We start from the raw sequence: 72089 nt of genomic DNA, 5'->3' as shown, positions 1-72089 counted from the left end.
TTTAAATCTCACTGATGAGTTAGAGTTAATGAGATGAAGAAGGAAAGAACAGTTTACTTTTCATAGAGGAAGAGATGATCATTTGGGACTAGAAAGGAGAAAGAGTGATAAAAATCTGAGGCATAGCTAGGAACCACATGAAAAAAAAAAAAACAGAAAACGGAGATGAGGAAAATTAGGATTGTTTCTTCTCCTATGTAACTTTTCTTTATGACCTCTTTCCACAGAATTTGCTTTCTCTAGTGTACATTCAGTTCTTTAAACCACCCTCCATTATCTAGAATATCCGGAAAGGGTAGAGAAAGGAGGAGGGGGAAATCAAACTCTTTTTAAGCCCAAAATCTGTTCTATTAAATTTTCTAAAGCAAGGTCTCTCCTGAGAAGCATGATGAAGTATTTGCCAGCAACACTTTGGGGGCCTCTTCAGGACAGCCAAGATGTCAACATTCTAAAGATATCACATCATTCTTAGACCGTGACCTTCAAGGAAATTAATTGTCACTCCCATTCATCCCTCCTTGAAGACATCGCAAGCCTTCAGGTTTGGTGGTGTTTCTGGCAGCCTCTATCTGAATTTTTAAGTTGTTAAATCTTAGCTGAAGAGTGTCAGTGTGAGATGAGATTTATGCCAGCTTCTCTAGTGGGCCTCACAAAGCAATTCAAATATTAGCCCAACCTGGATACTCTCACATCCACCGAGATCAAAATTAAGTACCACATGGGCTCAAGATGAGTATTTCCAAGGCGAAGTCTACCCCAACTCCCATTCTCCCTTTCTGTGTTTTCCATGATGAGATAATAAGCATCCTGCTGAGAGAGAACATTTAAAATTCTACATAATGGGGTGCATAATACAAAAATAAAGGGAGGATCATCAAATGTGTCCTATCAGTCATTGTAATATGATTACAACGCTCTATTTCTGCACTGTGTTTCCCTTCAAGGCTGCAGGGACAACCCCTTAAAAAGTAAATTTATGAAGCACCTTGTATGTCCCAGGTACTTCGTTCATTATTCATGAGAACACAGGATAAAAACAGGGTGTCTACCGTCGAGATGGTGTAAAGGCCAGTCTCCGATAATGATGAAAGACCCTCATTGGGGAGACGTGGGAGTTATTACCAGATGTGAGCCCCAAAAGTCTGTGCTGCGAGGAATTTAGGAACCGAGGGGCCCCAGCATTCCTAGTTGTTTCGGGGGGGGGGGCCTTTGAAAAGAAGGTAAACTTTTTCTTAGGAAGCAAACGACAACACTCTACTTTTTTCTGTATGACTGTTCTGCTTTTTATTTAATAGGTTTAAGGTATGAGTTATTGAGAGTTTTGCCTTAAAAAAATTTTGCCCGTTGTTAAACTAGTTGTACAACTCTGAACACATCACTGAACTTCATGATTTATGATTTCTTGATTTATAAAATGGCAACAATGATACCCACTTTGAAGGTTCTTATAAAACTCCTTTTTAAAAAATAATGTCAGAAAAGCTTTTTCACTGTGATTGGCTCAGCTGCTTCTGGATTGACCCCATAGCCTTGATTTTGCATTTATGGTCTTCATCACCAGGTTTTTCTTAGGAAGGCCAAAAAAAATGTGAATAACCTTAATTAATTACTTCTTTTAAAAGGTCTAACTGAACTAAACAAGCCTAACTGTCATAGCTGTAACTATTGCTCCCCTCAGCTTTGGGGTGTGGCTGTGGGAACGGATGAGATGTGGGGCGCTTCCACGCGGCACTGCCCACCCCTCTCGGCTGCGGTGACGGTGGAGGCCAGGCTTGCCTGGGAGACTCTGTGCTGAGCGGTAACAGGAAACACGGCTGCCCCAGAGAGAGGCCCAAATCCGTAGCAGACTTTTTTGCACGCGTAAGAAATAAACCTTTGTTGTTTTCATTAAAATGTGGAGATTACCATAATAAACCTCAAAAAATATTGCTGGTAGCTTCACATTAGCAATCAGTTTTCAGATGAGATTAAGAAGATTAATGAGTTGTTATTATGAATAAGGGACTTCATGCTGAAGCTAAGAAAGAAAAAATATCTGTGCGCTACCTGGAGACTCCAATACGTTCCTCTCCCAAGCGTGACAATACCTGACTAAACTCTCAAATAATAAGCATCGATCATCAGAATTCTCTAATGAAATGTAAGCTCCTTCTCAGATGGTGCTCATTATGTATCAATAGATCAGGAGGCAAAGTCTAAAAAAGAATAAAAAGTTGGACTGTGGCACCCCATTCTTGCCAACAATGCCATCTGGTTTGGTAAAATTAATTCTTGAATGAGAAACGCATGGAATTTTCAAGATAGACTTCTTGGAGACTTTTGGCAAACAGGAAGCATCCTCGGCCAGAACTCTGTGAGCTGGGAAACTGCTCCAACAAACAGCGCAGCTTTCAATGTCAATGCTACACATTAACTTCCTGGCTTGGTCCCTTCACCTTCACGTCTCCGGACTCGAGTTTCCCAGCCCCAGGCAGGAAGTGTTGAATGACTGATATCCAAGGTCTCTTTTAACACCTTATGATTCTATGACATGTACGTTCAAATGAGAAAATAAAATATAAACCTCTCTCTCCATAAGCTAGAATTTGTTACTCTGGAAAAGTTAAAGCCCGGGATGAAATCTGAATATTTTTCTCAACTTAGCCACTAACCAATCAGAGAGGTCCTGTGAATTACCATTATTGCCTATTGAGTAAAAGTGTGAAAATACCCCTGAGATAAAGCCATCTTGAGGGTATGTCATCCTCTTCCTCATCTTTTTATATCCCTGTAACATGGTGTTGTATGTACAGAGTCGACTGTGTTCAAAAACTGTTTACTGAATTGGTAGATGGAGTGATAATTCTGTGGCTGGTTACATGGAAGGATGAACACTGAGAATATTCCCTTGGTGGTTTTTGTCCTGTGTATGTAAAATGTACCATATAACATGCTCTTTGTGATAAAAAACATGGCGATCATACATTTTAAAGTGCTTGAATGAGTCGAATGCAAATAGAAAGAAGTAGGATTCAAGAGACTTCAGTTGCATTCATTCGTGATGTGATTTTGCATCTTCACCTGCTCATGCAACTGCACCTGTTGAAGCCCAGTAAGAGTTCTGTGAAGGTAAGAGAGGAAACATGAAGAATCTTTGGAAAGTGACATAGGTATTGCAATGATCAATAACCAGAGAAGAACATCTTACAGTTATGAGAGTAAAGGTTCTTTCTCAAAAGCAGTGACCCCAAACATCCTTTGTGGAAGCAGGGAATCATCTAGCAGTACCTTGAAACTTGTGTTTTTATTAGGATTTCTGTTCTTCCCTTAGAAAAGTTGCCTTCCGGAATTTCCCTGTCCTCAAAGTAGACATCAGTGTTACTTTTTCTGCCAATAACCCTTTTCCCCTCTCTTTGAAATTCTTTGGTCAGATTTCACTTCCCTTGCCAAACTCTAGATGTCAGTGTGTCCCCAGCTCCAGTCCGTGGGCTGTTTCTCTGCACACTCACTCTCTTGTTACGTCGTCCAGACCTATGATTTCAGTAATGACCACTGCCAAGTTTAGGTCCATCTCTGACCGTGACCTGGAATCTAGACTCTCATTCCATTCTGCTTGCTCAGCATATCCAGTTGTATATGTAACAGGCATCTCAATCTCAACCAACTCAAGCCTTTGGCACCCCCAGGTCTTCACTCATCTCTGCAAAAAGCACCACGCACCCCATATCTAAGGCCCTGGACTTTGGAACTCTCTTTGACGTTTGCTTTTCTCCCACATTCCACATCCAGTCTAGCCATGAAATCGTGTCTAATTGCTCAGCTCCCCTGTTTTCTCATCTCTCCTTGATGACTGCATGAGCCATCCACCTGGTCTCTCAGCTTGCATTCTTTTTTTTTTTAAAGTCATATATTTTTTAAAGATTTTGTTTATTTATTTATTTTAGAGAGGGAAGGGAAGGAGAGAGAGAGAGAGAGACATCAATGTGCGGTTGGTTGCTGGGGGCCATGGTCTGCAACCCAGGCATGTGCCCTGACTGGGAATCCAATCTGCAATGCCTGGTTCTCAGCCCGCGCTCCATCCACTGAGCTACGCCAGCCAGGGCTCAGCTTGCATTCTTACTCCATTGCCAGAATATTTTTCAACATGGACATACCCATCTTTTAAATGTTAGCCAGATCAAAGCATGGACCTTGCCTCAGGTTACTCCTTTGCTTGGCTTCCCCCCTTTCCTGTTTTCTGCGCTCTTCACTGTCTTTCTCCGGCAATACATCTTTAAACTCCTGCCCGAGAATCCTTACTTTGGGGTCAACTTCTAAGGAACTCACTGAAGAACTTGCTGAATTGCGTGGCTGTAAAGTCTGCTTTCTAGTCTCTCGAGCAGGAATAATGCCCCATATTCCGAGTTCCTGCTATTGACTTAGATGCCAGAGAAGCAGGGGTGTGCAAGTTCCCAGGCAGCTCTGTCTGCAGTTTCAGACCTCTTTCTCTCTATCATCCTGGCCCTCGGGGATTTCCCATACTTTGTTGTGCACTCAGAAATGCATCTAAGATAAATTTGTTGTAAATTATCCAGTATGTGTGCATTTTAAGGCAGTTGAGCTCTTTTTAGGATACCTAGAGTGCCGTGCTGCTGGAAGTATAAGACGTTTTGCTCATTATTCTTAGATTTTAGGTTAGCTCATGTATTTTTGGTCTTTCTGTCTTATCAATGGATTTAAAAATACATTGGTCTATTAACATCCCCCATATTTTGTTATATGTTCTTTCATTGCCATCTAGCTCTAAGTATTTTGTCATTTACTACGTATCTTCTTTAGTACAGCTTTTCTATAAGCACATTATTGATTTAAAGATATAAATAACTTAAAATTCTACCCTTTTGGACATTCAGTTCTAACTTTACATATTTTGTGTATGGGAGATACTGTATGGCAAAATGTTAATTTTTAAGAACTGTTTGAAGATAGACTTGTGGTCTAGTACATGATAGATTCCTGTGACCATTCCAGTAATGACAGAAGTTTCTCTACATATTTTTGTATTATCCTCATTAATCAACTCATGCAATCTATGGTATGATCTTCTTATTTTGTCTGTTTATCAGTTTCTGAGAGGGATGTGTTAAAACCTCCAATCACACAGTTAATCGCTACATTAATCTGTGCCTTGTTTCTTCGACATATTTTGGACTTACATATAGTTATTTACATGCATGTCTTTGCTGATTGTTTTATCTTCTGGATCTATTACTGTTTTTCATAGTAAAAAGCATCCCTCTTCCTTACTGATTATGCTTTTGCCGTAGACTCTACCTTGTGCTGTATTGAAATTGCTACTCTTTTTTCTCTGGTTTACATTTGCCTCATGTTTTCACATTAACTTTGCTTTTCACTCCTGCCTGTACACTAAGTATGTCTCTTAATGAAAAGTGTCTTGCACAAATCAGCAATGAAATAGGAGTTTATTATATATTTGTTGTTGCTGTTTTTGCTCTTGTTACCTAATACAGTCTGAGTATTGCTTTCTTTAACTGAAGAGTTTAACCAGTTTTTATTTATTAAACTTTACTCTACATTTAGTATATAGTATATAATACAGGGTGGGGCAAAAGTAGGTTCACATTGTGAGTATGTGAAACATGAAGTTTATTCTTATGTTATTATTTATTATTATATTACTTTCCATACAAACAACTGTAAACCTACTCTTGCCCTACCTGTATATATATTAGGTGTGTATCATGATTTAGTTTTGTCCCTTAATCTTATGTTTTCTAGTTACCAAGCTCTTTCTGCTTTTAGTTTAACTTCCTTCTACCTTCTACTACAGATTGAATCCCAATTTAGTAACATTCACACTTGAATTATTTTTCTTTTCAATGTTCAAAGTGTAGCAATATGTTTATTTCTCTCAAACCAGCTCTCCCACCATCACTTTTAAATTTCCAGGTTATTGAAAATATTTGTACAATTAATTCCTTATTCAAGACATAATATACCTTATAAAAATGTTTGATTACTTATATTTCATATACTTTGTTATTCATTCCAAGGTTTATGCTTTATCTTATTAGAGTATGTCCCTCAAGAGCTCTTTCAAAGAAGTTTGACGTGGTCAAATTCCAAAAAAAATGCTGTGTGCATTGAAATATTTTATTACATCCTGGTTTTTAGATAGGGGCTTAGTGAAATGTAAATCCTCAGTCCCAAGATCTTTTCTTCCAACACTTTAAAGATGCTATACCACTGGCTACTGCTAAAGCATTGGTGTTGAAAAGTCGGGCATCATTTAGGAAATTAATTTCTCTTGGCTTTCAAATGCTGCATTTGTAAAAAGACAAGGCTGTTGTGGAGATCGTGTGTAAGGGGGGTTGCATTAGTTAGAAATATTCCTGGTGGCAAGGGACCTATGTTTTACTAAGAACAGATTAGTAGGCACATAGGAATTTATGTGTCTCATGTGAAAAGAAGTCACGGGGCCAGAAATTCTAAGTTAGCGCAGAGCCCCACAAACCCACCGAGAGCCCGAAGTCCTTGAGTCCCTGGTAGAGAAATCTCTCGTTTCCCCATCCTCAAAATGAAGGGACTGCACAAGACAGCTACTAAGGTTTCTTCTATACCCAACAATCTATTGTTCGTAGAACAACATCCCACAGTACCATCCGAGAGCCTTGTGATAACCCAGAGTTTTCAAGAAAGGAATACACCATGCAGTTTGATAGAAGCATTTCATGAAACTAGGCTTTTTGTTTTGTTCATTTGTTTTGGTTTTGTGGTATTGTTTTATGTGTGTGCGTGGCTGTTTGTTTTTGTTTTGTTTTGTTTTTTGCCTCACAGAGGCTGACAGATTACCCAAAGAGGCATACACAGGGAAGAATATTTTACAAAGGTCCCTGTAGTTCAAGGTCTAATTTTCATCTTTCTTTATTTAAAATAAAATTACTAATACACCCAGTGATAGTACAGCTCTTAAATATTGGATTCCATTACTAAATTTCTGTGAGACTGACCTATAAATACCAGAATGACTATGTATTCAATTATAATAAAAACAAAATAAGCAAGTGGACTCCTTGCCTGTGCCCTCTGCTCATTGCATTCTCTCTCTATGGCTAATTTAATGATATAGGCATGTTTATTTTCAGAATGTGGCTTGATGAGCATGGAAACAGAGCCAAGATATCAAGATATGGATTCACTTGTTCGTTCATTCATTCAAATCTACTGGTTTAGAGCATACCATGTGGTAGGAACTTCTGAAAAATTAAAATACAAGGCTGAGCACATTTTTATTTGAAGAAAAATGTACATATACTAAAATGCATAAATATTAATTTTTGGCTCAATGAGTTGTTCAAGTCTGTATCTGATGACTACTTTCCATGTCTAGAAATAGTATTTCCAAAAACTAGTAAAGTTCTCTGCTGCCAATATCTGGCCCCAGTTATTTGACTGTTATCCTGATACCTATAATATTAGGGACATTTTGGCAGTTCTTGTACTTCATATTCAGTGAATGTATAGTCTTTATTCTTTTGTGTCTGTCTTCTTTTTATGACATCTTATTTTAAAGACTCATTCAGTACTTTTATGTGCGTAAGTTTATTTCTTTTAATTTCTGAGTAATGTTCCATTGTGGGAACATAGCACAATTTATTTATTTTCCTGTAGATATTTAGTATGTCTCCATTTTTTAAAAGATTTTATTTATTTATTTTTAGAGAGGGAAGGAAGGGAGAAAGAGAAAGAGAGAGAAACATCAATGTGCAGTTGCTGGGAGCCATGGCCTGCAACCCAGGCATGTGCCCTGACTGGAAATTGAACCTGCGACACTTTGGTTTGCAGCCCGCGCTCAATCCACTGAGCTACACCAGCCAGGGCGTATGTCTCCATTTTTAATGCAATGCTATGAATCTTCTTGTAGAAAATTTTATGGACATATGCACTTTTTTATCCTTGGTATATAACTATGAGTCAAATTTCTTGGTCACAGGATAGATATGTCTTTAAGTCTTTTAGAAACTTCCAAAAGTTTTCCAAAGCGATGTTGATATTTTAAATTCCCAAGAGCAGTGTATAAGGCTTCTAGTTTTTCTCAATTATTTATTCATTTCTGCAGTAAAGGTTTAAGTCAGCAGGTTTAGGGTGCTCGAACCCTGCCCCTTCCAAAGAATCAACTGATCCTTGACCAACCCCTAGGAGCTAACCTCTGAGTCCTCAGAATGTGCTGCCTGATCAAAGTGACTTTATATACCTGCGGCCTTGGTCCATGCCAGGTGGTCTGTGCTAAGAGTCTGGTTTATGACGGGGCGCTGGGCCTGGGCTGTATCACTGTGACCTCTCAGGGGGTCAGCCACGTGAGCATAATGTGCCTATGAGACCAAATCCCAGGAAAATCTCTGGACACCAAGGCTGGCCTGAGCTTCCCTGGTTGACAATATTCCATATGTTTTGTCACTCGTCATTTCTGGGAGAGTTATTCACTCTTCATACAACTCACCTGGGAGAGGACAAGTGGAAGCTCGTGCCTGTCCCCTGCTGGAGAGACCTGGGTGCTGTTCACCTGGGCTGACTTGAATCTGCCTCTTTTCACGGTAACAAATTGTGACCGTGAGTCTAGCAGCTTCTCTGCGTTCTGCAAGTCCTTCCAGCCAAGCGGTGAATCTGACGGTGCTCTGGGAAGCCGGGACGCAATATTTTATAACTGAGCTATTTCAGTAGTTTTGGTAGTTTAGGGAAGTGCCTCATCATGGTTTTAATTTGCTTTTCTCTGAAGACTAATGATGTTCTATACCTTTCCATATAATTATAGGTCATTCTGATATTTTCTTTTGCGGGATACCTGCTTAAATGATTTGTTATTTTTAATTGGATATTCCTCTTTTTTCTTTTTGGTTTATGGGAGTTCATACACACACACACACACACAATCTTCTTTCATATTCTCGACATCCCTCTTCCTTTTCAAGGGTTTTAGCCAAGACTGTAAACACAAAAAAATAAGATATATAAAAGCAGCAACACTGTCCTTTTTTTTCCACTAACGTATACTAAGGATCTGGAATGGTATCTAAAAATTAACAAGTAATTTATGAATTAATAAAATGCTTTGTAAAGAATTTGTCCGGCCCTGGCTGGCATAGCTCAGTGGATTGAGCGAGGGCCGTGAACAAAGTGTCACAGGTTCAATTCCCAGCCAGGGCACATGCCTGGGTTGCAGGCCATGACCTCCAGCAACCGCACATTGATGTTTCTCTCTCTCTCTCTCTCTCTCTCTCTAAAAATAAATAAATAAAATCTTTTTTTAAAAAAGAATTTGTCCTATAACTTATTACTTAGTAATCACTTCCCTATATTCTCTGTGAGTATATTTAGTAAATAAAAGGGAGTATAATTGAATGTATATGTTTATTTAAATAGTAACTTAAGTCACTTTACTACTAGATGAATAATTTGAGCATCTGGGCTCTATTTTTTATTCTTTATTTTACAGGTGAACAGACTAGGCATAGAATAGTTCAGTAACTTGCCAGAGTTATAAACTGGTAAATATCAGAGCTGAGATTTAAAGTAGACCAGCTCTGGAGTTTATGATCTTGACCGCTATGTTTTACTATCTGTCAACATGTCATTCTGATTAGTTATTTTTCCACTACTTTCTATTTAACATATTTCATGGCATGATGCTAAATTACTCTTTTAAGAGAATTAGTACAGATTCAAAGTTCTATTCTGTTGTCATAAATGTTGATAGAAACCGCATTTATGTTCTTTCATTACTAAAACTGTGGTTTCTTCCTTCCTTTTTTTTTTTTTTTTGCCTATATTCAGATCAACCCAAAAGCAAAGTAATAAAAAATACTTAACACATTTTTCAACTGACTGGCAAAATATATTTAGGTAAAATACAAGTTCTTCTAAATACATATTCTTCTAAAATTTGCTTTTCTTTTTAAATCCCGAATTTATGCAATGTCATATGAACTAAGACATATAAAAATATTCTGTGGTTATGATTTCTAAACCTCAGAAATGAAGTCTTAATCAAAACAGGCCAAGTACAGGCTATTTCAGTTAAATAATTGTCTATTCCCCTGTCGGGGTTGATATTTGTTCTATTATTCTCTTTCGTGCTTTCCGGAGTTTCTGCTTCCTTGTTCTTTTATGTTATTTTCTATCAGAACAATGTTTCACTTGCTTTTATCTTTTCAGTGGTTTAAAGAGTTCGTATGTCTTGTCACTGTAATTCTGCACAAGGAAATCACGAAGTTTTCAAAAAACACCCCTTTAGCTCTATTTCTCTAATTAACAGTGGCAAAAAAAATGTGCTGCAATTCATTTCTAAATTATAAGAGATAGAAGTCAGTACATTCTTTTCACTTTCACTATCATCTCATCCCCTACAATACGTATTTTCTGATGTTCATAAAAGTAATCTGGAATTGTAAATTGTTACTATTGTTATAGTCTTTCGTATTATCATGTCAAACACACTGGGCTTGCAAATGGTACAAAAATCTTATAAAAGCACCAGTGTGCCCATACCCCAGCCTGGGAAATTAAGCTTTGTGAAGGAAAGTGAAGGTTTCTGTATGACCATCAAAGTTAACTGTTATCCCGAATTTGTTTTTTCCCCTACATTTAAAAATGGTTACTACATATACACTTCACTATAAATGTGTACCTAGATAAACACATGTCTGTATGTATACACATATGTATCCATATTGTATATTGTAGTGTTTTGCATCTTTTTAAGCCCCATGAAATGATATATTCCACAGACTACTCTGCCATGTACTTCTCTCAAAATTGAGTTTTTTGAGAGAGTCTATGCTGGTATATGATTCTTCATTTGGATCATTTAAAAGTAGCATTGAGTAGGCTGACCCTAACAGGATTGTCCTCCTGTAAATGGACACTTAGGCTCTTTCCAGTCCCTTGCCGTTGCAGACAACGGGCTGTAAATATTCTTGTGTGTGTCCTCCTGTGAAAGGGTCTCCAGGGTCAAAGCCACCAAGTAGATGACTGGGCCACGGCTTTGACTGGACACAGATTTTGCCTTTACTGGGTAGTGCCAGATTTTTTTTTATTCCTGCCATTCTGCTACATATAAAACAGTTCTATTATGGGTTTTATTTCTACTTCCCTGGTTATTGGTGAGGTTGGACATCCTCTCATTTTTTTATTGGCTATTAAGATTCTGTCTTTCTTGTACATTAGGAGTTCATATATAGTTTTTTTTCTTTTTCATTGCCTTTTTCTTACAAATTAATAGGAGTTAATCTACTATTTACTCTAGATTCAAAATCTTTGTCAGGTACACGCATTACTATCATCTTCCCCAAATCTACTGCTTGCTGTTTTTACAGTACCTTTCTCTGAAAGAAGTATAAAATTGGAAAATAAGCAATGTATCCTTTTTCCTTGAACGATTTGGGTTTCACAGTGTCTTCACATACTCCTTCCTTCCCAAGGTCGTAATATTTTCTTCAAAAGTTTTACTTTACACATTAAGGTATTAATTCACCTAGAATGTGCTTTTGTGTATCAAGTGAGGTAGAACTATGTCGTCTTTCTATGCTCACAATGAAGTATTGAAGCGACATGATAGAATAATGTATTCTCTCTCCATTGGGTTTAGTGTCTCATTGGTTATATGTCACATTCCTGTATTTGTGGGTCTTTTTCTGGGTTCTTTATTATATTCTCTTACTTGAGGTCTATGTGCCAATTTCTGGCACAATATTATATTTGCTTTATTATTATATGTCAAAATACATCTTCACATCTGATAATGAGGCTCATATTATGGCACTTTGTAATTTGAAAAATTGGAAATATTCATCGCCTCAATGTTGATCAGACCCTTTTCATTCTGAATATGAGGGCTTGGGGAGAATTCAACTCAGGAAGATTTTCTTAAACTACGTTGTTGATTATTACTATTTCCAAACATCTATCAAGCTGGATTTCTAATCTTAGTCCTCTCTGTCCAGTGCCTTTTGTTCTCATCCATTTATCTTTTTCTTTACCATTTCAAGAAAGTTTATCAATTGTGTTCTCCACAGATCTGATCTGACATTTTATATCTTAAATTTGGCTTTTACCTTCTCTTTCTCTTCTGTCTCTTTCTTCTCCTTACAAGAACTCCTACGATTCCATTGGGTGTGACTGGGTAACCCATGGTCCTCTCCCCATCATTTCAAGGTCAGTTGAACCTTATTTTATCTGCAACCTTAATCCTGTTTTCCGTGTAACCCAGCATATTCACAGAGTCCGGGGATTCGGACGGAGACGTCTTTGGAGGACCGACCCCTGTTGTGTCTGCTGCAGGCTCATAGATGACCGAGCCCCGATTTTACAAATCAGGAATCTGAGATCAATACAGTTCCAGTGACCTGCCTCTAATCATAGAGCAGACTCTAATCTTACCAGAATGTAGATTGGAACGAAATATTCCCGACCTCAGACCAGAGTAATCTTCACACAGCAGACCCAACACACACCATATACCTCAGCCCTCCTCCCACTTACAGTATGTAGGCCATTGTGAAATTTGAATACACAATATAGAAACTCGGCATGCATTTTTCCTTTTAAACTCAAAATACAATGCCTAATAACACTTTTAGCATACTAGGTGGCATGAGGATGACAGCAAAAACAAATTATGAGACTGAAATTTTAATGAATATCCCTGCCAGTAGAACTTGACAATCCAAACACCGATACAAGAAGGAAATTGTTCTTTTTATTAAACACACATTGAATTTGCACGCGTCTAAAGGGACTTCCTGTCACAGGACTGAAATGCAGCGTTTGATCTTCAGGTTCAAATTTAAACTGACACACTGCAGATACTTCTCTTTTTTAAATTAATTGGTGTCTTAGCTTCTTTTTCCTGGAAAGGTCAGCCTTCGGTCATATCACTGAAACACCTGTGTTTTCCGGTGAGGGGAGGGGAGGCGATGCCAGGTCCTGGAGCCGTGGGAACCACGGGAGCTGAAGAGGTGGGCACACTGGTCAACACGATGCCCAGGCACCGCCTCGCACAGAGTCACTCCCCTTCAGTGATTTTGTTTCCTTCTATTTTGACTCCAGGAAAAAGGAGTCAAAATAGACAAATAGACAAATAGACAAATAGAGGGGGGACAAAATGCTGTCCCCCCTCATTTAGAGGGTTGTCTCACATTTCTACTTCGTAGCTACAGTTTTCACTCAATTTCTTTTCTTTTTATTAGACTCATAGATAGAAAGCAGGATGACAGCTATTGGAGGGGGTTAAAGGGTGGGGGGATCGAGCCAAATTTTCTTTTTCTATTAGAACCCAATGATCTTGGTTATTATCATTCACTTCCAGGCATATATTTTCTCATGAACTTGTCTGGATAACTTTGATCTATGGAAAGAACCAGTTAGCTCCTGTGTACTCTGAAAAGGCCTTCAGCCTCTTTGGAGAATGATGAGGCAGGCAGAGGAGAGAGAATTAAAAGACCGACTCCACAGCCGAGTTTGAGGCCTGAGGTCAAGAAGGACCAGGACTGCTCTCACTGGAAACCTCAGGATCCCTCAGTTCAGGGCACATCCAGGGGAGAAGTCTCGGGCAGGGGAGGTTCGACAGGGATGCTGTTGGGCTACCGGGGAAAGTCAGTGCAACCTGATCCTACTGCAGACCGTGAGGAGCCTTTCTAGGCACTGGGGACCGAGCCAATACTGTGTGGCCCTGTGCACCAAAATCTAAGAATTAGATCATTATTTTTTAAAACTATATTTGTAATATCCGGAGGAACAAACAGACAAGCAAAAATAAGATGAAGAAGAAGACATCTTCTTCATGAGCAGGGAGACGGGAAGGGACAGTTTTTCAAAAAGACAAGTTTTTTGAGGGTGGTGATTGATTCTTCAATGTAATTCAAGTACCACGCAGTGTGGGGAGCCTTCGGTATGACACTCAGAAGCTTGTTTGGGGGGACTTTCCCCCCCAAACTGGAGAAGAAATGTGTGAAAGAAGAATAAGAAAGACTTCGTAGTCATACAAACCTTGGTCTGAAAATTACTCCAATAGTCACTACTGGGAGGTTTTGAAATGTATTGAACTATCCTCAGTCTCAGTTTCCTCATTAGAGAGGGTGGTGGGCAAGGGTGCCGAGCTTATGGACTTGTTCTGTCGATGAGGTGAGCAATGACCCAGACGTCTGGAATTGCCCAGCGTGAGAGCATAAAAATCATAGGATTCTGATAAGTGATAATGATTGCATTCTTTGGCCTCATTTTGCTTCTCTTGCTTTCTCCTTTTTTCCTTCACAATGGGCCACCAGGAAAGGTAATAAAGAGAAATATAGCTGAGAAGAAAATATTTCCACTGGACTGTTACGGAACCCATCGTCCTCACTTCATCACCTTTGTTTACTAAATTGCCATCAAGTTGTCCCACCACTATTTCCAGTGCTCGGTCCCATGCTCCATGTTAGCATGTCACATTGCATAAAAATATTTCTCAGCTCAAAATAAAGCTCTTCAGCACAGAAATCAAATCCACCCACAACCTAGTCCCTGTCTACTTCTCCCACTCAGAGATGTAAGTCTATTCATTTATTCATTCGCTCAACAAATATTTATAGAATGCCTACTATGAGCAAGGTACTGCCTTAAGTGTTAGGTGATAAAACTTGAAAATTTTGTCAAGACAAGATGGTGTAAATGTAGTTTTATAGATTTACACTTTCACCCTTCCTAGCTTATTTACTCATATAACTAATTTTTAAGCGTATCAAGCCCATGTGATCCCTGTTTTATTGATGAAGACATAAAGGCTCATGAGAAGAAATAAATTTCTCACAATAAAACAGATAATGAAGAAGGCAGCAGGATTTGAATGATATATTTAAAAATCTGCACCCTGACCAGTGTGGCTCAATAGATTGGGCATCGTCCTGCAAACCAAAAGGTCACCAGTTCTATTCTCAGTCAGGGCACATGTCCGGGTTGCAGGCCAGGTCCCTGGTTGGGGGCGCATGAGAGGCAACCACACATTGATGTTTCTCTCCCTCTCTTTCTCCCTTCCTTCTCCTCTCTAAAAATAAATATAATCTTTAAAATTCTGCAAATTTTGTTTCTCTTTGGCTTTTACATTAAAGAATATTTTTTGTCTCTCTCCTCCCTAATACATCTTGTAAAGATATCTATGTTATCAAAGATATTTTCATTTGAGTGGCATTTAACTAAACACTTAAGAATTCGTTTCTCCCCTCCATCAGCAAAAGGTGAATTTCCTACGTTATCCAGAAAACAGTAAATGACAGCGTTGAGCAATGCAGTTCCTGAATTTTTATAATTATTTCTGGCCTAGAATTTTTCTCCTTGGGAGGTTCAGAAGCATTATTTATACATGACATTTTGAGGTTGGTAGCCCTCTTCAGAAATTTTCTTTCCTTCTAATGTCAAGGAAAAGAAAATCTCTTTGCATACATTTTTTTTTAATCTCAAGAACCCTCAGACATGTAATCAATTTTGACCCATTTAGAAAACATGGTCTCTGCGACCTTGGTAACAATTGTCCCAATTTTCCCATCACAGCCAAAGAAGGTCTTTAATGACAAAACTCTTGTCAAAATATTCTCACTTGTTATGCTGGACTGGCTGGACCGTGGCCTAATTACAAAGGAGTTTTTTTGGTCTCGTGTTTTGTCTCCTTGGGTTCCAGTGTCAAGTGAGGATGCGGTGCTTCTGCCAACCAAGGACAGGATGATAAATCAAAGGACAGGAGTGTGCCCTAAGTTATCTTAAAAAGACTGTCCCTTTCTCCTCTGGATTCTCTCCTCATTTGAGGTCTTTTCTCAGAATTCTAGCTCTGAGGAACCACATCTCACAAGTCTGTCTTTCCTCAGATGTTAGGTGACGCTGGGACAAGTGTTAATTTCTGTATGTGCGACTTCCTGTTAGACTCTCCACCGCATCTTTCTGCATGCTCGGCTTGGAGGTAACCTAGAACATGCTGCTGAGGCTGTCCTCACAGCGGATGCTTGTGAGAGTGACCACCCAGCACCCTTCCCTGGAGGGACCAGCCATCCAGGACACTATCTTATATATGTAACCCAGGTTCCCGCACCCTCTACTTTTAGCGGGAATTGGTCACCCAGATAAGGATATTTGGCTATATGATCGAGTGCAACCTGTTCTGTGGGCAAAACCAGCGAGTCCGTGTGTGGGTTGCCAATGAATTGCTTCTTACTCTGGGTATGTAGGTGCCAGGTGTGCAGGCTTTTGCTGCCAAACTCAGTTTTGCCATCAGGTCTCCTATGGTGACTTTAGCTGAGATTTCTCTCTCCAATGCTATGTTGCCTATTTTAAGCCTTTCTGGGGTTTTTAAGAGTTCCTGGTATTGCAAAGAGTCTTGTGTCCATCACATTAATGGTTTTATTCATTTACATGCCTTTTTGTCATTTTGCTTTTGGAACAAGAGTGGGAAGCTGTGGCCAGTTTCAGAGTGCCATCTTAAACACGTACATTGAATCTGTGCTCTCTGAGAGGCTCGAGAAACCATGAACACCAACAACAGACCTGGGCAGTTACCCCACTATTTGTTTTTGCCCTCAACAAATTGGGCAGTTGAAATAATGTCTGTTGTTACATTCACTCCAGGCTGATTCTTGGTCTCTGACCAGGAGAAGAGAAACAAAAATGGAGCCGTGGTCTCATCCCCGCAAGAATTCTCCCCTTGGTGGAGACGCTCAGTCAAAGTGAAAGGAGAATATGTCCTCTCCATGAGAATGGGCTGAAGGGGCCCCAGAGATCAGACTGTCTCACGAGACAGCGAGACTCACAGGAATCAGAGATTTTGTCCATTGCTGGGATTCACTAATATATTTAAGGATGCAAATGACTGTGGACACAGGCAAAACAGAGAGAGCCCCAAGACCCGGTGCTGATCCCCAGGCGCTTTCTTCCCACATCACATGAGCTCTGGTCCTGGTTACGAGATACAATTTCTAAGATGTGTGATCACCTCACTAACTCCCGAAACTTCTCTGTTTTTTTACCTAGCTTATCCAACCCCTTCCAGGGAAGCATGCCTCACGAATCCATACATTCCACACGTGTTGGCTCTAAGCATCCGCACAACCAGGCACAATCTGCTAAAAGCATTCTTTAGATAAGGATTCTTCTGCCAGCAGACACCGTTGAGTTTGCGTGACAGGAGGTCTAGCCTTAGTGTGTCAAAAGGAGATTCGACTGGGTCACAGGCTTCTTTCTTTCTCAGGAGTGTCTCCCTCTCATCACTCCACCATCACCTCATAAAAGGAGTAAATGGATTGGAAACTTGCTGTTTAACTCTTTTCTTCCCAGCAAACCATCAACATGAAATCAATTTTATGTTCTAAGGGCCACCATTGCATTCAATTCTAATTCAGTACACTAGTAAGAAACTGAGTGGTTGCTGTTTTTAATTCTTTCCTCCAATTCTCTGAGAACTGAATTGAAAATCTGAATTAAAAGCAAAGAAATAAAGCAAGTATGAGGGTCATTCTTTATTGTTTTGCTATATATACATTCAAAGCTTCTAGTTGGCTGCCCCCCATGCTATACCATTAAATGTATGAAATTCTAATTGTTAAAATTTCACTCTTACAAATTAAGGTTTCTCATCTATCTGGAAAAAAATCTGGTAATTTTCTAAGTCAGAGGCAAAAAAGATGTTCCAGTGTGCTTGTCGACTCCTGCTGTTTGAGAGTGGCTATCTGGAACACTGTGTTGATTAGACCACCCTCCACTTCCCCCATTAACATCCTTTTGCAGAAAAATAAGCCAGGGTGTGCATTTATCAGCCCCCAACAAGGTCCTGCTGCCTGTTGTTTAGCCTAATCTTTAACCACCATGGGGAGGGAAGGGGAAGAAAAATAGAACCATAGTACAAAAGCTATTACGGAGTTTTAGTAAATAAACTCTAGGGTGGACCCTTTTTAAAAAATGATCTAATTTGTGTTTCTAAAATAGAAATGATGCCTAGCATTCATAATGGCCCGAGCCTTCCTCAAGCACTTTTCTCATACATTTTAACATTAGCATCCTTGATGCCACGTAACTGCAGGTAACACGTTTTTTTTTAAACCACATTCTTTTCCTAGAGCTCATTAAAAGCTCTCATTCCTGTAATGATATTTGGACCTCACGTTAGACTTATTAGTGCATAAGGAGCCATAGATGCTTAACTGTCAGGTCTATTTACCGGCTGGAGGGATTGCCGCTGGAGAGGCATTCATCTTCTGCAGGACATACCGACTGGGGCTCACTTTATTGTTCCTGACGGGACAGAGTTCTCCCGAGTCCAAAGCTGTTTAATCCAACCAAGCTTCAGCGTGGAGCATTGCACTCTGGGTCCTGCAACTTCCCAGTGGGTTTTTAACTGGAGTGGTTACTGGTGTTGCCCCACCGTCTCCCCCACTGGCCAGAGGCTACTGCCACCCCCGGGTGGGCACTACACCTGTGTTTTCCAGGTCCTTGTGTTTCTGGTGCTTGTTACACAGGCTGGAAGACAGGGAGCTGTCCAATAAATGTTTGTCTGCTTTAGTCTCACCTCTCTTTGTTACTTTCTGTATCATCTGTTTCTTTTAAATCAATGTTTGAAATTTTTAGATTCAGCCTCCTTAATAATTCTCAAATCCAGTCCCTCTTAGCTCCACTCTCTCGTCACCTGGTCCAGGCCACCATCATCCCTCACCTGGATTCCTGGGCAGCCTTCTAATGTGTATCATCCTCCTCCATCCATTTCCCACATGGGTGCCAGATGGAAGCAAGCTTTGCTGCATTCACGCTGAAAACACTACGACACTCCCCTCTGCCCGGCTCTTATGATAAGAAGAAATAAATCTAAACTCCTCGGCAGGCACACAAGGCCCTGTGAATCTGGTCCCTCAGTATTTTCTAGGCTTACTTCTTACTTAACATCTCTAGGCAAGCTGTGGTTCAATCAATCCAGACTCCTCAATCCAAGAATACTACGTGTGCTCTCCTTCACTGTGTCTTATTGCATGATTTTTTTTTCCTGAGCCTGGAATATTTCTTCCTGTCATCTTGGCTGATCAAAATTTTACTCTTCCTTTCTGATCCCGTGAAAATGCTTCCAGCATCCCCCAATTCTTTTCTACATCTTTCCTGTTTAAAATGGTTGCTCCTTCCTGTGTTCACACATTGCACCGGGTGTATTCTGTTGCGGTCTGGCAGGAAGGCTGCAGAGCAAAGGGGTGAAAAGCCCAAACCTGGAAACTGCCTGCTGGGCTCAAACCCAAGCCCTGCCACTCACTGGCCTGGTGACCTTACGCCATTTACTTTATCTCTCGTTCTCAGTTTCCTCATCTGTTAAATGGGAAGAAGAACAGTGTCCCATCATAGCAGTGATAATGAAATGACTTCATTGTCCGATACAGTGTACTGATGCGTGTGCCCTGTAAGTAGTTCTTCAACTAGAGAAGCATAGCAGCGGAGGCATGGAAGAGCACTGATCGCTTAACTCACTGATTAGTGGTTCTCACAGTGTGACCCAGCAGCACCGGTCTTGCCTGGCACATTGTTGGAAATTCAGATGGTCAGATCACACCACGGACCTACCGACTCAGAAACTGAGGGTGGGCCCAGCGATGTCTATTGTAACAAACTCTCTGGGTGATGCTGACGCCAGATTGAGTTTGTGAATCATTCTAAAGAGTATCTTTAATTTAAAATGCCTTTCAGTCCTCACCACCTATATAGGCTGATTACAATTCTTCTGTTCATAGCCATTGAAAAGTAGGCAATGCCATTGAAGATAATTCTAAAAGTTTGGAGAGGGCAGTAAGGAATTGGACCAGAAAGCTGGAAATGAAATAGAAGCAAAGTATCCATTTGCATGAGGGAGAAAGGATTCAAGAAGGAAAAACATTACAGAAAAAAAAGCCAAAATATCTCATTCTATTTCTTCTCTCATAAAATCAGGGAGCTTCACATGGGTTAATTGTTCTAAAGATTAATTCTGGGGTTTTAAAAAAATATTTCTATATTCTATTTCTATATTTTATATACTCTATATTTCTATATATAAAATATTTTTATATTTCTTATAATATGTTTGTAAGAAATTTTAAGTTATCAGAAAAAAAGTTTTAGTAAAACCTTCTTCTCTTTGAACAATTGGGGAATTTTTTTAAAGAATAATGGGAAGTTTTACTGAAAAATACAACCAATTTCATATTTATCTCCCAACATATATACAAGTGGAAAACTAAAATAAGGTAGAAGGGCAGCTGAATGTAGCCCCAAGCATACAACAGGGTTCTTTGTAAGACTGAATTCATACAGCAGACACCATTGGCAAAACAAAAGGGATTATGAAATATTATAGACATAGGAGAAGTATGGATTAACAAAATAAGCATCTGTACATGCACCCACCACCCAGCTTAAGAAGTAATTTGTAAAGGAGTTGAAAGAGTCTGTGCGTTTGAATGCTGACTGCTTGTTAAAATTTTAGCAGAGAAAGCACAGCACAGGACTTACCACAAAAAAATGTTCATTCTTCTGTTCGCTTCTTTGCAAAACGTGTAAACAAGCTCTCTGGCAGCGGGGGTTTTTTCAGACCTTTCTGGGTAAGTCTGGGGATGGTGAAATTGTTACCAGTGAGCAAAACAATTGCTACTGTTGTCCTTGCCAAATGACGTCGAGTGGTCTTACGGGAGACTTATTTTCCCCTTTTATAAATAAAGATTTTGTCCTGAAAATGCTTTGAAAAGCACCCAGGGATAATTCCATTATTCAAGTACAGTACTCGAGATTCTGAGGGCGGAGGATGAATGATAATTAGTTCTGGTGATCGTGAAGGTTTTGTAATCTCCTCTTTTCATTCAAGCATGGGGGGAAACAGGGCCATGAGAACCTATAGAAAAGTTAGCCAAATGTGTACAATCGACAAAGTCTATTTTCTACGTGCTCTTCTCTTGATTTTCCTGGAACTCTGGGTTAACGAGTTAAATAAAAAGAACATTAAGGGACATAATAATCATAGTTGTTTTTATTGACCAGCTTTCAGGTGAGAGTCATCATGCTGAGTACTATAGAGATATTAATTTGTTTAAACTTTATAATGACTCACGATAGGTATATTATTTCATCTACTTTTTCCAGCAAAGGAAGTCAATCATAAGAGAAGTTGGGTAACTTCTCCAGGGTCACAAAGTTGGGGAATGGCAGTACTGGGGCCCCCATCCGTGTACCATCCAGAGTATACAGTCAAAGACGGGGGTCCCTGGTGGCGGAGGGAGCAGTTGATGGTGGGGTGGCTCATCCAGTCCAACCTCTTCCTTTTATAGGTGAAGAAACTCAGGCTGAAACAGGAAGGCGCTTCTGCAAGGTTGCAGAGCTGAGGCTGGGACTCAGGACTCCTGAATCTCCCTTCAAGCCAGCGCCAGTCCTCCTTTGCACGCGTCTAAAATGCAGAGGCTCTTCTTTGCCTCTGAAACCTGTCTGTCCACCTGTTGGTGCACGCAGTCAGCGCCACCAGCTTTCTCGATGCTGGCTACACTGGAGGGTCATCTGGGGAAGGGTAAAAAAAAAATACCCAGAGTGTCACTCGAGAGATGTTTGTAGATTTTGTTCTGGAAGGGGACCAGGCGTCCACACCACCTCCACATTTGAAGGTACTATAGGGTTTTCAAACTGTACGTGTGCACGGCTGGCCCTCTTCCTTTCTGTGTCCTCGACCTCAGAGCGGAACCTTTCTCATCTCAGTAAACGGCACCACCTACCGGGGGTGGCTCCAGCCCGAAGCCTAGCGTCCTTCCCTTATTCCTCTCTTTTCCTTCTGTTTACTCTCAATCCATCAGCTTGTGTCAGGTGTTGGGTACATATGTGATACATGAGGAGATGCAGACATTTATTGTGGGCCTCCTTCGGAAGGGTGAAAGTTTTTAAATTGCATACGTGGTGGGCAGGCGTCCTCTTAGGACTGCTGCTTCTGTCATTCCTCCTTGTCTGGGAGGCGCGGGGGTCCCCTTGGGAAGGGCTGAACTGAGGGCTCCCTAAAGAGAGCCCCCTCACTGCTCTAAGTGATGCCCTGACACCATGAAAAGGTGCGGGCCCCTTTGGAGCACTCACGCCTTTCAGCTTTCTGCTTCCCACCCGTCTCTCCGGCCTGTTGCATCCCTGGCATGTGTACGCAGGGAATTTGCATGGCCCTGGGGAGAATTCTCAGCTCTGGCGGAGCTGATGCAGAAAGGTTCTCTCGAGCAATGATCTCCACCGCTTCTTAGTCAAGCAAGGAATACACGGCTGCCAGGCTTGACTGCACAGACACGTCAGGCAGAGGCTTCCAATCGGTGATGAATGCTCTCTGTCCAGGTGGTACTGCCACCAAGGGGCAGCGCCTCTCTGCTGCCCGCGCCCCCAGCCTCCCTCATTCTCAGCGGTGGGGACAGACCCCATGGATGCTCTGCTGTGACCAGCCACAGCAAGGAGGGGCAACGGCAGCTAGCGGTTTGAAAGTCAGAAAACCACAGAAGGAGGCTTCTGTTTGAAGCTTGATGATCATGAGGTCACAGGGCAGGCACAGTGTTTCAAAGTTCGGGCTTCGGACTTTTATCTGAGAAATAAAAAGATTCTAGAGCAGTCCTGTCAAGTAAAAGTAAAGATGAGCAACATGTGGAATTTTAAGTTTTCTAGGAGCCACATTTGAAGTGGTGAGAACATGGGGGGTTAATTTTAATAGTATTTTTGTCCTAATACAGGGTGGGGCAAAAGTAGGTTTATTTGCTGTTTGTGTGGAAAATAACACAAAAATTAATAATACAAGAATAAACTGTTTGCATACTCATGACTGTAAACTTACTTTTGTCCCACCCTGTATATCAAGAATTATCATTTTTACATGTAATCAACATAAAAGATTATTGACAAAATATTTTACATGTTTTTCTTCACACTAGCCTTCAAAACCGAGTGTGTGTCTTCTGCTTACAGCACACCTCAGTTTGTGCGCTCAGTTTTGAGCAGTTTCTGTGAAATGTAGTCCTATCAAAGCAAGAGTTCTATTTAATGGAAAATATTTTAAATGTTAACTGAAATTGATAGAAATGAAATAAAATTAGAAACTGAGTTCCTTGGCTACACTGTCCACATTTCAAGTGCTTAAGGCTACCGTGGCTCATACCGACTATAATAGATAGCACACCTCTTCAGGCTAGAATATGGACTTTATTCATTTTGCAGCATTCACAGAAGCTTGTAAAATATCCAGTTCTCATTAAATGTTATTGACTGGTTATTAGCTAGTAAAATTATAGCAAATGACTAAGAAGCAAGAGAAAGCTATCACATTCATAATAAGCAAGAAGAGCAAATTTGTTTTCCGTTTCATAAACTCAATTTTCTCACATGTGAACAGAAACGATAAGTACCTTGGTACCTCCCACCGTGAGTCTGTGGGTAAATTACTCCTGCAGGCACATCTGTGAAAAGCTACAGACTCATTCATCTTATTGAAGATTCACAAAGCAGATGAGCATTATCCTTTCATTCATGGATCAGATACACAAAACAATCCTTGTTTCATACTGTGCTCTCCTCTTCGGTCTATAATTATGTATCTTCTTTTCTCTTTCTCCTTTTTAAACAGTATTAAAAGCAAGTATGAGCCCACCACCCAATCAAAATTCCAAGGCTTTTCCCACATCTAAAATAGCCATCATCCCAAATTCTGTGCTCGTTTTTTCACTTGCTTTCACTTGATATAGTTTTATGTCACACATCTGTTGTTAAGAGTGTGATACATCATTTATTATGCACACATTTAGTCATGTTAGAGTGAGTGATCATACTACATAAATTCTTGAAACTGCTGGATGCTGAGTCCAATTCAAAAATTTCTAAGCAGCTATCTCCTTCTTCAATTCCTGTTTAAGCCTTTATCATCTCCAGATATCTTTTTTATTTTTTTATTTTTATTTTTCAGTTACAGTTTACATTCAGTGTTATTTTATATTAAATTTTAGGTGTATAAGATAGTGGTTAGACAATCAATTTACTTTACAAAGCGTTCCCCCTGATACTTCCAACACCCGACTGGATCCATATATAGTTATTACAATGTTATTGGCCATATTTCCCATGCTATACTTTACCTCCCCATGACTATTTTGTGACTGCCAATTGTACTTCTCATTTCTGTCACCTTTTTCCCTTAGTCCCACAACTCCCTCCCCTCTGCCAGTGTCAGTTTGTCTTCTATGTTTATGTCTATTTCTGTCTTGCTTCTTCATTTATATTATTCTTTAGATTTCACATGTGAGTAAAATCATATGATATTTGTCTTCCTATGACTGACTTATTTCACTTAGCATAACACTGTTCAGGTCGATCCATGCTGTCACAAATGGTAAGATTTCATTCTTTTTTTTACTACTGAGTAATATTCTGTTGTATATATGTACCACATCTTTTGTATCCATTCGTCTGTTGATGGGCACTTGGGTTGCTTCCATGTATTGGCTCTTGTAAATAATGCTGCATTGAACATAGGGGTGCATATATCCTTTTGAATTAGTGTTTCCTGTTTCCTCAGATATATTCCCAGAAGTATAATGGCTGGGTCGTAGGGAAGTTCCCTACAGTTTTTCCACCCTGGCTACCCCAGTCTGCGTTCCCACCTATAGTGCCCGAGGGTGCCCTTTTCTCCACATCCTCACCAGCACTTGTTGATTTGTTGATGACAGCCATTCTGACAGGTGTGAGGTGATATCTCAATAAGGGTTTAATTTGCATTTCTCTGAGACCAGCGACATTGAGCACTTTTTCATATGTCTATTTATTGGCCATCTGTATGTCCTCTTTGGAGAAGTGTCTGTTTAGATCCTTTGCCCAACTTTTAACTGAATTGTTTGTTTGTTTGTGTGTTTGTCTTCTGATGTTGAATTGTATAAGTTCTTTATAAATTTTGGATAGTAACACTTTATCAGATGTACCACTAGCAAATATATCTTCCCATTCAATGGGTTGTCTTTTCATTTTATCAATGGTTTATTTTCCTGTGCAAAATCTCTTTAGTTTGATGTAGTCCCATTTCATTATTTTTTTTGTTTTCTTTGCCTGATGAGCTATATCAGAAAAAATATTGCTAAGAGTCTTGTCCAAGGTTTTACTGCCTGTGTTTTCTTCTATTACTTTTATGGTTTCGAATCTTACATTTAAATTACTAACCCATTTTGAGTTTATTCTTTTTTTAAATAATTTTTTAAAGATTTTATTTATTCATTTTTAGAGAGGGAAAAGAGGAAGAGAGAGAGAGAGAAACATCAATGTGCGGTTGCTGGGGGTCATGGCCTGCAACCCAGGCATGTACCCTGACTGGGAATCGAACCTGCGACACTTTGGTTCGCAGCTTGAACTCAATCCACTGAGCTACACCAGCCAGGGCTGAGTTTATTCTTATATATGGTGACAGAAGGTGGTCTATTTTTATTTTTTGCATGTATCTATCTATCCAATTTTCCCAACACCATTTATTGAATAGACTGCTTTTATCCCATTGTATATTTTTGCCTCCTTTGTCAAATATTAATTGATCATATAGGTATGGGTTTATTTCTGGGCTCTCTATTCTGTTCCACTGATCAATATGTCTGTTTTTATGCCAATACCCTGCTGTTTTGATTACTATGGCCTTGTAGTATAATTTAATATCAGCTAGCATGAGTCCTTCAACTTTGTTCTTTTTTCTCAAGATTGCTGTTATTATTCAGGGTCTTTTGTGGTTCCATATACATTTTTGGATTATTTTTTCCAGTTCTGTAAAATACATCATTGATATTTTGATAGGAATTGCATTGGACCTATAGATTGCTTTCAGCAGTATGAGCACTTTAATAATGCTAATTCTTCCTATTCAATAGCAATGTATATTCTTCCATTTATTTGTATCATTTTCTTTTTTTAAAGATTTTATTTATTTATTTTTAGATTATTTTTAGAGAGGGAAGGGAGGGAGATAGAGAGAGAGACAGAGATAGAGAGAGAGAGGGGGAGAGAGAGAGGGAGAGACATCAATTTGCGGTTGCTGGGGGTTATGGCCTGCAACCCAGGCATGTACCCTGGCTGGGAATTGAACCTGGGACATTTTGGTTCCCAGCCTGCACTCAATCCACTGAGCTACGCCAGACAGGGCTTTACTTGTATCATTTTCAATTTCTTCCTTCAGTGTCTTATACTTTTCTGAGTTGAGTAGACTGTTTTATTATTCTTCTAAATACACTTTACCTAACATCAATCTTTCCTCTCTTGACTTCATTTTTCACACTGTCTTCAGGGTCATCTTTCTAAAACTCACACTGGCCATATAATCTCCCTGCTATTGATAACTTTCAGAGACTCTGCAAGCAGTAAAAGATAAAGTCCAAAATTCTTATATATAGTGAGTGATATTGATATTCAGAACTCCTACTGTCTCAATAAGACATAGCTATACTGTAATGTGACTTTGACTCCCATCCAGTTATGAAGTTTGTTTCTGTATCTTCTTGGTCTAGACTAGCTTATGATTCTCTTTGACCTATGGGAGATGACAGAAATGACAGAATGCAACTTCTGGAGTCAGGCTTTATGAGTCTTTGCATCTTCTGCTTTTGTTCTTCTAGAAAACTTCCCTGAGGAAGCCATGAAAGGAAGCTGAATTAGCTTATTTAAGAATGAGAGGCCATGTAGAGAAAATCAGGAATTTCAGCCAAAAGCCAGCAGGCAAACATGTGGGTGAGGTATTTTGCACCTTCCAGTGAATCCAGGCAAAATCAGTGTGGAATCTCACAACTGATCCACAGAATGGTCAGAAATTTTAAAACTCAGAATTAGTTGAAGATTCAACGCAAAAATTATGGATGTGGCTTTGGGGCATAGAGTGAATCTCTCATCAGATTCCTAGAAAGCCCACAAAAATTTTAAGAGAATCACATTGGCGAAAATGTTGGCAGTTTGAATTCAAAGGGACAAAGATAGTTTAGAATTAGCTGAACTTCTTATGTTCAGGAGACAGACTTCCTAAGAGCTAAACATCTGCAAACATGGGTCACTTGTTTTCTTTAGTTTTTAACAGCTTTATTGAGATACAATCTATATACTCTACAATTCGCTCATTTAAATGTATAATACAATGATTTTTATTATAGTCACAAATTTGAAACCATCGCCACAGTCAATTTTGAGAACATTTTCATCACCTCAAGAAAAAAATGTAAGATTGCTATCCCTCCCACCCCATGCCCATCACCCCTCCTTCCCAGCCCTAAACATGAGATATTTCTTATGTTCATTCCTTCCTTTTGTTCAGTATTAATGAATATAATAGGTTCCTAAACAGCTAAGAGACAAGTATAAAACTCCTGAGAGAAATGAAGCAGGATCTCATTAATAGCCTTTCTAGGACTCTCGTTGGTGTTGTTTCTGTAAAATAGGTTGGACCATCTGTTGAAAGGTCATAGCACAGGTCATTTGCTTTAGAATTTTGAAGTCTGGGCATATGAAACAGGATTCCTGAAATGAAAAAGAGAAATATTAATGTGAAAGTTTGCATCACATGCTGTGGGGTACAAGTCTAGTGGATTCCAAGAGGTTGGTTGGGGGGCAGGAAATCTTTTGATTAAGTAGCACTGCTGTAAAAAGGAATGAAAAATCACCCTCTTAGAATGAGCAAAGACTATTTATTTATGGCTATACAGCAAGGGAGTCACCACCAACACTTACATTTGGCAGTGTCTGAAGAAAACAGAATCAGGCATTTTGGTCACAAAGAAGTAGTACTCAATAGGGACACTTGGAGATCTAGGAAAAAAAGGAGGTAATTGTGACATGAGATCAGAATTATATAGGGTATGATCAGTGGATTATAATAATTGGTAAAATAATTTACTAGTTGATTTTTTAATATCATTTTCCATGTATGTGCAAGCAGAAATGCCATCTACTATATTTCCTATGGTCTCATTTGATGAGATTGGACTTGCCCAGAGGTTTTATAATGGGATCCAGCGATGGATGGTATACCCATCAGACAGTAAGACTGAGGACAGTGGCTACTGTCTGATTTAAGAATTGCATTATAAGAAATATGTTCTGACCTAACAATTATGCGAGGGAAAAATTGAGAGAAGTTGCTATTATATGTGAATAATAACTAAGGGACTATAAAAAATGAGAAGAATGATGATGAGCAAAGAGATCAAAAAACAAAACAGGAATCAGACAGAGGTCCTACTCCAGCATCTTGGGCAGAAGCTGTCCATTGTCCACATCATCTGCTTGTTCTAAAGATCGGCTGTGTCTACAAGATCTCTGAGTATTCTCCATTTGAAGTCCCCTGTTGGAGTAGCCTCCCAATTGTGTGGAATCCTGAATTACTTAGCACAATGGAATTTTACCTAGCACAACTTACCTAGCACATGGAAAGGATGAATTTTTAGAGACATTGGCATTGGGGGGTTTAGGGTAGTTGGGAAAAGTCAGAAGGTCTGGACAAAGGGGAAGAGGAGGGAGGGGCTGGCAGAAGCGTGGAAGAAGAGAAGTCAGAACTGAAGGATAGGAGGGAAGAGAGACAGAAAAGCAGGGTATATGGAAGCACCTGAAGGACAAAGGAGATTTACTAGGTGAATTAGCGTACTTCGTTGTTACTTAAGTTTGTCAAATGGCTCATGGCTTTGGCCAAAGATACTTTTAGTGGAGCAATTTCTTAAATTCAGAATTTTATTTGGAGGCTTCTGAATGCCCATCTAAAAGGCTGCCCATTTAGACTGAGAAAACTGACTCCTTTTCGTTTCTAAGGAACCTTTCAAATGAACAATTTTGTTAAAGTGGAATGTTCCCCTGAGGACCCACTGAAAGCCTAAATCGTGCTTGGGAAAATCTTGTTATTTGGAAAGATAGATAAAGGAATTAGAACTATAATGACAGTAAATTTAAAAAGCAACACTTTTCCGCGAAAAGGAGATTCAGGTGTAGATGAACTTTTGAGAGCTGGCAATGGTTGGTAGAAAGAAGATGCTTGTGTACCTCGTGTGTCAGGCCCCCAAACTGATGACCGGTTGCCTGCAAACACAGACCTGACAATCTGCACGCCCAGGCAGCTGGAACACCAGAGGGAAGTTTCTCTCTGAATCAAACACTAAACTCTGAAAAAAAAAACTAAAGCTCTGAGAACTAAAACTGGAGACAGATGGAGAATCTCATCCAGTTTTATTGGTGACTTACAACAAAGTTTGTCCAAATGGGCAGTTCTGATAAGAACACGAAGTCACTGGTCTGTAACCTGCCATCAACGACAGGCTTATAAGGCATGTACCTGTGTTCTAGTCTCTTTTTATGACCAATAACGCTTTGAGACAGCACACCACAAAATGGTACCAGAAATGCAGCAAAGAGCCATGAAAATAATGCTAGATTCCACCAAGGAAATCAAACAAGTGGGAACCTGGGTTCCAACCTGAGAATAAATACCTAAGAGACTCAACACAAAAAAGAGTGGAGGCAGACCTGGTGCTGACTTACCACATTGTTGTGGACTTGACAAGAAGCAAGCAGCAAGGCACAAGGGCTCCCACGGAGTCCATGGCGATGGTCAGTGCAAACTGCATTTTGGTGGAAGCTTCGGGAAACTGTGGAAATACATGAAGATCACTCAAATGAAAACAAGCAAAAGCCATTTATTCAGAACTTGCTATATAGCAAGTGCATCACCACCATTACTTGAACTTGGCAGAAATTCAAGTGTGTATAGAGCAAAGGAGAAAGCTCTAGTGGGAAATGGGAGAGGCTTCAGGTAGGCCCTACCTGGAGGCTTTTAGCATGCAGAAGCCGGAAGCAAGCTAACCAGAAGTGGACCATCCTGTATCATTTGTTAGGAATGTGTTAGGGCTTTCTGTGGTTGGTCCTAAGTTAGAAGTAGGGGCAAAAAGTTAGGGAAGCTGGCAATTATTGACCAGGTCGTGATCTGGGGCTGATGTTGAAGAGGCTGTTGTTGGATAGTAAGACTGGTGGCTACAGAGGATGTGTGTCAGAGTTTTATTTTTATGCATGGTCTTGCCATTGCCTGTTTGTACATTCATGCTCTCACCGTTCATTGAATGTTTTGAAGGTACGATGTCAGCTGCATTGATGGTGTTGTCCAAAGCATTGGTTACTTCTCCAGTCAGGGCATGAGTGACCTAAGAATTTCACCAGACTTCTTGTAGCAGTTTAAACAGTAGCGTATCCAAGGAGAGGTCTGTACCACAAATGGTCCACTAAAATGGTGAGTCCTTCTTCGAGGCTTACAATAAGCCCTCAGGCTTGAACTTACAATGGCTCTTCAGATCCTGGGGGAGCAAGGAGCAGCTACAAGGCAATCTCAGGGTTTCAATGAGGATCTGGAAGTTTTAGTTTTCAGTGACTCCACGTCACAAAGAAGAAAGAAAACCAGAAGCTCAGTTTGGAGGCTCAGGTTAGGTTGTAGCCAGATAATGAAAGAATCTGGAAGGACTGAAATTCTGGTAAGGGTTGACCATATGTGCAAGGTGAGAGAATCTAGTTCAATACCAAAAAACATGTTTTCACACTGACTGAGAAAGCTTGCTTACCAGATAAGGCGAAGTTTGCATATGGCTCAGTCAACTGCAATGTACAAACAGGTGCAAAATAGCTCACAGACATTGAATAGAATCAGAATCTGATCACTCAGAAGAGTGTGTTCGAGTTTCCCACTGGAACACAAAATTTCTCTCTAACAGCTCTCCACAAAATTGCACTCTACAGTTCTTTCAGGCTTTGGATCTCAAAAACTTCAAGTCAAGAGAAAGGGAGAAGAGGTAGACAGGTTATTTTGGAAGTCTGTAGTCAGATATTGAAGGAAACTGGAAGAATGGAAAGATTTGGTAAGAGTTAACAATATGCACTATGTTAACAGAACTAGAGCCAATTTATAAATAGGTATCAAAACTAGTTTATCCACAGTGGACAGGAAGCCAATCAAGTATCTACCAGAGAAGACAGAATTTGCATATCAATCAAAGGCCTGCAGTTTACAGAGAGGTGCAAAATTGCTCAGAGACAGGTAATAGGATCAGAATCTGATCATCCAGAAAAGTTTCCCATTGGACCACGAAATTTCTCTCTACGGGTCTTTCTGACCCTTTTGGTCAAAGCCAATCTCCAAGAAAGCTTACTCTGGGTCACACAATAAGGCTGGTCTCATTACATGTGGCCTGGCCATTTGCATAGATGCACCAGGAATGACAATTTACCACATAGGTCTCAGATGTGCTTTGCTGGAAGTTTTCATAAAGAACCTCAGATTGGACTTTTCCAAGCCTCGTGAGGATAGGAAGCCAAGCCAAGAATTCCCCATGACTTGTCCCCTGCAGTACCCAGTGAGTGGGTGGCAATTCCTCTCTTCCTGAGGTCCCCAAAACAGCCTAAGATTCCTGAGCTTGCCAGGAAGTGCCCCTCCCTCCCTCACCTGTGAGGCTGGGAACCCTGTGATGCCAGTTACCAGGCCAGTCTGCCCAAGAGAGACTTTGTAAGCATTGGCCCACCAAGTCAAACTTAGTTCCCAGAAGCATCTGGTCATATGTGATGAAATGAGCATCATTCTCAAATGTGACATTATGGGCAAAGCCTTGGTCGCATAATCAATGTTTCCAATTATGTCCTATTAACAAGGTGGACAGACTCTTGTTGCATCTATGCAAATGACTATACTGACATGACAATAAGAAGCCTCAGTGAGAGTTTCAGAATTGTGGAAATGTGAGTCAGGGTAGACCAGGAAAATGTTTCACCTCTGTTTACAAGGGCACAGGCTACTGAATTATTATGAGAGGTAATTAGCTTAATAGAAAGCAGTTCCTTGTACCCAGAAAATAGAACATTCATGCATCAGCACTCATCCAAACAAAGTTCATATTCATTTAGTTCATCAGTTCATTCAGTCCTATGTAATTAATTACTCTTCTTCCACTTGAGCTTGGGCCAGTAGTCTCATGAAGGCATCCGCTTTCCAGTAGAGGTTTGGAACTCCACACTTGGCCCACTGGTCTGATGTTACAGTTGTGTAAGCAATGTCATCAGAAGCCGGTGCCCAGGGGTAGCTGGCATAGTCCTTTTCCACCGGGCTCTAAGATATAGTCTTTCTCTGATGAGCTGGAGTGCTCTGCCCTATAACTGAGTGCAAGCACCTTCGTGGAAGCATCAGGAGTAAAACAAAGCACACAAACAAAACTGCCCACAGCTGTCAAAGGACTAAAAATTACTGTCATTTACTTACTGATATTTTTCCAAAGGGAATAACCTAAAGAGAGTTTGTTACCAGAATGACGCAATTAACAAGCATATCTGTTTGTTGCCATGGCATGCAAAACAGAGTCAGTCCAATACAATTCTGTACAAAACATCTGTAAACACAAAGATTGAAGTCTGTTTTCAAAAAAAGGTGGATATTACATCTAATGTATGAAAGTACAAGAGCATAATCTTCACAGAGAAAACATTGCCAGATATAATATATAAAAATCCTGAGACGCCAGATGCCATGTATACCAGCACGTTGTTAGAAAGTAACAAGAATACATCAAGATTACCAATCAACAGGGGCGGCCAGGTGTCCCAGGGAACAATAGGTGGTAGGTTTTTTTCCCCAGAAAACACTCTCTCATCATCCTTCCCATCTTCACAGCCTCCTTCTTCTTTGCTCATCCATCTCAAAGAACATATCCCACCAAAGACTTTTTAACTATGAGAATAATAACACTTTGCACTGTGCCTATGGAAGAAAAATTATCAAGTAAATCGATTCAGTACATCTGGAATTGGTTTTGAACATCAATAAATTAATAAAACTCCACAGATAAGTGTTGCCAGTTCCCCACAGAAAACTGCTGGCCTGCAATATACTAGATTCAAATTTAAAAAGTTAGAACCAAGTGAATGGTCTGAAAAGTAACTGAAATTATGACTAATAACACTATACAGCTTTTGTCTTACAGGCAAAGCAATACCAGGACCCGGCTAAATAGAAACAAATCATGGTCAACAAAAGCATTGGCAGTTTCCAGAACTTTCTCATACAGAATACAAATGTTTAAATATTTATGTCAATAACATTTTACCCATACACATTTAACCTAGGACAGTCTAAGCATTTCTTTTGATTTGATAGTATTTTTAATGCAACACATCCTCAGTCACATATTAACACTTTTTCTAACATTTCTCTTTGTACAAAATGAAAGAACACATCTTGGTGATTTTCCAGAGACCCTCCGGGAAATCACAAAGGCAGTTTTTGGTGTGACAAGTCTAAGGAAACTTTGAACTTGACATCATTAAGACCACAAGGCCCTCAGTTCTTTGAGAACTTCCTGCCTTCTAACTTGTTTGCTTCATCTTTGCTACGGACCCAGCCCTTGTACCTAACCACAATCAACATTTCCTGTCTTGACATTTTGTTGATGAGGCTTGTTCAGTGTCAAAAACCCCCTCCCACCACCCACTTTACCACCACCCCCCACCCACATTCTACCGCCATCTCTGTATTTAAAAGACTTGCCCAACCAGTTTTTTCCCCAGGACGTTTCCGAGTTAGCCTCTGGTCATCTTTCTATTACAATACTCCCCTGCTCCTATGGCAGTATTCTCTTAAGGAAGTCTTTTATACTAACGTCCAGATTGCAATTTCTTTTTCTTTAACAGTAATGGTGCCATGACTCTGATGGAGAGATGACTGTCCCTCGGACCCTGCTTTCTTTCACCCAAACATTAAGGCTGTTTTATCAGATTGTATCCTTTCTCGGCTGGGAAATCAGGATCCACGCTGGTAAGTGATAACTCTTCACGCAGCGTTCCAAATGTTTGTCTGTGGTAGCATGGTAAAGACTTGGCTTTCTTTTCCCTCTAGTTTTGTCTTTTTCTCTGCCGCCCTGTCTCCTCGTTCTGCCAGCGTTGAGTGTGGTTGAAGCCCCTGACTCTCCCCCTGGAAGTTACACCTGGGCTCCAGTCCGGAGGTCTTAGTGCCAACAGGTGCTATCACGGGACACTGTCAGTGTGATCACTGTCCCTCAGATCTCTTCCTTCTGGGCTGTGTCCTACATCACTCTTTTCACCTAGTGTCTTCAAAATGGCAAAATTTTACTAGTGGCCACTTAAAGTCTCACTGGCCTCTTTGGGGAACTTAGCCTCTCCTTCTTTTCTTTCCTGAAACTTAATCCCTAGTGGCTCATTCTGAGTGCCGTTCCGAATCCCCTGATTCCGAGATCTCATCTGAAAAATACACTGTCTCCGAGACTATTGTTTCTCTCAAACACCACCTTCCTACCCAGACAGTGCCTAAGGCCAGTCTCTTTTCATCTCTCACCCTCCCAAATTCTCCTTTTTTGCCTTCTTTGTACCCTTAAGCTCCTTGAATCCTTTGATCTCCCCCTTCACCAATTCTAATTCCACCCCTCCTCTGTCTACCTTGGCCAGATCTTTCCTTTCTCACCCCAGCCCCTCAACCTCCTTGCAGTCCCTTGAGATTTAAGCCCCTCTAACACTCTGAGGGCTGAGGGGGAGCTCAGAGACACCAAGAGCAACAGTTGTAAAAAGCTACTAGAAAACAGGCTGGGTAATGTTGCCACTCACAGGGACTTTGGAGACACCAGATGGCTGCGTGGCCTCTCCTCTGTCCCCCTCCCGATGTTTAGCCCACAGTCTCCACAGGACTGCACATGGTGGCAAAGGACATCTTAAAGGTCCCCTCCACAAATACTGGTAAAGATGTTGCAGCCTCACACTGAGCAAGTTACTTCAATTTACGAGGAATAAAATCTTGGTAAAAATGTCAAAGTGAGGCAAGGATGAGAGTCACCTATTTCATATGAGCCTCTGAGTTTTAGCATTTTGGGGTTTATGCCTGAACCATGGCCACAATTTTAAAATTAAAGCTGTAAGTTCTCTATCTGTGTCATTCTATGTGTATACGTGTGTGCATATGTGTGTGTGTGTGTATAATGCATGTGAAATACTTTCCTACCTACAAATTATATTACTACATTATACTATAAAATCCCTTTGAAAAGGTCCTTTTTTATTGGCTAACAGATGAATATGGGGCTATAATTTTAAAAATTCCTGAACTTCTCAGAAATGAAGAAAATTAATTTTTTTATATATGCACAATGGAAAAGAAGTATTTTTCCATACAGTTACCAAAATGTTTGAAAAATTCCAGCTCACATGGCATAGTTAAATTCTTGGCAAATGAGACCAGCTTGATGTTTCTGGTTTCATAAATACAGCTATGTCTTCTGAGTTATCAACCCCACAAAAAATACGCATTTGTTCTAATTGGGTATGTTTTTCTTAAATTTATCCAGCCTTACTGACCTCTTTGTTTTATAATCTAGATATACCATTGCTTTATTCAAATTATATGCTTGATATATGGCATATTATGTTTCAGTATTATTACATCTGACATTTTTCTCATTAAAGAATAATTACCTCCAATTTTATTTAATTTTTTAATTTTTAATTAAATATTAATTACATTTTTTAATTTTTATAAATTGGATATAATACCTACCATTCTTTGAAAGTAAGATGAATCACCATGTTTATGTACATTTTGTTTAAAACTTTCTGGACTGACTTGAAGTGTCACATGTTCAAACTTCCTTATCTGTTGCCTTTCTCTTTATAGCAACCTGTCACCAAACTTCTCACTTTTGAAAATTATCAAAAGTTCATTAACCATGACCATTTTCAGTCTTTTGTCACCTACAGATACTTTCGTGTTTACTCGGATGCGTCATGAAGAGCCCTCTCAGATGTGCTACCAACCGAGTGCTTTGTCTTCAAGCAAAAACACCCGTCATAGAGACCCAGGCTCCTGCTGGCATTGCTTAAATAACTCTAGTTATTGGTGGACTAAGTCAGGATTTCCAGAACTTTAGTGGAGAAGGGGGTGGATTTATGAGACTGCTAATCCAAGATAGAGTGGGACAGGTTTGATAGCATAGGACTGAATGCATAGGTGACAGATGGGTATAGGCTGTGTTTGGATGAGTGCTGATGCATGAATGTTCTATTTTCTGGGTACAAGGAACTGCTTTCTATTAAGCTAGTTATCTCTCATAACAGTTCAGTAGCCTGTGCCCTTGTAAACAGAAGTGAAACATTTTCCTGGTCTACCCTGACTCACATTTCCACAATTCTGAAACTCTCACTGAGGCTTCTTATTTTCGTGGCAGTATAGTCATTTGCATAGATGCAACAAGAGTCTGTCCACCTTGTTAATAGGACATAATTGGAAACATTGGTTATGCGACCAAGGCTTTGCCCATAATGTCACATTTGAGAATGATGCTCATTTCATCACACATGACTAGATGCTTCTGGGAACTAAGTTTGACTTTGTGGGCCAACGCTTACAAAGCCTCTCTTGGGCAGACTGGCCTGGTAACTGGCCTCTCAGGGTTCCCAGCCTCACAGGTGAGGGAGGGAGGGTCACTTCCTGGCAAGCTCAGGAATCTTAGGCTGTTTTGGGGACCTCAGGAAGAGAGGAATTGCCACCCACTCACTGGGTACTGCAGGTGACAAGTCATGGTGAATTCTTGGCTTGGCTTCCTATCCTCACGAGGCTTGGAAAAGTCCAATCTGAGGTTCTTTATGAAAACTTCCAGCAAAGCACATCTGAGCCCTATGTGGTAAATTGTCATTCCTGGTGCATCTATGCAAATGGCCAGGCCACATGTAATGAGACCAGCCTTATTTTGTGACCCAGAGTAGTTTTCTTGGAGATTGGCTTTAACCAAAAGGGTCAGAAAGACCTGTAGAGAGAAATTTTGTGTTCCAATGGGAAACTTTTCTGGATGATCAGATTCTGATCCTATTCCCTGTCCCTGAGCAATTTTGCACCTCTCTGTAAACTGCAGGCCTTTGATTGATATGCAAATTCTGTCTTCTCTGGAAGATACTTGATTGGCTTCCTGTCCACTGTGGATAAACTAGTTTTGATACCTATTTATAAATTGGCTCTAGTTCTGTTAACATAGCACATATTGTTGACTCTTACCAAATCTTTCCATTCTTTCAGTTTCCCTCAATATCTGGCTATAGGCTTCCCAAATAACCTGTCTACCTCTTCTCCCTTCCTCTTGACTTGAACTCTGAGATCGAAAACCTGATTGCCCAGAGCCTTATTGAGACTTTGGATTGCTCTAGAATTGCCTTTTCCCCAAGATTTGAGGAAACAGTACAGGCTGAAGCCTGACAACCCATTATAAGTCTAGAAGGACTCATCCCTGCAGTAAACCATGCGTGGGCCAGTTTCTCCCTTGATATGCTGCTGTCTGGGTCTGGGAAGTCTGGTGAAATGCTCAGGTCACGTATACCCTCATCAGAGAAGTAACTTAGATGCTGGACATAATTAAGAGCATAAAATGATGCAGAAAACTATACTTCATAATTAAATGGTTTCGCCCACCTTCCTTGAAATTCACTGGACTAGATATCCTCAGGGTTCAACTTCTGGCTTTTTATTACTTCCTTTGTATTAACATTTCTTTTTCTTTTTCTTTTTTTTTTTTTTATTTTAGGGATCCTGCTTTTAAGATGCCTGACCTAACAGGCACTAAAACAACTGGCCTTTGCCAGTACACAAAATAAAGTGTTCGGCCAGTCCTCTAGGGGGCGCCACAGAGAAATGCTGACCCTGGGAACTGTTTCTCTCAGTCACCCCTTGTTCGAAATATTTCTTATCCCTGTGTTGTTCAAGGGCAGTCTCTCTGAGCCTATCTTAGACAAGAAAAGAAAAGGGACTTGCAAAGCTGGTTAAACTTTGTGCTGAGCACTACCATAGGCGGCTTTGCTGAGGACCACAGGCCCTCACTTCCTGCGCTTGAGCCTGTTTGCCACATGTCAGCCCCAGAATCTCAGCCCCATCCCTTCAGGGCGCACCAGCTTTGCTGCCTCAACTTATCTCTTAGGACAATACTTGATACAGTTCAAGTTTAAGGTCTCCTCCCATTCACCACCTTCAGCACTGCACCTCTTTTCCACTTTCTTTGGGGACCTATCCCAGGCCTCAGCATCTAAAGCTTTGCGTGCCCATCCCTTACCTGAAACTTGTCTGTCTTAGGCTTTGAGCATCTCCCTGTTGCGAAACTCTCGCTTATAGCGTCTTTCCGTACTCAATTCTAGATTTACATTGTTTTCCTTGACAATACAAGGAGGTTTTTTGGAAAGTAAAATATAGAAAGTTGTCAAGAAGCTTCAATGCTTGACTCAGTAGGATCATAGATTACTGAGAAACAGTATTTGGTATCTATTTAAACAGTATAATAATACATATTTTTAAAAGTAGACACAGGTGGTAATGCTATTGTAAATAATTTTGGCTCTTTTAAGGAAAAAAAACTGTTTTCTTAAATTATCAAGAATATGACAAATTCAACACAAAATGTAGAAAAGTATTCTGATAAAACCTTGAATAGTTGTATTCTAGGTAGATTAATCAAAAGGTGAAGAAAAATCTTTTACTAGCTCTTATTAGGAAACCAATAATTAAAAAAAAATCATTTTAATAGGAAGAAAACAAAATTCTAGTTTTGAAACTAAAGCTCTTATTTAAAATTTTCTAAATGAACTCATTAAACATAAGCCAGTTTTGGCTATAAGAAATAAAATTTCCTTTCCATAAACCATCTACAACTTTCTCTATCCATAGCAAGGATTTTTATATATTTTTCTCTTTCTCATCTGGAGCATATAGTCATTTTACTTCAGAACAAAACTGCTCTCATTTTCCTTAACAAAATACATCCTGTATATCTGGCATGCAAAGTTTTCTCTCTGCACTACTGTTGCTCCTATTAGAGTCTAATTCACATATATCAATTATAGTTTTATAACTACAGTAACTTCAGCTGCACAGAGAACACCAGAAGGTGGCATGATGTTAAAGTAGCCAGTCAGATCTGACTTGAGCTACTCCAGAAAGGAAAGGAGACTTTAGTAAGGAACTGAGCTCAGTTTCCAATATGGCTAAGACAGCTAGACGTGCACAGCCAAGGAACAGACTAAGGGGTCAGTGGGTGGAAAATTACTAAGAGCTTGATTCTATATCAAGGGTGTAGGGATTCTTGCTAAAATGGCTTAACAGGATTTTAACAGACCAAGGTCTTAGATATTCAAGGCAAGGGACTAGGAAGTTGATCCAATATTGGTAGAAGTAGTGGAAAGGGGCTCTTCGGATTCTTTGCTAAAATTGGGTTCGGTAGCCTAAGGTCAAGGTCTGTTCTACAACAGGGCTCTAAGAGCTTGACTAAAGTTTGGTCAAGGAGGAAGTCTCTGTCAGTAGAAAATTATAAACTACCTCATACATCAGTATTTTCTAGCAGACTAGCAGAGCTTATAAATATCTGTCTCATAATTTTCTATAGCTATCAATATCTCTTATAGTATAACTTCTTAATGTGACAGAAATAAACTTGTCCCTTAAGAGAACCAAATATATAACCTCTCTGTATTACATAAAAGTAGGAAATAAAAGTATGAAAAAAATGAAATGATATATACTAATCAATGCTTTGGTATTTTTCTTACTTAGATATAAGTTCTAGGTATCTGACTAATTAACTCAATTTAGCATCAGTCCAAGCTTTTAAGTTATCAAAGGATTTTGGAAACTATCTTCCAGTTGACATACTATAAACATAATTACTTTTTAAATAAAATTTGTCAGAAAAATGATATTTGACAAAATACAAATTTCCATTTTATAACCTTAAATATATAGTAACTGAAATGCTAGCTTATTATATCATCAAGCCATTATAAGCTGAGAAAGAACATATCCTAAAAATATGTTTGTATTATACCTAATGATGATAACTCAGAATATATCACTGTTTTTGTTAAGCCAATAATATTAAATTAGTCTCATTTGCCAAAATTTACTCAATTATGTAAACTTAAATTCTTAGAACCTTAAAGTTACTGCCTGTAAGAATAGCATTAGCCCATTAAAAGTATTAGTTTAATTTTTTGATATCTGGAAATTTTAGTAATATTGCATTCAGATAAAGCCTTATTTAGCTCTAAGTCAATTAGAACAGTGCTCTTTAAAAACTGTTTATACATTTGTAAGATGGAGTACATCTCAGCTATAAAAAAAGAAGGAAATCTTTTCTTTTGCAACTGCATCAATGGACCTGGAGTGTATTACTCCAAGTGAAAGAAGCTAGTCAGAGAAAGACAAATAGGATTTCACTTATATCTGAAATCTAATGAACAAAATGAACAAACAAAATAGAACCAGACTTGTACATACAGGGAACAAACCAACAGCTGTCAGAGAGAAGAAGATAGAAGGGCTGGGTGAAAAAGGGAGAGGGATTAAGCAAAAAATAAAGGCAAACAAACAAAACACCATCTCATGGACAGATAACACTGTGGTCATTACCAGAGGGAAGTGGGGTTGAGAGATATGGAAGGATAAAGGGAAGATACAAATGGTGATGGAAAGAGACATGACCTGGGGTGGTGAACACACAATGCAATATACAGCAATATACATGATGTATTACAGAGTTGTACCACTAAAGCCTATATAATTTTACTAACCAATGTAAATCCAATAAATTCAATTTTACAATGCAATAAATTCAATGATATAATTTGACAAAGTACAAATTTACACTTTTATAACCTTAAAATATAGTAACTGAATGCTAGCTTATTAAATCATCAAACCATTAAAAATTGAGAAATAATGTGCCCTAAAAGAATAAAAATATATGCTTGTATTATACCTAATGATGATAACTCAGAAGATATCAGTTTTTATTAAACCAAAAAGTTTTATAATGTAATTTAGTAATGCCTTCTGAAAATAGGATATTACATACCCAAGACAAATAAATATACATACAGGCATAAAGAACTTATAGCTTCAATTCTAAAATTTCAGCCCATAGGTCAGGCATAAATTCAGAAATACAACCTTCACTTTTCATGTAAAAAGAATTATTTTCTTCCTAATGGATACAAATTATTGATTGATTTGAGTTCAAAATATAGAAAAGTAAATAAATAGAAAGTAAGAAGTAACAAATATGATTTTCTATCAGCAAAGAGTAAAAAGTAACAATCTTGATTTTCTATTATCTTTTACCCAACAAAGCTAAGATACCTGTAAACCATTCATTTATAGAGATTACCAAAAGATCACACTATAAGAGAAAGCCAAACAAAAAGAAAATCCAGTACTAGAAATCAACTAAGTATTCCAAAAATGTCAAAGTCAAATTCTTACCATGCTACCAACAGACAAGAGGCTGAACATAGGACCAGAATAAAAGCTTACCTTTAGATCCCTGAGGTATCAGTCAAGAAGGGAACACAAAAAACTCCAAGTGACCTTATTACCTGGCTGAAGCAGATTAGAATCTAAAAGCAAGTTATGATCCTGAGTCTTGGCACCAAATTGTCAAAGACAAAAAGAAAAAGAGAGACAAGTTAGGAGACTAATACTATTGAGACTATTGCAGTAGGCAGCTCACCCAACTATGAAGATCTTCAGCTGCGTGTCAGCTTTTATAAGCAAGAGCAGAAAAATATGCAAATTGGTGGTTTGCAGTGTGGTTATTTGCCAAGTGCTGCAGCAAGTACACTAGTCATTAAAACAGGAAGTGGGTTTTGAAGTAGCGTTAAGTGTGCTAGAGTTTCAATTGCAGGTAAAAGTCAATCATAAGACAAAGAACAGGAAATAGAAGTGTAGACGTCTTGCCTTGTCAGTGGATTTAGGCAAAAGGAGGAAGTTTGTTTAGTTTTGTCAGATTTTTTTTATTTTTTTTATTTTTTTTATTTTTATTTATTTATTCAGTTTTCTCCCTTTTATTCCCAATCCAGCCCACCCACCCAGCCCTCCCCACTTCCCTCCCATTACCACCCCCCCTGGTTTTTGTCCATGCGTTCTTTAAATTTGTTCCTATAAACCCTTCTCCCCTGAAACCATTCTCCCCTGAAATTCTCTCTTCTCTCCCCTCTGGTCACTATCAGCCTGTCCTCTATTTAAGTGTCTTTGGTTATATTTTGCTTGTTTCTTTGTTTTGTTATTTAGGTTCCTGTTAAAGGTGAGATCATGTGGTATTTGTCTTTCACTTCCTGGCTTGTTTTGCTTAGCATAATGCTTTCCAGCTCCATCCAAGCTGTTGCAAAGGGTAGGAGCTCCTTCTTTCTTTCTGCTGCATAGAATTCCATTGTATAAATGTACCATAGTTTTTTGATCCATTCATTTACTGATGGGCACCTAGGTTGCTTCTAGCACCTAGCTATTGTAAATTGTGCTGCTATGAACATTTCTCCTGTGCTGACTGAAGGGTTTCTTGCCATGGCTCAGCAGCTTTCTAGGCAGGTCTTCAGTGGGATAGTATCTAGGCATTTTGTGAAGTTTAACCACTTGAGTACCACCATCCTTGTCACCACCAACTGGTTTAGTGACAGTAGCCATAACTTTCTCCTTCTTTTTCTTTTCAATCCTGGATTTAGCTGCAGAGTATTTCCTCTTGTACATGGCTTTTCAGGAATACATGGCTGACCGGAAATACCTGCCAATCCCTCTGACAAAGACAGGGTTTTGGCTGCAGCGGGGCTTCCCCTTCTTAGGAGTCTTAGCCTTGAGGTTCCCCTTCTTAACCTGGCCACCAGCATCAGCCTTCTTGGCTTGGGGTTTCTTCTCCTTAGTATCCGGCTTCTCAGTTTTTTCACCCGCCATCTTGCAAGATGGGAAAAAAAAGTAGTTTTATCAGATCTTAATAGGGAAGTATCTCAAGCACAAGTAGCAATGAAACTAATCTTATCTAGTCTAGTCTCTAGTCCTCTAACCCTGAATTTAGGCTAAATCATGTCTCCTTCCCTAGCTCAGCTGGTTCTTCTGCATGGAGTGTACTTACTTTTCATGCCTTCCCCACCCAACCTCTTTACATGTTGCCCCTCTTCCTCCCACTTTCTACCTCCACCCACATCACTCCATTAGTCAAGTTGCTGGTCCAGTCATTATGTCACATTATCCCTTCCAGATTGCTGCACAACCTTCCTAAATGGTCTTCTTCCTTCCAGTCTTTTCTAACAATGGTCTCTGGAGAGCAGTCAGAGGGAACTAAAATGAAAATCTGACTGTTTTACTAATCTCTTCAAAATGTTCAATCTCTTCCTATTGTCCATTAAAAAAATAGTGGTCCCTGCACTGTGTAGCCTCCAAGCCATCATGCTTGGGGTTGCTCCTTTCCTTTGTCAGCCCTTTGTAGACTCCGCAGTCCAGCTCTGTTGAGCTGAAACTGGAAAAGTGAGTGTTTTGTGCTGCCTGTCACTACCAGAACCAATAAGTAGAGACAAGGGTTGACTCTTTGTGGGTGCTTTATTCAGATGCTGGTGATCTGAGAAGACAGTAGGTTATATACCCTAAAAACCATCTTAACATCTTATCTCAAGCTGACCTTTTTATAAGGAGAAGAAAATGGTAGATAAGGGCATTTGGCAAAAGGATAATCAGATAAGAGTTGCATTCCAGTGCTTTTGCTAGTATTTCTATATTTACTAATCAACAGTTCTTTATTTGTGTTGACCTCCTAGAGTGAGTCACATTGGTCACGTATCCCAGTTTCTGGAACAACAGCTTTCCACATGCATTGATCTCTTAAGCCTGTCAACTGTAACTAAAGTTAAAATCTTTAACTCTTGAGTTCCTTCATCATTCTCCACAGCTAGTTTAAATTGTCTTATTTCTATGAGATTAGTTTCATATGGAAGTAATCATTTTGCTGTTGAGCAGGTAGGAATAAACAGTCCTTCCACATATTAGAAATGACCCTGCAGGCAGTTCACATGACTGAAGGCATAAGTTGTGTTGCAATTCATCTCCACATCTGCTGAAAGCATAAATCAGTTTTTAGTACAGTTGACACAGGTTGCACACTCTCCAGCTGGGGCTATACTAGTGATTTAAAAAAAAATTTTCCTTGTCTTTTAGAGTTAGCACAGGTCCCCAATTCTATTGATAATTTGGGAGCTTTCCAAGGGAGTACAAATGCCTACAAGACGTGAAGTGAAATTTTGTTCAACATAGGTTCCTCCTACAAGATCAAAGTCAGGGATATTAGATCATTTTTACTAAGTATACCCAAATATTTTCATCTCACTTGAAAGGAATAAGTTCTCCATAAGATGGGAAAAGAATACAAGTCATTGTTTTCCAAAGATGACTTTCAGGTCTTCTTGAGGTTTGACAGTCCATTGTTCTTCCAGTGTTTTCTTTACTCTGGTGTGACGAATCCAAGGTTTTATTCCTGCTAATTTTACTACTGTTGGGATGGCTAGGAGTACATCTCAAGGTCCAGTCCACTTTTTTAAAAATGGATTTCTGGGCATTCTGGCTTCCAAGTCCTGAGCAGCAACTTACCTTTGTGCTTGAAGGAATGTAGCAAGCCCATGGGGGAGAGATCTCTAGTAGAAGCAAGGTCATTAATCATAGCTAAGGTCTGACTTAGCTGTTGTACATAGGTCTTTACCTTCACTTCTTGATCTACATACATATCTCCCACTCCAGTAGCCTTAAATGGTCACTGTCACAATTTCATAAGGACTCAATTGAATCCTACCGTGAGGACCTACCCTTACTCTGAGCATCGCAATAGGTAAAACTTGATCCCAATGGAGATGAGTTTCTTGACACAGTTTGGCTACATTTTTGTTCAAAGTGTTATTCACCTTCCCTACTTTCCCAGGAGTCTCAGGTCTCCATGCCATGTGGAGTCTCCACCTGAATCCTAAAAAGGTACTAATATTCTGTGTAATTTCTGAAACAAAAGCAGGTACACTTTAGCTCTGGATGCTGCCAGGTAGACCAAAGCAAGGAATTATTTCCTTCTGCAGGGCTTTCACTACTTCTGAGAATTTCTCAGTTCTGGTAAAAGAGGCTTCTGCCCATCCTGAAGAGGTATCAATAAAGACTAACAAATATTTCTATCCTTGGACACTCAGCTTCTGGGTAAAGTCTATTTGCCAGTCCTCAAATGGCCACTGTCCTTGGTATTGTTACCTTCTTTCTTCTGTTGGGGATCTGTCTTCAGGTTGTTCTGGCAGACAACACATCTAGCTATTATTTTTCATATGGCTTTAGGGATTCCAGGATCTGTGAGCCTTGGGTTCATATAGGGAGCTAATAAATCCCTTCAATAATGAGTGGCCTCATGCAAATGTTTCATGACTGGTTCGACTAAATATTCAGAAAGCAGTGTAACTCCTTTCTGATTTTTCTACATTTACTACTGGTGTTTTCTTCATCAAAACCCCACTTTTCCTCTAAATATACCGTCAAATCTTCAGTGTCGAACTGTGGCAAGTCTAGAACAGGCACCAAAGGCATTATAAATGTTCCTCTAGCAGCGTCTTTGATCAGATTGTTTCCTCTAGCCACTTCAGTGTCCTCTCTATGATGCCTGGGCGGTGCATGACTGCCACCTGGAAAGGTACCTGAACCGCTTCTAATAATTTTAAAATTTCTGTTGTGTACTTAATGTTCTTTTTTATTGCAGGTTAGTAGCCCCTTTTCTTCCAGACTGAGCCATGTGCATCCAAAGTTAGGAGAGCATACCTCCAGTCAGTATCCACATTAACTTTCTTGTTATACGACAATTCCAGTGCCTTTTCATTGCAATCAGTTTGGCTTTCTGAGCAGAGGCACCTGGCAGTAAGATGCTTGGCCTCTGCTATTGCTTCGGAAGTCACAACTGCCTATCCAGCCTTTTCCCCCTTTGCCCACATAACTGCTTCCATCTTCATGTGGAGTCCAGTCTGTCTCTACTAGAGGATGGTCCTGTAAATCACTCCTGCTGGAATAAACTTCACCAATTATTTCAGCACAGTCCTGCACTAGCACAGCTGAGATAGGCTCCCGGAGAAGGGAGGCAGGGTTTAACTTACAGGTATGAGGGAGCTAGGATTGTCAAGAAGAATTGCTTGGGACTTTCCCGTTCTTCCAGCAGAAGCCACAGATTTCCTGTTTGCTCTGGTAAACTTGGCAGGGTACATAAATTGTGATAGGCTGATTCTCAGTTTCTTCTGGACAGGAGTGGTTTTCTTCTTCTTCCCGTGGTTTCATAAGGAACTGCCAGGCATGCTGTAGAGGGACCTATAAGTGGAGCTGTTGTTCTTCTGGAGAGAAAGTGATTTGAGCATGAAGTTTGGACAGCAAGTCCCTTCCCAGAAGAGGAATTGGACATTCAGGAATATATAAACATTTATGAGTTAAAGCATTGTCTCCCATAGTACATTCTAATGACTTCAAGAAAAATTGGCTTCCAGGGCTTCCAGAAATCCCAGTTACAGTTACAGTCTGCCACAAGTACTCAGTTGGAGTTCTATGGACCATGGAATATGTCTATCTGGTATCAACAAAAAATTCTACAATTTGTTCCCCCACTGTTAGTTTTACCCAAGTTTCCAGGGATGACTTTAATAGATTGTTGTAATGATTAAACCTCTGAGCCCTATCATTCACTGTTGGAAGGAACCATTTCCTCTTGCAAGCATAACTCCCGAGCTCTCAGACTCTGAATACCTTTTCCCTCACTTGGGGCACTCAATTTTTCCAGAGCCTCTGTCCTTTGCAGTACCTGCATTGGTCAGTGGCAAGCATCTTAGACAATGGTTGGGCACCTCTTGCCTGCCGATGGAGTCGCCCTGAGGCCTATTCCAAGAAAACAGTGGCCACTTGGACCTTTTTTCTGTTCTCTGTTATTATAAACTTTGACTGCACTATCTACTAATTGGGAAGAATTTATACCTATTTCTTCTGAAGTTTCTTTCTGATGTCAGGTACACTTTGAAAGATAGAGGTCATATTCACTATTCTAATAGTTTCAGGGGCTTGTGATCCAAATCAGTATATTTTTCTATAGCCCTGGTAGATTCTTTCAAAAAACCAGAGGGCTCGTGTGGGCTTTCGTTGTACCACTTATACTAAATTCAGACTTTTCTGCTTAGGGACTCTTTCCTTCAGTCCCTCAAGGATAAACCTCTTATAACGCTCTCAGAGAGGAAGACATACTCATAAGGGTCCCCGTTAAAGGTATTGCCTTAGCAGGGTTGGGAGCTGTGTCTGGATTTTCTTGGTTCATTCTCTGAGCCTCTTCACTTGCCTTATCCAATACCAACTTCATTTCATCCCCTGTAAGTAAGCTACTCAGTAAGTCTTGTATGTCTGCCCATTTGGGATGGTGGGGGGCAAGAATTGATGTAACTAAGTCAATCATTTTAGTAGGATCACCCCTACGAGAAGGATTTGAGCTTTTCCAGTTTAACAGGTCTGCTGTAGAAAATGGAGTATGTGCCCAATAATCCCCAGCGGGTTGGCCCTCTGGCCCTACTCCCACTGGGAGCCTTTACAGGGGGTATTGCCCTGCCCCAGTCAGGGTTTGCCTTCCACTGAATTTGGTTCCTTGATAGGTTCAGGATGGGGAGACCAGTTCAAGCTCACCAACTTTGGCTCCCTCAGCCAGGTAAGTTAAAGGATCCCCCAGGGCTGGAGGGGACATGGGACCCCTGACCATCATTGCAGCAACCAGGACATCCTGATCTTCCTGGTCCCTCTCTTCTGAGCTCCTGCTACCTACCACAGGTAAATTCCCTTTTCCCTGGGCCATCAATTTATTTCCCTTTAGTCCAGCATTGGTATCTTTATTATGTAAAATCATAAAAGCCTGTACATAAGGTATGTCATCCCATTTCCCTGGTCTTTGACAAAACAACTCTGATTTAAATATAGTGTAGTATAGTATAGTAATTTAAAGACCCATTCAGTGGCCAGTGCTCTCCTGAGTCCAGATTATATGTAAGCTAAGCAGTATTGCAATTAAAAAAAAATTGCCTCCTCAGTCACAGGTTTATAAGCAGAGGTTGACCAATCAGCCAGTATTCTCTCTGAAGGGCTGTTTCCTGGAATGGAACAGCGCCCCCAACCCCATTCTACCAGACAGAGCTTTTAGTAGCACAGAAACTGGAAGGCACCTTAGTTCTTTTTTTAAAAAAAAGATTTTATTTATTTGTTTTTAGAGAGAGGGGAAGGGAGGGAGACAGAGACGGAGAGAAACATTAGTGAGCAAGACATGCATCAATTGGCTGCCTCTTGCACACCCCCAAGTGGGGACATGGTCCACAACCCAGGCATGTGCCCTGACTGGGAATCAAACTGGTGACCTTTGGGTTCGCAGACTGACATTCAATTCACTGAGCCACACCAGCCAGGGCAGCACCTTAGTTCTTGATGATGCTTCTAAGCCATAACCCAGGACTGTAATCTTGAACCAGAAAGCACAACAATTCAATCGAAAATGAAGGCAATGGGGAGTGCCAAGAATCAAAGGAGAGTCTCCAAGTGAAATAACTTGGTAGCTGCTAGGCACCCCAAGGCTCCCCAGTCCAGGAAGCCAGTGGGACTCCCCACTAAATATTAAGACTTAATGGAGAGTCCCAAAGGTGCCCACCAGAGCCAACAGAAAATAAAACTGGAAACGTCAGCTTTTGTGCTGCCTGTCATCACCAGAATCAGTAAGTTGAGACAAGGACTTAACCTTTATAGGTGCTTTATTTAGATACCGGAGATCAGAGAAGATGGAGGGTTATGTACCCTAAAACCCATCTTAACATCTCATCTCAAGCAGATCTTTTTATAAGGAGAAGAAAAGGGTAGGTAAGGGGCTTGGAAAAAGATTAGTCAGATAACAGTTGCAGTTCTGTGGCCATTTTCCTAGTATTTATTTATCTACGGATCAAAAATCCTTTATCTTTGCCATTATCTCCCTGGAATACACAGTGGCTCAAATACCATCTCAACTGCTTGCAGACCCCCTGGGGAACAAAGGTCGAATTACTTGTCAACTTCCTGGAGTCACCTAGGTCATGTATTCCAGTTCCTGGAAAAAAGAATTTCCACATACATTAATCACTTAAGCCTATCAACTATAACTAAAGCGAAAATCTTTAACTCTTGAGGTCCCCTATTAGAACCTATTAACTCGCAGTTCCTCCACACCCCATGCCCTTCTCCACGCTCATGTCTACTACATACTTGCTTGTGTGTTTTCTTCTGCTTGCAATGCCCCCTCTCCATCGAGCTGAGTCCTTAATGTGTGTACACATGAAGTTTAGATGATACCTCCCCTGGATTCATCCCTGGCCCCACCTCCCCTCTCCGCCTTCCCAAGTCTGCATGGGCTGAAATTTCTCTATTCCATACTCTTGTCTCCCATAGTACTTACCACACCATTCAGGAAATTCGTAGCAATTTGAAGAGCTAGGTATGATTATTATCTCTGTTGCACAGAGACAGAAATGAAGGCTCAGAGAGACTAAGTCACTTCCCAAAGGCCAGATAACTGCTATGTAAAGAAGCCGAGGTTACGCTGCACAGAGGAAAAGATGGGTCTTTCCTGGCTTGCTCCTTGAAGATGGTCAAAAGAGCTGCACTCTCAGTCCTGGTCTTGTTGGCCAAGAGATCACAAGTAAATCACGCTCTTTAGTCCTCAGTTTCATTTACTGAATAAAACCCCTGATACTCACTCGGTTTATTTCCATCTACCTACCCATCCATTTGCCTCTCTTAGAGCATTTAGCTTTCCCTGTTTTTTATTTTCTTCATAAGAGTAGTGACTCTTACAGCTCTAAAAGAATAAAAAAGCATGCCATCTTCACCTTCATTTCCATAGTTCCAGGCTACTGTCCTATGTGTTTTCAATGTATTAACTCATTTAATCTTCACAATACCATAAGGAAGGCTTTACTTTTATCCTCCCTTATTTCACACTTAAGGAACTTCACACTGACCACGATCACAAGTACATCATGATGTCTGGTGGGTCTGAAACTGGGTAGTCTGGCTCCAGAATCCATGCTCTTAATTGCTATGCTGTAAAGAAAGCAATTTAATTTTCTTCTTCAATCTAGGTCTAGTTGCAGAATGGATTTTTACATATATTTTTATCTCCTCTTTCTCTGGACTCTTTAACTCTTGCCTTTATTCTGTGATCTACATTTATTTTTGTGAAATAAAAGAATTTTTACTACACTCTAAAAATTTCACATATTAAATCTCATTTATATGTTAATATTAATTTATCACCAAGGAGCAACTTTGAAAGAGTAAAGTCTTCCTCTAATTTTCAACTTTTACAACCTTAAATGTGAAGAGTAATTTCTCCAAACTATGCTGCTTTGGCAAAGGGATTACTTTGAACTGAGGCAATTAAGAAGGAGCTGTCAAAAAATGTCCTCTGTCCTCCCCCTATTTGCCTAAAAGCAGGATATAAAATAACTAATGTGTCCCCTCTCCTCTCCTTTCTCTGCCAGGAAGGACAAAACTTAATCATCAAAAATAGCTTTAGACCTTTGCCAGCCTAAAGGTGGCACCAGAAAAATCCACATGGCAACCTTGACTAACTAGCCTTCATCTACCATGAGCTTTGGTGGTGAGAAAACAGCTTTTGTGAGTTGCTGCCTAGGTGTTTTATAGTATGACAGTGGCTCACCCTGCGTCTGGACATTTAGACAAGGACCTGAGTTTAGGATTTCCACCCTAAGTTCTCTACTTTGCTTCTTTCGGGGCACCTTTTAAAATAACCATAGAGTCGAGCCCACCAAAGTTAGTGACCTTCGCCACAGTGGTCACTTTATAAGTGACAGGTGCTTGCTATCCCACTCTGTCTCCTGCTGGATTGTGACCCGGGACAGAGGACGGCTCACTGTGCCCCCTCCCAACCCTGCTTCTGGAAACTGTAAGTAATAAATCTTGTGACTCTACTTCCTTTATCTGAGCGTGTTGGAACTATGCCTTCAATCAGAATGACCCCCCACCCCAGGGTTTCACTTCCCTAAAGTGAAAGCGCAGGTGCTGGGGGGGCTCCCTGCTGACCCGAATCTGTGGGTTGTGGCCCCTCATTAAGCAGACCACAGTCTGAATATTTCTAATTTAACATACCAGCTAAAAGTCCCCAACACAGTTTCCTTTATGGTATATTTGCCTTCACACAATTCGCTGCCCCTGGAGACCCAGAGTCATTTACTCTGTCCTGTCATTTCTCTAAAAATGTGTCATTCCCTTGCCACGAAAGTTCTAACCAAACCTCTGAGCCCCTCGTTCCTGGCTTTCTCCTGTGTATTTATGAGATGTGCATGTCAACAAACATCTGTGTGTTTTCCTCTTATGAATCTGTCTTGGCTACAGAGCTCTAGCTGAAACCTGAAAGAGGTAAAAGACAAGATGCTTTTTTCTTCCCGACAAATTCAAGGACAGGATCTCACAGAGCTCTGAGGGCAGTAAGTACAATAATGTTAAAGATACATGAATGTGAATGACTGCACGTGTTGCCTCTTAGACCTGGAGGAGTCAAGGGTTGGGATGGAAAGCAACACAGGAGCGAAAGAATGATGCTGAGCCCCAGCCCCCAGTGTGCTCCCGGGGGCTAACAGGATAGAAACCACACGATATGTAAGGATGAAAGAAGACCACAACAGTCCCTCACGTTTAGAAAATAGAAGTAGTTTAAAGAGCCAAGGATAATTAAGGTATTAAGACTAAAACTAAGTGAAATATTAATTTTTAAGAGCAAACCCTATGGTTTTTAAAAAAGAAGCAGTAAAGTATCTGAAGAAAAGTGGTCAATCGGGCATTTCGTTGTGAAAATCTTAAGGTGTCACCAAAGAATAAAGCAATTCCTGACAATCAAAACACGATCCCCAGAGATTTATATCAAGAACTAAAGGAGAGTAAGCCTAAAATATAAACAGATTCACTCTTTAACGTCACTTTTATCACTTACTGAAAAATCTACGATCGGGAAACATAAAATGAACTGCCAGAGCCATTGTTTTCAGCAAGTGTTTTAGGATTCATGGAATGGAATACAATGCAACACAACACAACACAACACAATAGCATACAATACAGTACAATACAATACATACAATACAGTACAATACCATTCAATACCATACAATACAGTATAATGCAATACAACACAACACAATATAATACAGTACAATACAATATAATGCAACACAACATAATACAATACAATATAGTACAATACAGTACAATACAAGCATACAGTTTGAATTAAGGGAAAAATAATATATATGGTAAAGATAGATAACAGATGATAGAGAAATTTCAGTAAGTGTGCTTTTAAAGGGATTTTCACAATATTCCCCCAGAATGTTTCAATTTGAAAAGTCCTACTTCCGATCTCTCCTCACCCAGAAGCACGCCTGTGGACTTATGGTTATCGACCTATGACAGGATGGCTCTGGAAACTGATAACAAGTTTTTAGAAACTTTTATAGGAGTCTGATGAGGAAATCGCATGTCCGTTTCATCTAATGATAAAGTTTAGAGTTTCACTTTCTGTCTTTTTGTACTTTTTCTAATAATTCATTTTTATTAGATTTTATGAAAGAATCAGCAGACTATGCTGGATTAGAAATTTAAAATATGAAACTGTCCCTTTGCTATAGGTCGTTTGAGAAGCAAGTCATAAAATTATATTTGGTTAAGGCTGATGCTGTGGATCCTTCCCATCTCCGTGGTGTACAAATCCACAGGTTTCAGCCAGCTATCGTTTTTGCCTTTCCAGGAACTGTGATTGGCCACCCTCCCTGTGAGAGGACTCAGAAGTGAGCTGAGAGAAAGGAAAGGACCACCCTTCTCTGCTCAGCAGCTGCAACCTGGAACTGTAAGTCAAGTAACAACCTTAGGAATTCCACAGTCAGTTTTAGGCCAGTAGCTTGCCCATCTTTACCAAATGTTCTAAGGTTATTATTAACCTTTTTCTGCCTCTTCACGTAGCTCTGCAAAACACAGTGCTGGGTTTCATTCAATCCTTCACTGACACCACAAGAGGACTTTTCCCCACGAATTCTAGGCTAACAGGCAGTGAACGTTGTGAGGATCCGTTTTGGGGAACTGAAGTGGGGGCTGTGATTTGCACCCATCCCCCCTTCTTCTGGTGGCACACAGGTGACTGTGGATTGGCATCCCTGCAGGACAGAGCAGGCATCCATGGGGACGGGGCATACCCTGGGAAGGCTGTGAGCCCGCAGGTTGCACCCCTTTCACCTTCCTTCGCTGCAAACCACAAAATGTACAGCAGGCGATTTCTCAGATTTTTGTTTACTTTTGTGGCTCATTTTCTGAGAAGAGATAAGGGCTAACTTTCGAATTCACTTCTGAGAAAATAGACAAAAGGTAATTGACCTTAGAGGACATCTGCCTGTTTGTTGCTCCGCTGGTCTCACGACCAGCCTCGGGACCCCTGGGACCTATAATGCACAAAATCTCTGCTAATTGCCAGATGGCCGGGCCGTCTCGCTTGTAGACTGACCCTCTTACTAGCAGCACATAAAGCCTTTTCTTTTCTTACCTCCAAACCTTTCAACAAGAGGCTTTTGTCAGAATTCAGTCCATCTTGCTTCCAGGCAATGCTCTGACGTGCCCCCCTGCCTGGGAGCTGCAGGGTAGACGTGAATGTCGAGTTCAAGGTCTTGTCCTCCAGATGTTGGAAAGAAAACCCGAAGAGAGCTCGGTCATGGACTCAGCTGCATGTTCCAAGGACTCGTAGCTCAGCCTGTCTGTCAGGACCCGTGGAAGGGTCTAAGGACCCTTGTAGCCAGTTCTGTTTAAACTGACATCTGCTGAAGAGGTTGAGGCCAGACAGCTGCCCAGGTTCCTGTTTCTCCGAGAGGAGAAGTAATCTGCCCATTTAAAAATGCCAATAAAAATAAAACGTAAAAGGTAAGTAGGAAGAGTTCTAAAGCCTGTGTTAATATTTTAAAGTGTAATGAAAATTAGGTGAGTTTAAATGAGTTTAGCAAGGAAGAAAAAGTTACACAACACCTACTGCACATAGAGATGCATGAAAAGAGAACTCCAGGAGGAGCAAAGTAGATTTATAGGATGAAAGAGAGAATCCAAAGTGTGTTCTGTACACAAAAGGTATTCAATGCTTTCTCAGATCTGTGAACTTTTATGGCACATTTTCTGAGAAGAGACAAGGGTGTTGTGAATATCCTGGTGATTTCTACTGAAAAAATCTTTTCTGAATTTCAAAAGAAAATATAACAAATTATAGCCTAAAAAGACACATTTAATAGAACAAATGAATACATGTATTCAAGCACTGGAAATAGTGCCAAAAGAATAATTAACTAGCCAAAATGTAGTAATTCATGCTATTACTGTTACAAAGGAAATACCAACACAATAAGTATACCCTCAAATATGTATTAAATACATATTTAAAAGTCAGAATGAAGATGACAACCTAAAGTCATGAATGAAACAATAAAGTGATGAAATATAAGTGATATCTGATAGTAGCAGTACTAATAGAACTTTGAAAAAAATTATAAATGTATACATTTGAATCTAACCAAATTAGCAGAAATTGAAAAATATACCATTTAACAAAACTTGAAATAAGAAATGAGAAATCTAGCAATTTTCTTATACCTGTGTGATATCTATTAGTATTTGTTGTGTCCACATTGATTTTTATCAGTGTTTGTCTCTGCAAGTGGATTGAGACTTTCATAGAGAAGGTGGGTGGGTTACATTCAGGTTTTGGTAAATGTTTTTGAACAGATGAGAATGTAAAGAAAAGAAAACATCTTTAAGTTACAAGATAAGATCAAGAAACTTAAAATATAATAGGTTAACAGTCCCTACGTGTGACATATGTGCTGGGTTTCTCCGGACATAGACAAAGGGGAAAGGGAGACCAGAGGAAACTATGAGTTTTGGAGAGATACTATGAGTCAGGCACTGTGTCCGGATTTTTGTAGACTTAAAAAGGGAGTGTAAGAGTCAGAATGAAAAATGCTAAAATACCAGTGTTTATGGATGATGTGACAGTATAACTAGAAAATAAGAGAAAAACAAATCCTAAAACAAATTAAGCTTTTTGTTGTATGATATAAGATGACCCCAAGCATTGCAATTAAAGTCTTAAGTACCAGTGATAGCTACAATATGAAGTGAGTGGTCTCTGTTCCTGACAGCGAAAAAACAAGGATTTATGAATGAATGCATTAAGAAATAGATCCATCTCACACACACACACACACACACACACACGTACACACCACCCAATATGTACAAGAACACACACATCAATGAAGAGGGGAAGTATCCATGAGGTTGGAAAGACTTTATGTCTGTACTTTTCTGAGTATTAATTCATTCCAGGGATATCACTCCTGAGTCCTATCCTTCCCCATCACGTGCCATTCTAGTTTCTCCCACCAGATTACCAGATTGATTATCCTGAAATAGAAATTGGTGAGCCATTCCATGGTCCCAAACTTCCTCATCCACCTGTCAGAGCCCACAAAAGGATCAAAATCCAGTCTTGCACAATAGGCTCATCCATTCTTAACATATCTCCACTTCCTTGTTAAAATTCATAATTATTGGGGCTTTATTTTTTATTGTAGTAACAAGAGTTACCATGAGACTCTTTTAACAGATTCTGAAGTGTACGGTGCAGTAATTTTCATCGTAGGCCTGATGTTGTCCAGTTGACCACTAGAACTTCTTTTGCAGAACTGAAATTCTGTGCCCCTTGAATAATAATTCCCTTTGCCCTTTGCCTCCCGGCCCTGGGAATCACCAAGGTGATTCCCCTTTCTGCTTCTGTGAGTTTAACTGATTTTAGATTCCTCACATAAGTGGAATCATACACTGCTTTCTGCACATGTGAAATACACTGTGCTCATTTCACAGAAAATCATGTCTTCCAGGTTCATCCATGTTATTGCACTGACTTTTATACCCATGTTTTCATTCCTCCAAAGCTGCCTATGTATTGACTTCCCATGCCTGTGCCACATGCTCCCCGCCCTGCATTTTTCTATTCATGTGCCTTTCATGATGCTTTTCCAGATTTTTCCAACTTAGGCCACCTATCCCTTTATCATATAGCATTTGGTCCTACAATATATGCCTGCCATTTGCTGAAACCTTATATGTCATTGTGACAATTCTTCAGGCTTCACTTTCACTAGCATTTAACAGTCTGTGTGTTTCTAACATTTCTAATTAGATTAAACATGTGTTAGATACAATATTTATATCCCTCATAATATTTAGCATAATGTCTTACACATAGTAATTATGCAGTGAATACCATTTAATCAATTGAATAGTAACAGACTCCTTAAAGGAACACTTTATTTACCATTTTATTTAGTTTATAAGTATAAACTAAGTATTTATTTATACTTAGTGTCCCCAAGGCATGGGAAGTACTTGGCATGCAGTAAATGTTCAGTAAATACTGGGTTGTGTATGGGGGAAAACAGAAAGAAAGAATGACATGATTCGGCTGAGACCACACTGCTACATACAGAGGTCAATTCTTTGTTCTCTTCTTTTTTAATAATTCTTTTCATTCTTCCATTATAGTTGACATACAATGTTAGTTTTTTCTCATTTGACCCAGCCGGTAGCTCCTTCCTACCAGAAGCACGTCTTTCACTAGACTTCTAGGAGCTCACTCTCTTGGTCTTCCTCCCATGTCACTGACCGTTCCTTCTCAGTCTACTTCACTGCCTTTGTCTTCTCCCAGCCTCTTCCCCTTGAAATGCTTCAGGGATCACGCCCTGGTGCCCTTCTTCTCTGTTTTCTTCTCTAACACTTACTCCCTTAGGTGATCTCACTACTTCATAGCTTTTAAGGAAAACCCATTGCTGATGTGCTGATAGCTCCCATATATACATCTCCAGCTCTGAAACCTGCACTAACTCCAAACCCGTACCCTCTTGCCTACTTGATATTTCCACCAGGATGTCCAGTAAATGTTGCAGATTCAAGATATTCCAGCCTGAGTTCTCAATCTTCCTCCTTGAGCTGGCTCCTCCAACAGGGTGCCTCATCTCAGCTAAGAATAGAAACATCATCCTTCCAATATCAGGCATTCTTAACTATCTTGTTCTCAATCCACCAGGTAACACTTCTTTCCTCTACCTGTATGGATGCCAGCAACTTCTCACCTCCCAGCCCTCAGCCAGCTGGGCCTGCGCCATCACCATTGCTCACCTGGACTGTTACAACAGCACCTGCGACTGACTCCCCACACAACAAACAGCCCGAGACGTCCTTAGAGAAGGTAAGTCAGAGCCTGTCACTTCCCTTCCAAAACCCTGCAGGGGCCCTCCATTTCACTCAGAGTACAACCCAAAGTTGTTATGAGGAATTATCCAGGTGGGCTGCCCGTGTTTCTCTCTGACTTTATCTTCTACCGATTTCCCTCTTGCTCACTCCGCTCTAGTTGCAATGCCCTCCATGTGATTTATTTCAGCCATTTATTGCTCCTTAACAATCTACCCCAAAATTAAGTGGCTTAAAACAAGAGTCTGTTCTCCTTTGTAGGTTGACTGACCTACAAAGACCTACAGCTGAGAGATCTTGCCGAAGGTTTCTTGCATGGTCGCAGTCCAAGGTCAGCTGGGTCTGAACTCATCTGAAAGCTCAATGGGCCGGGCATCCAAGATGGCTCACTGCCGTGACTGACAGCTGATGCTGAGCCTTCGCTGATGCTGTGGACCAGGGCGCCACCAGACGGCCTCTCCATGTGCATTGGGCTTCTCACAATGTGGCAGCCAGGGCGGACAGTGTTCTGAGAGTCAACGTCGTAAGAGTAAGTGCCAGGGGAGGTAGGAAGCAGAAGTTTCTGGGCCAGGTGAGGGCCACTCCTGGAACTGGCACAGTGACACTTGACTCATATTCTACTGGTTTAAGCAGTCACAGAGCCTGGCAGAATTTAAAGACATGGAGCAATAAACCCCACCTGTTCCTGAGAGTCTGGCAAGGCTGCAGTGCAAAAAATCATGCGGGATGGGAGACATTTTGGGGACTATCTGAAAACCACACTCAGTCATGCTACTTTGCAAACATGACGGTGATGTCTTATATGGCTAGCCTTTCCCGCCGCCAGGAATGGTTTCTCCCAGTACCAGCAGATTTTGCTCCCTCGTGGTTCTCAAGTCTTTGCTTTCTAACTTACTGGCTCTGCATGTCACCTTCTCAAAAAGCCCATCTTTGACTGCCCCGTTTAACATTATACGTAAACACTCCCCTATGACCACGATCTCTCACAATCACCTCATCCATTGCAAATTGGCTTGACCACTTTTAATCAGGCCCCTCTCTTCCCCAAAAGCCCCTAAAATTTGGCTTTCCTCAAGTTTGAACAATCTCTAAGCAACCAAGGGGCAAAACATCACCCCCCCCCCCTTAACAGCTAATTCTGAGAAATGAATTCACTAACCACAAAGAAAAATATTTTTTGCTTAAGCACCCCGGTGATGCCACCTGTTTGCCCCACCCATTTGCCTGACTCCCCACAAACTTCCTGCTGTAAAAAAAGAGCTATTTTCTTGTTTAATGGTGCACTTTTCTGAAATTAAAGCATTCTCTCTATCGCATTAGTCTTTTTAAATAAAGTCTCTCTTACTGTGGGTGCACAGAAAGCATTTGCTCATCTACTGGACAAACTCTCGCCTGTGTGATGAGAGCAGGTCTACCTAACATGTAAAGATACAGAATAAAGAAATATTTGCTACTGATTTTATGGGACCTTATTCTCCACTCCAGATAATTGAGTCTCTGATACGTTCGTTGAGCCAGCTTTTCATTTCAATCATGTGGTTCCTATAAAACTCTTAGCAATGCTCTACTGTATTTTTCTTAGTCCTGCCTACTCCTTTCCCTCTCTGCTCTTGGACTTAGCTCAGAACCTGGAGGCTGGTTATTTGGGAACAGTTTTCTGTTATTCTGCTAACTCATGGGATTTTCATTTTCTCTTGGCACACCCTTGTTAACTTGTGCTGAGTTGATATCCTATGTATTCCGCTCGTCTGACCTTCCCTGTAGTCTGCTACATGCTGTCAGACACAATACGGTCATCTATCTGGTCTGGACCACCTTTCTTCCTCTCCAGCCAACCTGTCTACCCAAGCTGGCCCTGACTCCCTAGACAAGGTGCCATTGCTATTTCTGATGCCTTCTAGTCTTCCACATCCTTCTTTAATAAATTAAGCTCCTTCTAGACATATCCTGAGGCAGAAGAAAAAGAGATTTTTTCTCGTGGTCATGCACAGGTGAACATGCAAAAGATGTAATATTGGGCTAAAACAGTAGTTCTCAAAAAGATCTGAGAGCACAGTGGTTTTTATGTTCCAAGTTATTCTTCCATTCCTAAACTCCAGGCAGAGAGGAAAAAAAGTAGGGAAAAGTCAAAAGTTTCATAGTTATAATGGCTTTCGTTTCATGGGTACATAACTCACCTGTTTTTACACACTGCGGCTCCTTTAAATAAAGTTTCAGAGCCCTGTTGGCATGAATGAGATACCAATGCCTCAGAGTCTCACCCAAGCATCACCGATAAAAGGGCAATCTTCAGATAGATTAGAACTGCAGAGAGCTCTTGAGGTGCAAGATTGAGCTGGGAGGCAGTTGAAGAAAATTTATGGGATTTCTGGATTTATGGAAGTTAGGACACTAAAACCATGGGGAAAAGCTTCCCTCTCATTGAAAGTTTTGCTGTCAGCACTGCTTTTAGGAAACAGCTCACACTGTGTTTCATATCCTCCTGCCCTGTGTTCTGACTTTAGTCTTTCAGGTGAGGCAGAAGGAGCAAGCAAAGTCCCCGAGGGTCGTCCAGGTAGTCAGCCTGGGTTCTCCCTTCCTCCATCCAGCTTCTGGGTCTCGTGTATGAAATGTAAATCATAATCATACACCTACCTCCATCAGTAATACATGGATTAAACAAGAGGACAAATTAAAGTATTTTTAATAGTAAACATAACCAATTGCAGGATTACATAGTAATTTAGAATGTAAAAAAAATGGTATAAATGGAAATATACCTGTATCAGATAATTAATATTTTAAATGTCATCCCCCCGAGTTAATATATAAATTAAATATATTTTAAAATACACTTGAAAATGAGTCTAAACTTCAATTAAAATTGTAAATATATGAGAATACAGGTATGTCTGAGGGGAAAAGAAGGAAGAATAAAAGTTTGTTTACTCTACTATCTAAAATAAAATACCGAGCTAAAATAGTAGTTCTTGAGTGAGGGCAACTCGGTCCCCCAGAGGATTTTTGGTAATGTCATTGAGACATTTTTGCTCGTGACAAATGAGTCAGGGTGTGGGGGAGGCCAAGGATGCGGCTAAGCATCCTATACAGTACATGAGACTTTTCTCTACAACACAGTATTATCCAGGCCAAAATGCCAGCGGTGCCGAGGTTAAGAAACTGAGCCTTTCACTTCAGCTTGCTAGCCAAGCAGTCCTTGAGAGGTGAGAAAGGGGAGCGTTTCTGGGCGTGAAAACTAACATTGTGACTTGCAGCTCCACTCAGCACCGTGGAGCTGAGCTGGGTTTACTCGCGTCGGCAGAAACCACCGTTCTCGAGCGTTCTTGCCTTCCCGGCACCGTCCCTTAGAGCTGACTGAGTCTGTTGAACCAGGATTGTCTTGGGGCAGAACTCAAGTGTAATTACAACTACAGAACTATTTCTCACCAGTGGGGAAATTTCCATGGAAATCAGAACAAAACTGAAATTTGAGTTTTGAAATTGAAAGGAAATTTCCCTTGTAACTGAAATCGCAGAGGGGGAAAAAAGAACCAATATTGTCGTAATCCAAGTAGGCTAAGGAAATGGTCAGATTTTAGCAACTACAATCAAAATGAGACTGGAGAAGCTAGAACTATTAGGGGAATAGTAGGCGATTTCGGAAGTCATTATAGGGGCTGGCCCCTAAAAAGTCATAACCTGATCTACCTCCTAAACAAATAAAATAATAGCAAGGACTTATATGGCAGGATCTGTTCTAAACACTTTATGAAATGCATATTAAACTATTTAGTCCTCACAGCAACTCTGCAACATAACTACTGTTCTTAACCCCATATTTTGGATGACAAAATGAAGCCAAAGACAGGTGAAGTAATTCAAATTCACAGAGCTAGTAAGTGGGGAATCAGACTTAGATCTAGCCATCTAAGGCCATGCCAGCCGTGCTATGCTGTGCCTACACTTACGGAGCCTACAGTCAAAAAGGGAAAACGAATATTAATCTACTGATCCGTTAGAGAATGTACAGCAGCAAAGCGAGTGAGGTGCCTTGAAGGAAAGGTGGAAAGACCTCTCTCTATTAGTGATTCACAGGAAGCTGAGCCGGCCCTGTAGCATCAGGGTAGCCTTGAGAGAGGCTACTCTCTCAGAGTGCCTTGAGAGAGATGTCAACCAATGGTGTTTGAGACCAATTCAACTTCAACAGGAATCACCAATTTGGGTTGAAGAAGGACACTTTATTCAGTGCAAAACAGCTCAATTGTGATACAGCACGGCTGTGAAACACAGCACAGCATGGCTGTGAGGCAGCCCTGGGGCTTTGCAGTGCTGGGGGCCAGGTCCCTCTCTGGCTAGATACTCCTGCTCCGCTCCTCTCTGATCTGCTTTGCTCTGCCCGCCCCCTGCTGGTCTGGTCTGCTCTGTTCTGCTCTACTCTGCTCCAGCCTGCTACTGTTCTGTGACAGTCTCTGTCTGCTCTGCTCTGCTCAGCTCTGGTGAGACATCTTTGGTTTTCAGCTCATCCAGGAATATGCAGTCTTCAATCTCACAGTGGGGACCTGACTTACATAGACAGAAGTCTCTTTCCCTGGCACCTGACTATTCCGCCATCATGCAAATGAAGGCTCCAAATCCTCACTGTTTGATTGGTCCAAAATGCACTGTCCTGACTGGTCAGAATGAAGCTGCTCAGATACGTCAGTGAAGATATTGATGGGGATATGGCTGTGCAGCTCCAATTAGATAGGGAAAGCCTCGGTCCTATTGGTTGAAATGGGATTCTAGGAACTGCTAGCTCTGAGGGCAAGAACACAGTGCAGCATGCAGTTCAGTGCAGAGTCAGGCACTTCAATGTAGGCTTCTCCCTGAAGTGCAATTTGCTTGAGAGGCCCCTGTGTAGAAATGGCAGCTAGGTTCTATGCTTAAAAATTTGAGCCCAGTTAGCCACCAAGAACCCTTCTTAGTATGCATCTTCGTTCTCAGGGTCTGCAAAGGCTTAGGCTGAGAGTCCAAGGATGAAAAGGCTTTGGTGAGGTGACACAAGAGTGATGAGGGGAGACTGCTAGGCAGAAGAAGCAGTACCTGTGAAGGCAAGAGTGAGCAGACACTGGGGCTGCCAGGTGTGCCAAGCTTTGAGGCAGGAGAGCAGGGCGAGGGTGCACTGAGGCTGGAGCAGGGGACAGTGGCAGACCAGGCACCTGACTGCACATGATCTTTGAACAAAGGGCACTGGGGAGTCACTGAGACCCAGTCTCTAGTCTATGTGCAACTGGATACTTGGACTCTGCATAGGCACAATAGCTGGGTAACCTCCAGCAAGTTAAACTAGCTCTATAGTGCTCCATTTCTTTAACTGCATGAAAGGCAATTGTAGTATCAATTATTCAAATAATCATGTTTCCAAATACCACACACAGCCTTTGATATATGTGCAATAAGCAACATTTCATTTTGAGCTATGGCTTTCTCTCGTTTGATCCTCGCAATGTGACGTGGTTATTACTCCCTCCCAACCCATTTTGCAGATGATGAAATCACCAGAGCCCAGACTACTTAAGTAGCCCACCAGTTGCCAGCAAGCGATGGAACTGTGACCCAAGCGCACTTCATTCTGCTTGCAAACCAAGCGACCTGCCAGACTTTGCTCTCACAGTTAATGGAGAGAGGCCCGTTTGTGCCTGCGGGAGACACGCGGATCCTGCGGAGCTCTAGGCAGGTAAGAGGCATATTAAGAAAGAGAGATGGTTAGAGTGAAACCCTGCCTTTCCCAGCAGGCAGGGTGAGAGAGGAAAAGGGTGGTTACCTGGACCATCCCTGCTATGGAGTGAAGCCTCGTGGTGGCTACTGGACCTCCATGAGCTCACGTGGCTGCGAAGCTGGCATCCTGTAAGTGCATACGATGATGGGTAAGCCAGTCGACCCTGCAGGGGCTCTCTGGTGGACATGGCCCCTGGCACACATCAGCACAGCTTCTTGGGTTGTAGGACATTTCAGAGACTGGAGCAAGTATGCCATTGCTTTCCCTAAAGCCTTTGCCTTCTCCTTTCCCTTTGTTGCATTCATCCCAGTTTGGGGATGGTGGGACTGGCTGAGTTTTTAGAAACCATTCCCTGGCCATTTTTATTCCCCGGGCCACCATGTCTACAAAATCTGAGTACAATCCTGGAGTCCCGATTGAACACAACCCTGTCACAGTCTATAAGCTCCGTTCAGCTCCATATTCCTAGTGGGCATGTCATGGATGTGTAGTCAGTAACTAATGAAATAGTATGGAATTAGTGAGCGAAGCTCAAAAGGTGTATGTTAGGTTTGATTGAATGGAGTTACACTTACAAACAAGAAGACCCGACTCAGAATTCTCTTGCTGTGAGGGGGTTGTGATGGTCTTCTGCCACTCCTCTGAAGTCCTGAGTGATACTACCTATGCTGACAAAACAGCAAAAATGTGTTTGTTCTGAAGCATCTCTCTCACACACACTTCCCTTCAATGTCCTTCTTATGAGTTTTAGCGAGCTGTGGAGTGTTGAATAGTGTAGCAAGCTACTGAGTGACTCCTGATTTGCTGCCAGAGTGGGTAGACACACGGCCCTAGGGAGCATGCATGGGCTTTGGTGTTGTACTACGGCCCCTGCAACCTCTTGGTGAGTAATTTGGGTGGTTGACTTAACTCTGAGACTCTGTATCCTCTTCAGCAAAATGGAACTGATAACAGCCACTGAATGGCAGGTGGGAAAATCATGATGCAGTTGTAATGGGTCACACATCCAGAGGTTAGGTCATTGTCCCATCACTGTGCTCGGTGCTGTAGTGCCCCACTCATATTCCTTCTCAGGATGGAGAAACTCAGTCCTGCCACTGCTGGGCATGCGGGGTGCTGACAGCTTACAGCTGAGTTCCACGGCCCCCAGGCACTGCCCTCCAGTGGCCTTGCTCAAAGTCATACCCCTTTTTGTGGGACAATGTGCATGGGTTCAAGGCTTGGCCCTCCTTAATCCAGAGCAGCTCTGAAGGGCCATCCCATCTCCAGAAATGCCTGGTGGATCAGCTGCCGCTTTGTAGCAGCCGCCTTCACCCAGTGCTGCTTCTCTCGCTCCCTGGCTGATGGTTGTACACAGAACACTGGCAGAGATGTTCTGACTTCTACAAGAAAATCTCCATTTCAGAGTCCGTTTCCTGGAGTCTTGCCCGTTCCTTTGAAATTTACTACTTACAGTAGACAGCTTTTCAAAGGTCAAAGTGTTACATAGATAATTAACATGTGGTGGAATTGGGATTCTGATAAGAATCCTGTGATTTCAAGTCCAGGGCTCCTCTTGGCTCTGTCACTCTGTCCTGTACTCATGAAACAAGGTGGAAGGAGTCACAACACAACAGGCCCATGTGTTTTAGTTCAAGAATCACCATATTCTGGTGCTGGGCAACTTTTATCAAGATGTTGGCCATCCTTTCAAAATCACTGCGATTCCCCCAGTTTTCTTACCTCTGAGCACAGACAGTCTGGGCCTCAGTCAGACACAGTAAGCTTTCTTAAAACTTGAGATGCATTATTTTGTATTCTTATTGAGCTGATACAAAGGACAAGCTTGAGTGATAAGAATGTGGGGAGTAAATAAGTCCTAGGGATGTATGGTACAATAGGATGACTCGTTACCATTGCTATAAAGAAAAATTATATAGAAAATTATTGAGGGGGTGAAGCTTAGGAGTTCACATCACAGGGAGATACTTTTTCTTCTCTTCTTTCCTTTTTACTCTATCTATATGAGATGATGGGTGTTAGCTGAACTTTACCATGGTAGTCATTTATAACATGTGTAAGTCAAACCATCATGCCATTTGCCATAAACTGATACAGTGATATATATATATATAATCTTATTGAGAATTGATTAATTCTCAATAAAACTAGAAAAAGAGACTATGGGAAAGTAATGATACAGATGAGCAAAGATATCTACCATTCATTCATTATTCCTATTTTTAAATGCGCCCACCCATCTAATCACTATATTGTGTGTTTTCTGTGTGCCATGAAGTGTTCTAAGCACTTTCCATACATGTTCTTCTTTCATCTTTACACAACAATGTGAAGCTTAGTAGGTGCTGGAACTTGTCCAGGGTGAGCCAGATGGGAAGATGCAGATTGAGAAATAATCCAGATGTCACCAAGAACCACTGTACTTGTATTGTGCTGTCTTCCCCACTGGTCCATCATTAAAATAAAAGTTAAACCATGACAGTGGTAGAAAATAATATCAGATACAGGAGAGATGATGCATTTAGATAGGTGAGTCCTCACGGTTTCTGGGAGAAGGCACAAGTTGGCTTTTGCAGACACCAAGGCTCACTTGCAGAGTGAAAGCTCAGCAATTTCATTTGAAAAAGACTAGAAGGAGCCTGCCTGGCAAACTTGGATTTGAGTCCTGTATTTTTTACTAGCTTGTGGCCCCGGCGAGAAATTTCACTTTTCTGAGCCTTTATTCTATCCACATGAGAGATCTCGCTGACTATCTGTAAAGTTTAGAGAAAGTATGAAACATGCCTCTTCCAATATCTAATAACATTGTAGACATTTACCAAATAATGTTTAATTTCAATCCACTCAAATCTCTAAGTTGTAGTAAGAAATGGAGAAAAGTTTATTAATTACTTTCTCCAGTTTGTGTCTAAGAAAAGGCTAAGTCAAAGGAGGACTTTGCTCTTGCCCTCATAACTCATGTTACACTGCTGACCATGACACATACACTTGCACACGCACTCGTGTGAACACACACGAACATCCATACACACCTGCACGTACACAGATACTCAAGCAGGAGCCACAGACACACAGGGAAGAAGTGCTTACAGTGTTTAGGCACCATAATAAACTTTCACATGAAGTACGGTGCTGTGGTGTTCTTAATTAAAACCTCTAAAGAACTCTAGTTGAGGATATCACCACCCAAAGTCGCATTTACATTGTTAATTATTCAGATTACAGTGAACAAGAAACAACGCCCAGGCTTCCCATAAAATTTCCAAAAATTAAGCTAGGAAAATGGGCAATAAATGCCATTTGAAGAGGTACTGATGCCAGGTAATTGCAAGACAACTGTAAAATAATGGGGCGTGAGGTGCTTCAACAATGCCTAATTAGTAACTATATGGACTTTTTCTTGGGGGAAAATGGCAATTACACGGTGCAAATGCTTAGCAGTCATCATCAGAGGCCCTTTACCATTATTAGCTAATTAATCTTCCCCACAGCACCCTGGGCAGAAGCAGTACAGGTCCTCATGGAAAGAGTGAGACACACGGGCCAAGAGATAAAAATGGCAAGTTCTCTGCCTGCTGCAATGTCAAAGCTCAAGTTGACACTCTCAACCTAAAAGCACCCAGGGTGATCCCTGGGTAATAAGGGGAGATACCTCCCCTGGTGATGTGTAAGGTGAATGTGGTAAATTCTTTGATTCCTCGTGACCTCCAGCCGTGCCTCATATACTGTCTGCACATAGCAGCTCTTTCCCTGCTTCTCACAATGAAAACTTTTTATTTCAAGCACATTAAACCAAAGAAGGGGAGGTAGCTATGCCTCTTTCCACAAAGCTATTTTTATTCTATTAGAACTTGTCCACCACTTTTGGTTCCAAACCAGCTATAAGGTCTAGAATTAGTTCTGGAGTGCGATTGATTCCAGTTAGGTATAAATACAAAAAAAGGAGTGAATTGTGTCATTTAATGTGGATTAAATTAGTGTTAGATTAGTATGCACTGATGTAATCCACATTAAAGTGTTACACTAATAATGAGAAAAGGAAGGAGAAAGGGGAGGATGGAGAGGAACAGAAAGAGGAAGAAGAGAAAGGAGAAGAATAAGGTGATCGGAAGGGGGAAGGAGGAACAAGACCAGCACAGGTCAAGCATGAAACTCAGTACTTTATCCATATTAGCCTTTAATCTTTACAGAAACACTATGAAGTGGGTGTAATTACCACCCCCATTTTCCAGATGATGAAACTAGAGTGTGGAGAGGTTAAATGGCCTCCCAGATCCCATAGGTAGTGACCAGACCTTGATCTTAAATTCTTCACTTTTTCCCTACAACACTGCCTTTATGATGAGTTTCTTTTCCACCTTCTATCTGGCTCCCGGCCAAATTTCCCAGTTTACTTCTACAGCGAGGAGCTCTTATGTGAAGACCAGTACCAAGCACTGTGCCGTGGTAATGGGAATTTTAAAAATTAAAAATGACAGCAATTCCCCTAATGGTGACTGCAGGTTTGTGTAAAACAAGTTCATGAACTATTCTAATACAACACAGAAAGTGTGGTGAATGGGGTGTGCCCTGAATTGGGACGGGCAGGCAGGTGTCATCTAGATTGTCAACTCTGGTTAATTAGCAGTGGCTGCCTGGAATGACTTCAAGAGAATTCCAAAGTGAATCCAGACTCAGCCAAGAAAGTACACCATCACTGATGAGTGATGTGTGCCAGGAGGGTAAGGGACAGGGCTGTGATGGTGGCAGTACTATGGAAGCAGAGGAGCAGCAATGAACACAACCTTGGGATTCAGGGACGACTTCCTATGAGGCATGATGTCTGTGATGACCCTGAAGGAGAAGCAGAAAACAGACAGCTGAGGTGGGTAGAGGTGCCAGTGGAGGAAGAGAAGGGAGTCATTCTCTCACATAGGAACAGCCTCAGCAAAGACTATGATGGAGAGGAGTACATTCCGAAAGCTTTCAGCAGTTGAGTATGACTCGTGTGTAGAATGTAGGAGGTCAGGGTCCATACGAGGTCGACAGGTAGACTGGAATCAGGTTGTGTGGGACCCTTTGTTCCTCTTCGGTACACAGCTGGTTTGACCTGAGAAGAATAAAGTCATACATATGCTCATTTACCAGGGAGTAGGTGAATGTTTTATATATTTACAAGAATGAGTAATGAATTGCCTGTCCACCTCACATTCATGGCTAATTTTTAACACCAATCTCGTGTTTTCCACCACGTGAGAGAGTCAAGTTCAATGACATAGATACTATGATAAACATAATTAGAAACATGAGGATTGAACCATCTTTAGGTGGATATCCAGAGCTGTTGACTATTCCCAGGAAAGTTCATTAAAACCAACTTCTCACCCAACTGAGGAATCCCTACTGTCACATGTTTAACATGGTGTTTTTGAACGTCTCTGAGAAAGGGTGGGGGGAGGGTTGCGAAGCAACTGCTTCCACTACTTAACAACGCTAACACTCTTTCCTATCAGGGTAAGTTGACATCTGCCCCCACGTCACTGCCAACCCTGGTCATTGTCCTTCTCCCTGGACCTAGATAGAGCGAACTTTACTTCTACGGGTAGATGCTTGCATATGTGAAGAACTCGTTTCTGAATCTTTGTTTCTTCAGCCCCAAACTGGAAAAGTCCTCAACTGTTCCTCTTTCAAATTATCTTCATATTTCTCATCCTAAGAATGTCTTTTCCTGGGTGGACTCCAATTTTTTAGTGTCTCTCTTAGGCTATGGGCACCTCAATCTGGACGATCCTCTAACAGCCTTTAAAAAGGATAGATAGTTCCACAGCCCCGCAGTGGGATTTTCTGCCCCAAAGTCTTCTGTGCAATAAAAAAGCCATGGGTCCTCTGGGAATCAGTCACCTAGTGGATATTCTGCTATTATGAGAAAATAAAACAGTGGCCAGGGAAAATCTGCCAGTATTTATTGACCCTGCAGACTGTAATATCATTTGAGTCTGCTCACAAGGAAAATATCTATCCTTACCCCACACCCTTAAGATTCAACTCCCCAAATCAGCCATAAGGCTAATTCCTAAAACATCTCCATCATCAACTGTCTTATGTGCCAGTCCCAATCCAGACGGCATCTGGTTTAATACTTTATTGGCTGACAGAATGGAGATCTCAGAAAATGACACTTGTCTGCCTTCTCCTTTCTACACATTTGGACTGATTTCCAGTCCCCTAATTAAATCTTTCTGGGACTGATTAAAGCTGATGACAGGCAGGTCTGCTGATAGAACTCGGTATTTTCAGTTTTCTCCTCATGAGGGTAGGCATCCAGCACAATTTTAAAGACCAAAAGCTTGGTGAGTGGAGGGGGCTATCACCTAAAAAAGGATGTAAGCAACATGGGTGGCTCTCGAGGGCATTGTGCTAAATAAAACGAGCCAGACAAAGACAGCGAATGTATGGTCCCCCTTAGTGGAATCCACAAAAACAGGATCATAGAAACAGGTCAGATCTGTGGCTGCCGTAGGCAGGAGCAGGGGAGACTGGGTGAAGATGCTGAAAAGGTACAAGCGTTCCGTTATGAGATGAACAGGTACAGGGCGTGTAGTGTATAACATGATGACTCTAGCTAACAGTATGGTTTTGTATATTCCGAAGTTGCCCAGAGAGTAGACTTTAAAGATGTCACCACAGAAAATGGATGAGGTAATGGATGTCCACCAACAACTAAACCAAATATGGGAATGCTTTCACAGTACATACATATATTGAGTCATTTTTGTATACCTTAAACTTATCTAGTGTCATAGTCAATTCTATCCCAACACACCAAAAAACAAAACTGAAATAAATCTAACCACTCTTTCCTGATCCCACGACACAGCACGGAATGAAGCAGTAAGCTTTGGCCACAGAGTCCAAAGGACTTAATTCTGCTTCTTATTGGCAAAGCCTGTCAGTCCACTCTCTGAACTTCAGATAATAAAGTTGATTATCTGAACTTCAGATAATGATAACTAATGGGTAAGCTCCAAGTTACATAGGTTGGTGAAAATACTTTATGCTGCTATGAAATGTTATAGAAAAGCAAAGTGTTAATGATACCCAATTCTGCCTCATATAATTATCTGTACACATGACCCTCTAGAGTGTTTAAGTGCTAGACATCAGGAATTCCTGTCACCTTGGCCTTATCCCTATCTAGCATAGCACTTGTCATGTAGCAGGAGCTTAATAAATGATGGCTGGATTGGCTTCCATTGAATTACTAACCTGTGTGGTCTCTGGGGAAGTTGTAGAATCTCATTTTACATTGTCACCATCATCTTACTCAAAGCTGACATGAGTAAGTGTGCAATAAATAGTGAGTGAATAATGAATGCATTGGGAGGACCTGAAAAGAAGGTTCTCTTCTTTGAATACACTTGAGAATCAGGTTGGTTGGAAAGTCCCCCAGTATATTCTAATGTATAATACAATCAAGGTTGAGAACCAATGACTTTAAGCAATAGGAAAATAAAGGAAACTTCCACCCCTGCACTCCTTTTTTTAAACTCTGTCACGGGGGGCACGGGTAACCAGGTTCTTGGTGATTGGGACAAAGAATTGAACTGAATACACAGAGTTTGTGGCAGAGAACATGGGAGCAGGCCAACTCCAAGTGTAGCTTGACCTCATGGGCTGGAGGGATTTTATTCTTACAGGGCAGATCCTTCCTGGCTGGTTTTGGTGGGCTTTTATTGCACCTGTACAAGTAGTTGTATTACCTTAAAGCTACTGCGCATGTGGTCTCCCATGATTTTCCTTGATTGACTGCCAGAGGAGGGGTCACACATGTTACCAAATGGAGCCCCTCATCTCCTGGGGTCCCCCTGTACTAGGTTTGCCTTGCCCACCACCAGAGAATTATAGCTCTCAGTGTCAGAGATTGATGAAAAGGAAAGGAATTATTTATTTAAAAGTTATACAGACTTAAGAGTAATGACTTAATGTCTTTATTAAAATCCCAAGGTTCCTTAAAACACCCACAAACACACACAATCCTTCCTTCCCCCCTTTGCCAGGTCTGGAGCACCGTATCTCAGGAAAAGAAACAGAAGTCTGTGGCTCATGTAGCTCCTGGTTCTTCCCAGTAATCCGTACTCGGCTGGCAGGCCTCCCTTGGTTCCCAGCATCATCAGCTGTGTCGCCACCATGATCTCCAGTTCTTAATCCAAATCCACATTGCACCTCCTCATGACCCACCAGCAGGAGTCCTTCCACCCCTTTCCTACCCGCAGCGTCTCTCCTCCATTCTTCCAAACTGCTAAGAGAGCTCTGCATCGCTGCTACATCTTGCTTTCCAGCTCCCTAAGCTGTGTGACAAAGGGAGCTCCAAAGCCGCAGGGTTCTCCCCTACCAAAGCTGCGTGGTTTTTCTGGTCATGGCTGCCATGCATGGGTTTAAATCCCAGTGCCAATCTTCCTCTGCAGCCCCATTTCCGACTCCTCCCACAATCAGTTACACCTGCCAGCATTCCTGTATTTTTTTTTTCCAGCTTTACTGGGCTGCCATAGTAAGTCCAGGCAGGCGTGTCCCTGTGGTGTGGAGCCAATCATTTCCAAGTTCTTACGAAGGCTCTGTCACCAGAGGAAGTTGCCTCCCAGTTACATTATGGATGGCAGTCACTCCCATCCCCCTGGCTCAAAGCATGGCCACAGCTATTTAACATATCCATGAAACCAGTTAAAGGATATAGATATGTTAAATGACCATTCTAGAGGTTATCTGCAAAATTGTTGCTATGCAAAACAACTCTCACTAGTACTGCTCCATGTGTCCCATCCCCCAGTTCAGACTTGTGGGGGTGAGGACTTCCCATATTTTTAATATTCCTGGACACCCTGAGTTCTGGACCCCATTACAAATCCTTCTCTGGGGGGCCCCCTGGCTTCACTCTCTTATATAACTGCTGTATGTTTTAGATTCTTGCATGGGATCTAAAATAAGAGTGTTGTTGTTACTGCCTTTTAGAAAACACTGTTAAGAAGTGGTTTCCTAGTTGACAGGCTGATGGAACCCTTGGCAGCTATCACCTTGGCAGACACTTGACCTTGCTATGGCTGAGCCATGAGAAGATCAACCACCCACATGCGGACTCAGGACTTCTGATTAGCCCTGAGGTTCGAA

General features: G+C 40.9%; 4 long non-coding RNA genes across 4 annotated transcripts; 2 read left to right on the top strand and 2 right to left on the bottom strand.

The window, feature by feature from the left end:
- Positions 1-27304: 27304 nt before the first annotated feature.
- On the bottom strand, positions 27305-29643 carry LOC118501792. Its single transcript, XR_004904447.1, has 3 exons — positions 29530-29643; positions 27733-27810; positions 27305-27522 (listed from the first exon to the last, which is right to left on the bottom strand). It is a non-coding gene; the product is annotated as an uncharacterized LOC118501792 (long non-coding RNA).
- A 680-nt stretch (positions 29644-30323) lies between these two features.
- LOC118501793 lies at positions 30324-42800 on the bottom strand. The gene is made up of 3 exons (XR_004904448.1): positions 42353-42800; positions 32237-32245; positions 30324-30335 (listed from the first exon to the last, which is right to left on the bottom strand). It is a non-coding gene; the product is annotated as an uncharacterized LOC118501793 (long non-coding RNA).
- Positions 33562-38927, top strand: LOC118501791. Its single transcript, XR_004904445.1, has 2 exons — positions 33562-33829; positions 37590-38927. It is a non-coding gene; the product is annotated as an uncharacterized LOC118501791 (long non-coding RNA).
- Positions 42801-52110: 9310 nt separating the features above from the next.
- Positions 52111-64752, top strand: LOC118501794. Its single transcript, XR_004904449.1, has 3 exons — positions 52111-53836; positions 57048-57209; positions 62716-64752. It is a non-coding gene; the product is annotated as an uncharacterized LOC118501794 (long non-coding RNA).
- The last annotated feature ends 7337 nt before the right edge of the window (positions 64753-72089 follow it).

This window comes from Phyllostomus discolor, chromosome 7 (genome assembly GCF_004126475.2).
Source record: "Phyllostomus discolor isolate MPI-MPIP mPhyDis1 chromosome 7, mPhyDis1.pri.v3, whole genome shotgun sequence".
Classification (NCBI taxonomy): Eukaryota; Metazoa; Chordata; class Mammalia; order Chiroptera; family Phyllostomidae; genus Phyllostomus; species Phyllostomus discolor.
This window is presented reverse-complemented; position numbering and strand designations above follow the sequence as displayed.